The 68228-nt window shown below is 50.8% G+C and overlaps 1 protein-coding gene across 1 annotated transcript; it reads right to left on the reverse strand.

Moving 5' to 3' along the window:
• Nucleotides 1-26798: 26798 nt before the first annotated feature.
• On the reverse strand, nt 26799-36351 carry TMX1 (thioredoxin related transmembrane protein 1). Its single transcript, XM_072864687.1, has 8 exons — nt 36155-36351; nt 35916-36031; nt 35069-35114; nt 34413-34541; nt 32728-32773; nt 32540-32641; nt 30701-30770; nt 26799-29952 (listed from the first exon to the last, which is right to left on the reverse strand). The coding sequence occupies exons 1-8, from the start codon at nt 36295-36297 to the stop codon at nt 29777-29779; spliced, it is 828 nt and encodes a 275-aa protein (XP_072720788.1). The 5' UTR covers nt 36298-36351; the 3' UTR covers nt 26799-29776.
• Nucleotides 36352-68228: the final 31877 nt, after the last annotated feature.

Raw genomic sequence — 68228 nt, forward strand, 5'->3', positions numbered from 1 at the left:
TGCCTGGCCCGGCAGCCGCTCCACCCCGGAGCCGACGTTCCCCGGCCCCACGGCGCTGGAGGGGGTTTCCTTTGGCTTGCACACGCCTGCAGACCCGCTCCATGGTCTCCTCCAGGGAGGACCATCTCCTCCACGTGGTCTCGTCCCAAAGGGCCACAAGAGCCCCTGGTCCACGCTCAAATAAGCCCACCAGGAGGGCTGACCTCAAAGACATCCTTAATGAGAGGGTCCCCCAAAACATGCTTTAGATATCCCCCAGCTCTTGGCTCACAGTCCAGCTACACGCCGACCAGCCCTGCAGAAGTGCTGTGGGAAAGGAGTTTCTGAAAAGTTTTCCTTGATGAACCATAATTTGCTCAGAGCAACCAAAATGCTTTGTAATTTACCCAATTAATTCTCCACTGGTGGCTTGTGGCACCCTCAGAGAGTCTGGTCGAGGTGAAGGCTGCAGCTGGGAGGCAAAGCTGGAGCACGCACCCCAATCCAGCCTGTATGTCAGTTCCTCGAGGATATATTGGCTTATTTATTGACTTTACTATTGCAGTCCTTTTTGGAGAAAAAGAAAAAGCAGGATGGGGTTACCACCAACGCCCTCACTATGGGGTTTGTGCATTGCATCGGTGCAGAACCCAGCTAAGGGCTGGGGCTGCGGTGGCCATGGTTTGCTGTCACCGGCTCCTGTGCCAGCCCCTTCTCACAGCCTCCCCAGTGAGCTGGAAATAACGGGACGGCAGTCGAGGACATGGGGATGGTCTCCTGGGATTCATCACATCCTATTTTGCATCCTGTTTTTTTCTCCCTCAAAGACAGTCTTACCCAAAAGCGATGGATGCCCTGGAGCAGAAACAACCCTTCTGTTTGTGATGCCCCTCTTCAGGTGGGCTGAACCATCCAAACTTTTGAGCATCCTTGGTGCTGGGGCTGAGCCACTTGGGGTGAATTCTTCCTCACGCTTTCTCAGACTTCACATTTAATGATGATTTAATAATCATTTAATAAGGATTCGCATACACTCCGTAGAGCTATGGAGCAATAATTGCCCAGTTCCTTTATCGAAAACCACATCTGGCCAGGAAAGTTTGGCTCGGCCGCAGCTTTGGTCTCAGCTCCCCACGACTCCCATGCACCAACGCTCGCTGCATCGCCTGCACCGAGGCTGGGTCTCGCTTCCCTGTCATGCCGTGGAGTACCTGTGATCACGCTCTCAGTGAGCTACTGTCTCTTCCCAAATCATCGTACAGGAGTGACATCCCCGTTTCCACAAAATGATGGTGCTGCAGCGATGTCCCGCAGCTGGGCTGCTCTAGCCCCTCCACGATGGGCAGGTATGGCTGAAGAGGATGTCCACGGGGTGGGGTGGGGGGGAAATCATCACACAGGGTTCCCTCATCCTCCTCCTGAACCATTTAATCTGCTTCTCGAGTGCCTTCTGCCTGGTGCTGGCTCTGCCAAGCTGGTGCGGCGTGAGCAGGCGGCTCGGAGCAAGCTCCAGTTCGGCAGCAGGATGGATGCATCCTCCATGGGAGCGGACGGAGGAAGAGAGGCCTTCTCAGCAGAGAAGGTTTCCAAAGAGATCAACCCAGTCAAATCACCACCCCAATCTGAGCCGAATCCGACAGCTGGCTTGGGCTAAACCAGAAAGATTCATCCTCACTGCCCCCATGTCATGGATAGAGTGAGCGTGCACTTCACTCGCAAGAGAGAAGTAAAAATATAGTTTATTGATATAGAACAGGGAGTTAGCAAAGTTCAATGCGACAGTGTTTTAACAAGATTCGATGGCGAGGGACACTTGATTATTTACTGCATAGAGCACAGGGTCAGACAAAGCTGTCAGGGAGACCCTCCCGTTGAGTCACGAGGTTTGGAAAAGATCCCCTTGCTTTCTAAACTCCTTCTCAGAGAGGAGTCGAGGTGCGGCTGGATCCAGTCCTAGTCCCAGACTTGGTCAACGGTTTATGTCTAAAGGATTATATATGCGCAACCAAGCCTTTATATCACTTAGCTAAGATTTCAAAGCTTAGCATGCTATTAGTCACTTACCGAGGATCTGTTGTGGCAAGGAATCTCTCAACCTCGAGGAGTAACCCTGAGAGGTGTCCCTGCTCGAGGGGAGATCCTGGATGCAGCCCGCTGCCGTGCAGGAGAGCTCCAAGGGCTCTGGGGCTGCTCACTATTTATGGGGATAAGATGATTGACCCATAGTCATATTTGCATGCCGACCACAGATTTTAGTTTCTTCGGTGGGCGCATTGCACAGCAGCCCTAGGCTATTGTGTTATCTGTCTCCCGAATCCACTCTGAGCCGATGCAGCCATCGTGACCAGATGCATCCATTACAACCACCACTGGTGGTTATCACCTGAGCAGGGTTGCAGGAGATAAAGGTCGGGGGCGAGGGAAGCACACCGTCACACCCCAAGAGCATCCCACCCATTAGGAAAAGGGCATTCGCCTATGCAGGGAGATGGCCTGGGGTCTTCACTGGCCCCACAGCCCTGGGACAGAGTTGTTGTCGTCCTCAGTGCGCGGCTTTTCTCCGGTCACAGCAGCTGACGGCATGAGGCTGGGAAGCACCATGGGTGCCCAGGAGCTAGGAAGCTACAGAGAAACCTTCTGCCAGACCCACAGGGATGGAACCAGGGAGAAGCACGGCTGCAGACACGTTATTTGCAGACAAAAAGCATGCAGGATCCGGCCTGACGCCTCATTACACACGTCTGAGGAGCGATGTGCATATTAAAATAATCCCTTCAAAGAGACTGGTGAGGGGAGAGCACTGAAGTATTGATGAGCCAAGCTGGCACAGGGATTGATCTCGATGCATTTGTGTATTTTATTAATAACTTTAGAGAGGGCACATGGCACCCCGGCACCACCTCACACAGACACGTCCCCCCCGCCGGCTGCCCCACGCTGAGCTGCGAGAGCTCCCCATCCAAGGACGAGCCAGAGGTCCCCTCATCTGACCCCAGGCTGGTATATCTCTTGTCCCACCAGTCTGGCTCTGCCTCTCTAAGGCCCGGAGACTTGTCTTACACTCTTGGAGCCTTGCAAAGAGAGGCACAAACAAGAAACAAGGGCAGAACTTGATGCTGCAGATAAATACCAATTAAAACAAAACAAAACAAAACAAAAAAGGCATGAAGCAGAGCCTCAAATGAGATTTCAGCTCTGCCTCCTCCGGGCTTTTTCAAGCAACGGCATAGGAATCTCCCACGTCCCCGTCTTCACGTCTCCTCTCCTCCCAGCCCAGGTCAACCCTTGCTCCTGCATCTCAGCATCTCAGCACCCATGAGGGGCTCTCGCCGCCCCTGACCCAAAGCGGTCGGAGCAGCTCTGCTCTGCTGTCCTCCACAATTCTCACCCCGATAGGGATCGGAGGATTTTTGGGACTCTGCTGTGAGACTTGCTCCGTCTTGTTTCCAGACCGGCTTGGCTCTGCTTTCCTCCCTGGGCTTTACAGGTAAATCAGATGGCTATCAATGAGGGTTTAAAATGACCCCCAGCCCTTGCTGCAGATAAGCCAGGGTCCGATGGGGTGAGCAGCACCCAGCCCCGCACCTCCCGGGCAGGAGCTTGAAACATCTGAGTTGCTCCTGGAGAAGGGGTGGGCTGGATGCGGGCTCTGCTTTCGCCTGCCTCCTCCTCGCCCCAGGGCTGTGCAGCCTGCCTGGCTGACGGTCCACGCCAAAACCCTTCTGACCTGCGGGGAAGCCGCTTTCCCCATCCCCTTTGCATTCCTGACTGACATATCTGCTAAATAGCTCAAGCCTTGGAGAGATGTGGCACGTCAGAAGAGCCGTGGGTCCCCAGGTGAGGTCTGTGGGCTCAGAGGACACCAGACCCCCCCAAGACCACTTGCAGGACCTGATGCAGCACCAGCAGAGATGTTCCTCACCCTGTTGCTGCAGCAAGTCCCAGCTCGCCGCACCGACAAATATTACTGAAGTCACTGAAAACTTCATCGTGTTTTCACCAGGAAGCCCAAACCATCCTGTTGTGGCTGTTTTACGGGCAGAGAGAGAACGGCTGAGTGAATCTCCTGGGAGTCTGCAGTGGGATCTCCCTTCCCTGTGCTCCTGCCCTTACCATCAACTCCTCTTTCTCAAAGCAAAGACTTCCCAGGCCCATGGGACCCCGCAAGACCTCCCCGTCCCACACACCTGGGAGCACAAGGAGGCAAAGAGAACAGGAGAAAAGAAAACAAATCAGTGATTTTTCAGGATCACTTCAAAGACTGGATTTTCCTTTTCTCTCCCTCTTTTTTTTTCAAAGGCACATCTCCATCTCACTTGGTTCCTCTGAAGCAAAGCTCTGCCAGCAAAAGCCGTGCCCGGTCCCCATGCAGAGGCACCTGCACCTCCACGGCGGGGGACACTGCGTCCCCCCCAGCCCCTCCCAGCCCTGCCGCCTCCCCAGTTAGCAGAGCGGTCGGTCTCCGTTCAGCTCGTTATTTACCCTCTCACCCCTGCGCTTGTAAATCCTGGAAATGCACACGGTGAGCAACCAGAGCGGTGTTGTCTGGAGCTGCTCTGACTCACCACTGACGGACTTGAAACAGGGGGAACATCCTAAAAACACTGAGCAGCGGTGATTTACAGCCTGGCTCTCTGGCTGCTGCTGCCCGCCAGCCCCAAGGTGACACTGCCTACGGAGGAAGAAAATTTATAGTGCCAAAGCTCTTTCCTCCCACACCTCCACTCTCCTGGAGGTAACACTGAGCTTGCCAAGCCGTGCTTGCATGATGGCCAGCCCCCAGCTAGCCAGCGAGCTGGAGAGCATCCTGAAAGAGCATCCCCCACGCACGGTGCACATCACTCCCAAACTGGGAATAATAACAACGCAGGGGTACTGTGTCTTGGGCTGCGTGGGAAGGGCTGCTCCTCCTCTTCTTCCTCCCCATTTATCCATCATTTCCAAGACAATTTCCCAGGGCTGGTAGCAGTCCGTTCCAGCTAATTATCTTCAGACTTTGAAAATTGCCCAAAAAGCCTGACAATGCCAAACTCGTGGGTGAGGAGCCTGCAGTAGCTGGCCTGGCTGCAGCAGATTGAACATTGCCTCGCAAGGCCATGCCTCCTGCTCTGGAAACCCCTGGAAACCCCTGCTTGGCACTGCGTTTTTAAGTAAAGCGCTGTCTGAATTGCATCCAGCTTTGGAGGGAGATGGTGATGCATCACACATAGCTCAAATCATGGCCATGGTCTATCAGCTAAAAGCAGGGTGTTACGTTTCCAGACACGTTCACCGCTCTCCTCTCCCTGTGCCGTGACTCTCCTCCCGGGCCGTATTCGAACCCCCCATCCCTGGGGCCATGAATTATACAGTGACGCACAAGCCAGGACTGGGGACTCGGAAGGGGATTTGCAATTCAGAGCAGCCCCAAGACTGAATGAGACATCTCAGACCAGCAAATGGGAGAGGACAAAACCTGAGATGCGGCCAGTCAGCGCCAAAAATAAAAACACCCTTGGGTGCTCAACCAATTAGATGGAAAGCAGTGAGCACCCCATCAGAGCCCCAGACCAACCACAGGGCCCTGGCCATTCCCACGGGGCACCCCATTGATCCCCACGGAGGATGCAGGTGCCCCATGGGATGCTGCAGAGCTGGAGGGGATGCACGAGAGTGAGGCACCTTCTCCGAGATCAAGCTCCAGCCCCGCTGAGAAATCCCATGGGATGCTGGAGCATTTGGGTGGATGTGGGGAGTCAGAGACAGCAGCACTTGCAATCCAGAAAACCTTCCGGATAAAACAAGGCTCCAGAAGCTCCATCTCATGGTGCTTTTTTGGGTTTACTGAGGAAGGGATGGCTCAGACACGGTCTGCAGGTACCCAGATGGCAAAGGATTCCTGTCAGGTGCTTCCTCCTCAGCCTTGAAGAAAATAATTGCGTGGCAAGAGCTAGGAGAGAGCAGATGACACAGGACAAATTAACCTGGGAGATGAAGTACAAGGGATGGGCTCTAATGAGGCGAGAAGGAGGTTAGAAGTATTGACTACCACAAGTGTGAGGGAAATGACAAATAGTCTCACCAGCGAGACACCCGAGGCAGGTTTTCGTCCAAATACTGGCAGCGATTGCCACAGCTTATGCTCCCCAGAGCCACACGAGCAGTGAAAAGCTGCTCCTGTGCAGAAAACACAAACAGGAAAGAAGAGACAACAGGGGAGGCTCCAAACCCCAGAATTTGCGAGGGTTTTGGGTGGGGATCTTTGTAAAGGCAGATGAAGAGAAAAAATAAATCACAGTAGAGAGGTCTACCCCCATCGACACTTTTTTGCAATACTTTGGCACCATATTGTACCATGGCACAGCCCCGGGACGCAGAGCGGCTCTCAGAGGTGCTGGTGTCACCCTCTCTTTGGGCAGCCATGAAGCTCAGCAGAGCACCAGCAATGAAGTCAGCGACGAGTGGTGTCCCTCAGGGGTCCGTACTGGGACCAGTGCTGTTCAATATCTTCATCAGTGACACGGACAGCGAGATCGAGCGCACCCTCAGCAAGTTTGCAGATGACACCAAGCTGAGCAGTGCAGTTGACACGCCAGAAGGACGGGATGTCATCCAGAGGGACCTGGAGAAGCTGGAGAAGCGGGCCCGTGTGAACCTCATGAGGTTCAACAAGGGCAAGTGCAGGGTCCTGCACCTGGGTCGGGGCAACCCCCGGTGTCAATGCAGGCTGGGGGATGAAGGGATGGAGAGCAGCCCTGCGGAGAAGGACTTGGGGGTACCGGTGGATGAAAAGCTGGACATGACCCAGCAATGTGCGCTCGCAGCCCAGAAAGCCAGCCGTGTCCTGGGCTGCATCCAAAGCAGCGTGGCCAGCAGGGCGAGGGAGGGGGTTCTGCCCCTGGGCTCCGCTCTGGTGAGACCCCCCCTGCAGTGCTGCGTCCAGCTCTGGGGTCCTCAGCACAGCAAAGACGTGGACCTGCTGGAGCGGGTCCAGAGGAGGCCACGCAGGTGATCCGAGGGCTGGAGCACCTCTGCTGTGAGGCCAGGCTGAGAGTTGGGGTTGTTCAGGCTGGAGAAGAGAAGGCTGCGGGGAGACCTTACAGCAGCCTGCCAGGACTTAAAGGGGGGCTACAGGAAAGGTGGGGGTGGACTTTTTAGCAGGGCCTGTAGCGATAGGACAAGGAGTAATAGTTTTGAACTAAAAGAAGGTAGATTCAGACTAGATTTAAGGAGGACATTGTTTACGCTGAGGGTGGTGAGGCGCTGGCCCAGGTTGCCCAGCGAGGTGGGAGATGCCCCATCCCTGGAAACATTCCAGGTCCGGCTGGACGGGGCTCTGAGCGACCTGATCGGGTTGAAGATGTCCCTGCTCATGGCAGGGGCTTGGACTCGGTGACCTGTAAAGGTCCCTTCCGACCCCAACCATTCTGTGATTCTACGTCGCAGAGGTGACCTGGAAAAGCAGCCGAATGCAGGTCCTGGGGAGCTTCAGAGGAGGTAACAGATGCTGAACCTTCCTGTGTGATAAATATTGCAGGAGAGCCTTGATTTTGCTTTGCAGATGTCCCTCCACAACTTGAGAGAGGGGGTGCAGAGTGAAATAGTCCACGTGTGGTTTGGAAATGGCCAAGGCACAGAGGTGTGCAGGCAGGAGACACTGTAAAGACTAGGACTAGCACACAGCAGAGACCAGTGAGGGTACACCAGAGGTGTGGAGAAGTGATTTGGGGTTTCTCACAAGGCAAGAATTAAGAGGCAGCTGGAGGAGTTATCAGGTGTCCGATTTAAAACTGACCGAAGGACAGACTCATCGCTAAATTGTGGAATTTGCTGGGCAGGATACTGTGGAGGACAAAAATATTCATAAATGCAAAAAGGAAAAAGACAGGTTCACAAATGATAGCTCTACCAGGAGGCTTTAAGCATGAGGTTCCCGGTGCAGCTTCTCCAGGCCAGGATATCCTGATACCACAGACCTCGCCGATGCCCAGGCTGTGAACATGGGGGTCTCGGGGCTGCTTGCTGCATCCCTTATTGCCAGAGAGAGGATGCTCACGTACAGGGGCTTTTTATCAGACGCAGGACACGGCTAGCCTGAAACAAAAAGCCTGCCCTGTTGGTGATGATGCTCCGAGGAAGACAAAAATTTGGGAACGAGGTTGGGATGTGCTGATTTGCAGCTATCCCAAGAAGAAAGGGAGAACAGCAGCTGTCTCCACCCCAGCAGCAAAGCTGTGCCCATTAGCTCCCACCAGCTGCCATGACAGACTCTTGCTTTGACCAGCCTAAGATGGCCTCGAGTGGCATCACCTGAAGGAAAATGCCCGGATGATCTTGTCACAGCAGCAGTCTAGATCTTTCTTGCCAGCAAGATCTGCTCTCGACTGTCCTCCCAGGCAGGGGAAAATGCTCCTGGTACCTGCTCAGAGGGGCTGGGAAACATTTTGGGTAGCCTGGTCTCCTGCCAGCCTTCCCGAGGAGCAAGATCACCGATCCAGGTCTGCACTGAAGATGCTCATCCCTGTGCAAATACAGAACAGATACCCAAGAGATTTCAGCAGGAGGCACGTTCACGCCAAATGCTTAGAAAAAGCTCTAGAAATCAGGGCATATTGATGTTTTGGCTGACACCACCAACCAGGCAAGAGCTTCCCAGTGACGGACTGATGGCATCGGAGCCAAGCCTCGGCACAGGAGGAGGGCCGAAAGCTGCCCGGCTGCCCGCTCTGCCAGCCTGCTGCCAAGGTTTTCAGGCCAGGAGAGATTTTCCCTCTGTTGGAGCCAAGCGATCGTGATCTTGCATTGATAAACGGGGTTTGATCCAATGCCCACGCACAAAGATAACGTGCTGGCAAAAGCCAGATTCAATGACTCTGCAGCACTCATTCCAGCAGAGTGCATCAACACGTGTCGAATCTGGGGGGAAACTAAGGTCCAACACTGACAATCATTGCTGTGAAATTTATGAGGCCTCTCAATGCGACACGCTATGAGCAGGTCTCTTTTTGGGGAAGGTGACAAAACGAAGCCTTACGGGATGAGAGGCAGAGTGCGACAAGCTCAGTTGGTTCAACGGTTTCTTTCCAAAACAAGGAAATCTCCAACTGTGATCACTTTGGTTCAATAAATTAAAAAAACTGAGCAATTCGGCACTAGTCTGTTTTAAATGTACGTGTTAGCGTTGATGGTGTTAACAAATGTAATAATTTAAAAGCTCCTATGTATATCAGGGCAGTGAAAACTGCAGGTGTCGGCAACCCTTGAGGATTCTTCTTTTACGCCTGCCATTAAATCAATTTAAAGTTCCCATCTCAATGTATCAGAATTAATTATGTGCTTTTAGGCAGAGATTACTGGAAGGGGACCTTCGTTTTGTGTTGCGCAGCTCTGGCTAAAGGACGGTCCCGTGTCCAGTGCCCGTACCAGGAGGGTGATGCTGAGCACAGGCAGCGACCAGGGTATCGAGGGGTGGATTCTGCATCGCTGTCTGTGTCTGACGGTGCTCCTGGGCTCTGCCCCGCAAACAGGTCACCGAGCATCTCTTATCCACAGCAGGAAAGGGAAAAGGAAAGGACAGGGAAAAGGAAAGGGAAAAGGGAAGGGAAGGGAAGGGAAAAGGGAAGGGAAAAGGGAAGGGAAGGGAAGGGAAGGGAAGGGAAGGGAAGGGAAGGGAAGGGAAGGGAAGGGAAGGGAAGGGAAGGGAAGGGAAGGGAAGGGAAGGGAAGGGAAGGGAAGGGAAGGAAAAAGGAAAGGAAAAAGGAAAGGGGAAAGGAAAGGGGAAAGGAAAGGGAAAGGAAAGGGGAAAGGAAAGGGGAAAGGAAAGGGGAAAGGAAAGGGGAAAGGAAAGGGAAAGGAAAGGAAAGGAAAGGAAAGGAAAGGAAAGGAAAGGAAAGGAAAGGAAAGGAAAGGAAAGGAAAGGAAAGGAAAGGAAAGGAAAGGAAAGGAAAGGAAAGGAAAGGAAAGGAAAGGAAAGGAAAGGAAAGGAAAGGAAAGGAAAGGAAAGGAAAGGAAAGGAAAGGAAAGGAAAGGAAAGGAAAGGAAAGGAGAAAGGAAAGGAAAGGGGAAAGGAAAGGAAAGGGGAAAGGAAAGGAAAGGAAAAAGGAAAGGAAAGGGGAAAGGAAAGGAAAGGAAAGGAAAGGAAAGGAAAGGAAAGGAAAGGAAAGGAAAGGAAAGGAAAGGAAAAAGGAAAGGAAAAAGGAAAGGAAAGGAAAGGAAAGGAAAAAGGAAAGGAAAGGCCTGTTTCAGTTGGAAGGGACCCACAGCGATCATCTAGCCCAACTGCCTGACCACTTCAGGGCTGACCAAAAGTTAAAGCAAACTATTGAGAACATTGTCCAAATGCCTCTTAAACACTGACAGGCCTGGGGCATCGACCACCTCTCTCGGAAGCCTGTTCCCCCTGCACACACACCACTACCGCAGAAACGTAGTCATTCCTGCCCAGACAAAAGTCCATTCCCGGTGCACTTCAGACCCATGGCGTGTGCTTTGGAGTTTTTGTTGGGTTCCCCCCCCCTGCTTTTTAAACAACCAAGCTTGGAAAGCTGCAGGAAATAAGAACAAGAAATTGCTGACAAGTGTCCCACTGTAATTGAGTGAGAACACAGAGCTCAGCTCTATGGATTCCCAGAAATACGGTCCAGATGTGGCTCTCCACGGTGGTGCAGCCAAGCCACAAGCCCCGAAATGACTACCCCTGCGACTGGGAAACTTCCCCAGCGCCCCTTCCAGCCACGCAGAGCGACAGACGATGCCCCAAAACAACACCCCGCCAAAGACCTGAGACAACACAGGCTTGGCAGCAGAGCCTGGAGGGGCCCTCCCCGTCCCTAACGTTGAAGGTCTGCAGCAGAGGTATTGGAAGCAAAATCATTTGATCCACCCAAAGCCCAGATTTCTCACCCGTGCACGCACCCGAGCTTGAAAACATGACCTTCTACGGCTCACTTAAATCCCGACTGCCTGCGAACCATGGAAAACTGGGATCACATCGGTTTTGCAGCACTCCTCTGCTGCAGTCGTCCTTGGGGTCTGAGCGTTGGCTCAGCCCCGCTGTCCCCTGCCCCATTGCGGGAGCAGCTCTCTGGACTGGCGGTCCCCAGGCTGTCCCCCCCCAGGACACAGCTAGGGGAGGGACAACACTGCACGCACCACACCGGTCTGGGATGGGAGCGTGCACCGACGGCAGCCACGCACACAGCAAAGGAGCGTGATTGCGGGTACACCTGCACACGTATGGGGAAAATCCAGCACAGCTAAAGGCAGCGGGAGTGTCAATAACTGCTCCGGTGAGTCTGTCTTCAGCTTTTCCACGCCAGAAAGTTTTGCCCTTACAGTACCTCCTGGTTATCCTTTTATAGAAGACCTTGTCCTCCATCCATCGTGTTTGCAAAGGTGGCAATGAGCACGAATGATGGCGGGGGGTGCACAGATTGCAGTTGGGACACTTCGACGCTGTATTATTTATGGTCAAATACTCAGCATACACTTATTAGAAGTGTTCGGTGGCACACAGAGGCCCACCTAGCTCACACCCTCAGTGCCTGACACCCTTTAGGATGGTTGCAATGGCTCGGTGGGTCTGCAGTGATCCCTCAGCTCCTGCAGAGCCAGCATGGACAGCAGCGAGAAGCTCAGAAGCAGTAACAGTCTCCCACGTGGGAGCAGAGTGCCTAGGACTAAAAAAAAAAAAAAAAGAAAAAACACCACAACCCCCAAACCACTCAATTGGTTTCCGTTGGACTTCAGTCTTCCAATCCAGCTATTGAGTGCAACGGCAAGATGCAGCGAGCAATTAGCCCGGCTCTCCAGAGCCCAGGCACTGACACAGAAAGCAAAGGCTCACCAGGCAGAGGAGTGCACAGGGCTCTTTGATTACCCTGGGAGAAGAGCCAAGCAGAAAGCACTGCCTGCAGAAGTGAGAAGTATATTTTGGTTATGACTCCCAGCACGAAGCCTGTTAGATCTGAGTTCTCTTTCCAGCTCCGTCACAGGTGCCTTGCAAAACCTCGGGCATGCCACTTTGTTTTCATAGAATCACAGAATGGTTTGGGTCGGAAGGGACCTTTACAGGTCACCGAGTCCAAGCCCCTGCCATGAGCAGGGACATCTTCAACCCGATCAGGTCGCTCAGAGCCCCGTCCAGCCGGACCTGGAATGTTTCCAGGGATGGGGCATCTCCCACCTCGCTGGGCAACCTGGGCCAGCGCCTCACCACCCTCAGCGTAAACAATGTCCTCCTTAAATCTAGTCTGAATCTACCTTCTTTTAGTTCAAAACCATCACCCCTTGTCCTATCGCTACAGCAGATACCTCTTCCCTTCCCTGAGGTGAGGCAGTCATCTCACGCTTGCTCGGTTTTCCCCAGGCACCAACTCACCCCACCTTTGCAACAGGTTCCCTCCCAGCAGAGCAGCCGACCCGGAGGCAGCAGCAAAGCCAACGTAACCCTCTCGGTCCTCTGGCTGAGGAAATGAAAACGATGGGGACACTGAGAAGCCCTGTGTCCCCTCCAGCTGAGTCTCAGCTGCCCTTAGAGGTCAGAGCAAACCCACCAGGCAGGCTGTGGTCTGCCGTCGGGAGAGTCGGAGGTCCCTGTGGAGATGGGGAAATGAACGCACCCTTCACAAATCACAGCCTGCATTTTCTTCTCCAATATCAAATATGAAGAACATAACCCTGGGGCTAGGAGAAAAAAAAGTCCCTCCCTCCCCTCCGGTGCAAACTCAGCCTGTGAAAACCAGATGGCTAACCAGTAAAGCTAGGCTGGTTCTCCAAACACCATCAGGTTGGTGCAAATCACATGGTTTTGACAGATGGTCCTTTCGCCAAGAGTATTTGCCCAGCCTTGCCCTCCCCGTGTGTTTTCTGCAGACAGATTGCTCTGCGCATCCACGAGCCCCATGCCAGCCCACGGCATATCTGAAGCACGGCAGCTCCAGCCGCGGAGCCCCGAGGAGCTTCGGTCATCCTTTACGGGGCATAATGAGACATTCCCCTCTCCTCGCCATGCGCAGTGAACCACTTTGGGAGACAAACTTTCTGAGGCCAGCAGACACGCTTGCATTATTTAAGTTGGGAGCAAAAACGTTACCTGCCAGCCAGGCTTGCACTGCAGCCCTCCTGCCTCCCTGGCCAGCCGGCGATGTCCCCACAGCATTGCAGCTCTGCTCTGGCTGCCCAGACACCACACATCTGTATTTTTAATGTCTTAAAAGGCCACTAAAATGGGCCGGTGGACACCTGTCCCATCCATCTGGGAAGGGCTGAGTTTACGTTTCAGTTAAATCCCCCGTGAGATGAGCCCCACCAGCAGCGCGGACAAAAGGGCACTCGGGTGCCGTGATGCCCCATCACAAGTCCCTGGCCATCGGAGGCTGCACAGGGCAGGGGATGGTCTCCCCGCTTTCGTGCGGCGGGGCTGGGAGGCAAAGCACGAGCGTTGGGACGCTGCCTGGGCCACCAAACCGCCCCGCTGCTCTTTGTCCGTCTGCCACGGCAGAGCACTCGATGCAAGGCAGCAGGCTTTGCGCACGCCAGGTCTCTGGGATGGCTGATGGTTGCTCCTGGAAGGACAACACCAGGCTAACCCTGGGCCATCTGACCCACCACCTCAGACATGGGTAGTCCGGGGAATCCCTGTTTACCCATTTCTAATTTGGGCACCCGCTTCTCTCCGCCTGCCCTGACAGGTAAGGGGATGCCTGTTTTCTTTCCAAAGTTTAAATGACCTCTTTCTCCTGGAAGACCTGCAGCTCTTGGCTCAGTATATTGAAGTTCCCAAATGAAGAGTGAGGTCTGCGAGTAAAACAGTCTCTCTCACAGCCAAATCCCTTCCCTGCAATGCTGCATGGAGTTCCCAGGGCCTCTTTCTACGCTCTCCGTTCAAGCAAAACCTCCTGCCGCCGTTATTCCCCTGGCTGGGAAGTGTTGTTCTAACCGGGAGACTTACTCCCTGTACAGCAGAGAAGATTTACTCCCCATACTCAGCAAGAGAGATTATCTCCAGTTGCTATTATTCCCTTATCAATAATTCACCGTGCAGCCACACTCTGGATCGCGCCTGTGCTGCCTGCGTAGTTTCTAAGCTCGGTACTGACTGCAAGAGCAGCCGTGAGTAATCACATCTCCTCTGATATTGCTTACGCTCTCAGCGAAGCAGAACAAGTAACTCACACTGCAAATGAGTCATGTCCCCTGGAAGCTTCTCATTTTAGCATCCCGTCGAGGAGAGCAGCTTTGCAGAAGCACCTGCTAAGGATTGCAAGCCCTTGGCGTTTAAATAAATAAATAAAGGGCAGATAATTAAACTCCATATTTCAATCTTATAGGAGGACTTCATATAAAGGGACTCGTTCTCCTTCCAGAAAATCCAATACAATTAAATGATTAAAACAGAAAAGCAGACATAAAACCCAAGGAGGAGAGGCCAGACACGCTGCTGTGAATACAGATCGCACACCGAAGTCTTGATCAAGACTCGCTCACTCCCCCATTAGAAGTACAAGCTTGTTGCTGTTCCCATTTATCTCTCACAGAATAACAACTGTGATGCACAAAGCTCAGGATTAAAACAGCATAATTTCTTAGCAAGAGCCCATTTGACTCATTTATCCTGTACATACACACAATATACGTGCACAAACGCCTCGTTTCCCACTGAAGAGATGGTCATCGGCGTACGTGATACGATCTCAGCCTGCCATCCCTTCTTAAAACCTAACCATTAGAGTGATTTATGGCTCCGAAGATGCACAAGTGTCCTTTGTGACTAAATTAGGCACCGGGTGAGAGATGAAAGATGATCTACCCCTTCCCAGTTGTCACCGGGCAGCTCCACAACCACAGCTTGGATGAAGCATCTCGGATGTCCGAGACATCTGTGCAGTCATTGACTGAACCTTTAATCTTGCAGGCTGGCTTTTCTTCGAAACGCCCTGCCAGAGAACCGAGCCAAACAACAGTTGAGTGCTCCTCGATCCAGCCAGGTGGATCCATCTCCCATGGATTTATTGGCACATCTCTCCCCAGGAGCAGGGAGCGTCCCTCTGTGCGTGGGGAGCATCCCTCTATGGGACAACAGGATGCTCTCCAGGACGGTTTGAGCAAGGCAGAGGGCAAAAGATATGCCTATGGCACTTTGGAGAAGACTTCTTGAGGGCAAATGCCCCATTGCATGGCCGGTGCCACCAGCACACACAGGTAAAGCTGAAAATACAAGAAACAAAAGGTTGGCTTTTCAACTCTCCAGGCTTATTTATCCGCCTGCAAGCATCTCTGATAGCAGTCCGCAACCCCGTCTGCCGCAGCGATGACAGCCTGGGAAGATCGCTCTGCGGTGAGGCGGCCGGGTGTCAGGATCAGCCCTGGGGATGGCGTGGCCACCACCAGAGACAAGTTGCTGTTAAAGCCATCAGACCTCTGGAGCCAGGCTTTTTTCCTTTGGAGGAGGAGGACTGGGGCCAGAGCCCCGTGAGGGCTCTTAGGCAACAGCAACGCAAAGCCTCCGTGCTGCCAGGCCTGCAGATAACCTGTCCTCATGCAAAGCTGTGACTCACGCCTGTGCAAGCACACATGCAGCCGTGGGCACCAAGACTATTATTCTATGCCTGGACCCCTTCCTATTACTTCTAGCTGGGTGAAATTAAATGGAAAAGAAATTCAGTTAAGAAGGTCTTGTCTAACACTGAGGGATCCTTCGAGTCGCTCCCTGCAGCTGTTAACAGGTCTGATGGGATTAGCGGCCCCCGGCTCCCTCCCTCTCCAGCCCGGGGCTGCAGCAGGCTGAGCTTCAGCAGGGATTTGCTGCTGGTGCAGCCGTGACCACCCCAGCCTCCAAAATGGGACTTGCTGCCCAGCACCTTCTGGAGCCACCAAAACTCAGTACTTGACAGCAAAAAGATCTGCCTTCCCCTGGGAAGCGAGCAAGCAGGCTATGGACCCTCACACGGAGCAACCCTCGCAGGGCCGGCTGTCTGGAGGAGCTGCCGTGCCGGAGCCTGCCCGCTCTGACACCGAGGAAGGCACAGGTTTGGGTGAGCGGGCTCTTCATGGGCAGCAGTGCCCCAAGCTTTGCAACAGCCTGGGGAGCAGAAGACCAAAGCACAGAGGAAACCTTTGTCCCTGCACCAGCCAGGGACGAGGCACCGTGTCCCTGCCAGCCCCATCGTGAGGGTGCCACAGGACGGGAGATGCCAAGGGCTTACACCAAGCCCTGGTGACAGCCAGCTGGGGAAAGTTTCTGCTCCCTCCCAGTGCTCTGCCGGCTCTTCACGTCCCCAGCATGCTTTCTGTGCTCAACTACAGCATGGGAAATTAAAGTGCCTACCAGACAGCTGGCTGCAGAAGCTTTGCTTCAGTCTCCATTTATCCAGTGACTTGGACACGGTAAGACAGGCTAATATAGGAGGAGAACACTGCGGTACCTAATACACTGCAGAAGATGACAGTAGTTTGAAACCAATGGACAACGCTAAAGACAGTGTGACCGACGTGATGAATCAGAGCTGTGCGGCTTCAGGGGAACAGAGAAGCAGGGGAAAAAAAAAAAAAAATCAAGCTTTTAGCCTCAGGACTCGAAGGAAAGGCAGTGTCCTTCTCGGGAAGGCTGAGCCCCCGGGTGCTCCCTGCTTGCAGCCCCACGGGGCAGGTGGGATCTCCAGGGTGCACAGGTTGCCCACGGAGCCCTGTCCCCACGCACAAGCCACCACTCACAGTGCGTGCAAGTCCTCGGCTGCTCACACCATGCCTGCAGCGCTGCTAACCTGCAAAGCAGTTTCCTTCAAGGGATCAGCGAGTGGATGCCTTATCTCACTATCCAGGCTCGGCCCTACAAGTGGCAGAAGGGATAATTAAAGCTGAGCTGTTAAAAAGCCTCCCTGCAGACTCCCTCCCTCTCAAGGGGACTGTGAAACAGCATGGGGTCCTCTTCCCTTGGGACTCCAGAGTTCTTCTTGCAGAGGAGTTAAACAGGGTCATTTCTGCCATCCCCAGTGTCACTGGCAAACCCAGCACCTGCATCTGGCATCCACAGAGCAGCATCTCTTTGGCCCTTGGGTGGCAGGCAGGGCAGGACGAGATGCGAGAAGGTGAGGGGTGGAAACAGAAAGGCAAATAGTGTTTGGCAACCTTTGGGCTGGAGAGAGCACCAAACAGCATTCAGCATCAAGTGCTAGAGCACCCACAATGAGCTACCTCCATCCTTTGCCAACAGCCTGCAGTAAAACCCGGCAGAGCTCCACGCGGCGAGCAGCCCTGGCAAAGCCCCAGGGGCTGCCCCCGCTCCATCTTTCTCTCAGCCACCCACCTACACAGCAGATAAATCCCAGAGCGCCTACAACAGCCTTCCTCCATCCCCGAGCGTGGCAGAGCCCCTGTCCCCCCTCGCAGCCCCCCGCTCCTCGTCTGCGGTGCAGCCATCCAGGCAAGCTGAGCCCCTACGCACTACGGGCACAGCGAGCTTAGTGCCGGAGCACGCGGAGACGAAGCACGGATCTCGGGATACCCGCGTACCTGCTCACTGCTCGCCCTTAGGAGCTTTCTGAGCTGTGACGGAAAGGAAAACGGGTACCACGAGGGAAGAGCAACTCGCTGCTGAGCATTGCATCCTTCCCCTGGCAGAGACATCCGCTGCCGGCTCCAGCCCCGCTGCACACCCCTGGCCGGGCAGGCTGGGCTTGCCCGCAGAGCCAGCCCAGGGGGGAGAGCTCTGCTGCCTTTGGTGCTTTTTGGATCCCACCCAGCCAGGCTGTAAATCCCCCAGGTTGAGGACAAAACACAGTGCAATTTAAGCACAGGAGCCACGCTGCTGTTCATACCCTGTAACACAAGACCTCCACCCTAGAAGCCCAGCCCGCCTGGAAAAGGTAACGGAGAGGGGCAGCTCTTAGCGCAGGTGGGACAACCCCTACCACGATGCCCATCAGCTCTACCGGCCTCGCGAGCCACGTCCCGCATCAGTGCGGGATGCTGTGGGTGCCGGCAGGGTGCCGTGGATCGGGCCCCCGAGCACGGGGGCAGTGCCCCCCTCCACCCTGCTCGGGGACCCTGCGTGCTGCGACTCACCGTGGCAGAGGCATCAGAGCGCAGGAGAGCCGGCAGCGCTGCCAGATGGGGGCAAAGAGCCTCAAGCATCTCCAGAATGTGCTGGTGCCTCCTCTTGACCCTATTAAAAAAAAAAAAAAAATTAAAAAGAAAAAAGCCCACCTCAGTTAAATCAACCTAAAAACATATAAAAACCTGAACTGATAGCATTTAAAAAAAGCAACCACCTCTCCTAAGCACAGTTCTCATCCCAGGGAGGGAGAAGTGCCAGAAATCAACTCGAAATTGCAGTCGATTCTCTGTGGAAGGAATTCAGCTGCTTTGCTGATAAGCAGCAATATAAATCTCTAAGCTGGAGAGGTAGATCATTAAGGCGAAATGTTTAGAGAAATTAAATCCTTTTTCCTGCTTCTTATGCTAATAGGGAAAACCAAGCTGATTTGCAGGAGGACAACATCTAGCAATATCTAATTCATCAAAGTCCCCATCTGTTCTCATTCTCATGCTGAGTTTGTCAAAAATCAGCTTTCCTTCAACCAACACTCACATCACTTTTAACCGTAAGAGGGCAGTTCTGGAGAGATTTGTAAATAAACCACTTCTGCAAATCCAGCCAGGAAAAAAACCAGACAAGGGAAGGGCCTGATTAATAGAAATACATCTTGGGATTGAAGGGGTTGAGGAGAGAGGGCGAAGTGAGTAAGGGGACAGTGAATGACTAATCAGCACAGCTGGCAAAATAACCCCGAGCAGAGGCCAGTGTAGGGTTAATGAAACCAGAACGGGGAAATCTCCAAAACAGGATCCTGCATCTGTGCCTCCGCTGCAGTTGTTGCTCCTGGATGAAGCAGGATCTGGAGACAGCTCCATGCCAGAGCCACCCTGCGTGCGGGGACCAGCAAGCTCCTCCCGCAGCCCACGGGGCTCTAGAAAAATCTCCTAAAAAATGTCTTTCTCTTCCTTATGGGAAGTGACGCTGAACTGGTTTGTTATACTGTTCTACCTATTCACAGTTATCGAAGCAAACAGTTTACCAATATATTTAATTCAAGCAAAACACACCATGGAGCAGATCTTATCTCAAAACTTGGAAATTAGGGATTTAAGTAACAGGGCTACGTTCCCATATTCTTCTTTAGGGGCAGAATTATTCTGTATGCTCCTGTATCCAATTTATTTGGCAATTTCAACTCTGCATGCATTTTCTGCAGTATTTTCGGCGGTGAGGGTTGCACTTTCGAAGCGGGCAGCCCCACATGTCGTACCTGTCATTTGGCACAGGCCAGGGCAGGCGTGATCAGGCCGTCGTGCTCCCCCAGGACTTCCGACAGCAGAACGCTGCCTCGCCGGCAGCTCCGGCAGGGACCCTGCTGGGACACGCACACCAGGTGTAGGCACGGAGCCGATTTGGTTTACGGCATCGCAGCAAGCGGAGGGGTAAAAACCCTGACATTTGCTGCCCTAAAGACAAAACTGGTTTTTATCCTCATTCACGGGGCGGAAAATCTAGGCAGCCGTAGCTGCCGCACACGCAGGAGCCCCGGGGCAGGACTGCGGCTCTGCTCACCACCTGCCTTTTCCAGAGCCTATCTTCCCCTCCGAGCCCTGCGCAGCCCGGCAGCCGTAGAGCCCCGGCGAGGAGCACGCACAGATGAGCCCGGCTCTCCCCGTAGCAGCCGAAACGCTGCTCTGCCCTGGGGTTCCCCCATCACCCGCCCCGTGGAGCCGGGAGCCAGCTACGGCACCAGCCACCTTCGCCGCCCCCAGCCGCCTCCTGCCTTCCCAGGCTCCGTCGTCTCGGCCAAGCACGATGTGCAGCAGAAAAAGGAGCAAGGAGGACAGGAAAGCCGTGCAACAGCTTTTGAGGACACGCTTGCTTGCGTACAACCTGCCATCGAAGACGGCGTGCTCTGGCCAGCAAAGAGACGTGCCGCAGGGCCGGGGATGCGTTCCCGAGGGTGCTGCGACCCATCTGCCCACGGGAGCAGATCCTCCCAGCGAGGCACCGACCCGCTGGGGATGTCACCCACAGGGCAGGTACATACAGCTCGCATACGTGACGCTTTGTTCTGGAAGAGAGCAAACTCTTGCATGGAAACAGGACCAGCCAGAGCGGGTTCACGCCGTCTCCTACAAACACAGAGGAGAAAGAAGAGTTTTCTCTGCCCTGTTCAGTGTTTTCTCCCAGGACTGGCAGTTCCAGTGATGATCCCAGTCAGCACAAAATGAGTCCGTCCGTCCAAAGCGCAAAGCAGGAGTTAAACATTTTCCTTTTCTATCGTTACCTCCAGCCAATCCCCAGATTGCTGCAAGGTGACTTTCTGCTGCGCTTCCTCTAGCTCAGCGTTAATTATACATTTCCTAACATCCTTGCATTCAGAAAGTTCTCACTGATCTGTCATCTGCTTTTCCCATTTGTTTGGTCCACACCATGTAGCTACGCTACAGGCACCCACAGCATAAGGTGACACAGCTTACTCACAGGTACATATTGTTCCCATACCTATTGTCTCCTGTAGAACAACCAAAAATATTTACATTTCATGCTTTTGCCATCCTCTTTTAAGCTATGAAATTAATTCAGGTCCCTCTGTAGAAGTAACATTTCCTCTGGGGGAACACAGGTCCAAGCAATCTTAACGCAGCATCTCCACGTTGGCACCGCATGGCCAGCTGGTTCCTTTTGCTTGCTTTCCTTTTGACCATGCAACTTCTTCCACAACTCTCTGGAGTAAAGTTAGAGCAACCCTTTGGGAGATGTGCTCCAAAGCCCTTTAAAAAAAAAAAAAAAAAAAATTATCTATATATACACTCCCAGAACGGAGCAGATCTCAGTTTGGAGCCTTTGAGGTTCTTAGGGCAGCGTGACAAGCATTAGCTCTGGGTCACCTACCTAATTATAATAGACAAAAGCGAAGAGCCATGCCCTTGAGCTCCTCCCGAGGCAGGGGAACCCCACCGGTGTGCTCCCCATCCAGCCCGGCAGCCAGATCCAGCCCCCGTCTCCCCAGGAGCCGAAACCCCTGTAGCAGGCTACAGCCAGGTTCTCGATTTCCTGGGCGTGCAGAAGACAAAGGAGGTGTTTTCAAAAGTGACCGTAGGACATCAGGCTATCATGAGGGACTTCAGTCAGCATATCCTGCAAAAATAATTTTTAAAAAGACGGTTTTGTTATGCCTCTGACGGGGTGCTGTGCTGGCAGCCTCCTCCAGCCCAGCGAGGTCTCGCTACACCACCCCACGGTGGTTTGAGTTTTAGTCATCGCTGCAGAACTTCAGCAAAGCATCAAAACAACTCTTCCCGCGGGGGCCGACACCTCCTGGCAGCGTTTATTCTTGCCGTCTCTCACGCTTAAGAAAACATACAGAAACCTCCGAGAAAAACTCAGATCCCACTCAAGGGGGGGCCCTGGCCGGCTTCAGGGATGGCTCCCCGCTCCCGGCTGGGCTGACAGCCGGCTGCAGCCTCGATGGATCTGGAAGGGGATGGACCATCCACTTGGGCCACAGCAACCCCCTGCAACAGTACAGGCTTGGGGAAGAGTGGCTGGAAAGCTGCCTGGCAGAGAAGGACCTGGGGGTGTTGGCTGACAGCCGGCTGAATATGAGCCAGCAGTGTGCCCAGGTGGCCAAGAAAGCCAATGGCATCCTGGCTTGTATCAGGAATAGCGTGGCCAGCAGGCCTGGGGCAGTGATCGTCCCCTGTACTGGGCACTGGTGAGGCCGCACCTCGAATGCTGTGTTCAGTGTTGGGCCCCTCACTCCAAGAGAGACATGGAGGGGCTGGAGCGTGTCCAGAGAAGGGCAACGGAGCTGGGGCAGGGTCTGGAGCACAAGGCTGATGGGGAGCGGCTGGGGGACCTGGGGTTGTTCAGCCTGGAGAAAAGGAGGCTGAGGGGAGACCTCATCGCTCTCTACAACTGCCTGAAAGGAGGCTGGAGAGAGGTGGGGTCGGTCTCTTCTCCCAGGTAACAAGTGATGGGACGAGAGGAAATGGCCTCAAGTTGCGCCAGGGGAGGTTTAGACTGGGTATTAGGAAAAATTTCTTTACTGAAAGTGTTGTCCAGCATTGGAACAGGCTGCCCAGGGAAGGGGTTGAGTCCCCATCCCTGGAGGTATTTAAAAGATACGTAGACGTGGTGCTTAGGAACATGGTTTAGTGGTGGGCTTGGCAGTGTCAAGTTTATGGTTGGAGTTGATGATCTTAAAGGTCTTTTCCAACCTAAACCATTCTATGATTGTATTGTTTGTATGATCTAGGGCTCTGACAGCTGATGCCTCAAACCAGACAGCTCCTTTAGAAAGCTGTCACGACAACGCCTGCCACGCACATCAAACTGACTACAAACGACTGCATTTAAAAATATACCATAGCGGAGATTACACATGGATCATTCTTCCTGAACAAGAGACGTTTCAGAAATGTTTTGCTTTTATTTATCTTCGCACAGGATTTCATTGATCGGCTCTTATGTTAGAGCATCACGGCTCATAACAGATCCTTCAGCAACTCAAAACCTTTGGGAAGTTTGGCCACAGGCCCAAGCTCTCGCCTAAGGGGGACACATCGGATGTAATTTGTATTTCTGATCAGCTGGGCATATGCAGAGGCCACAACAAAACCTGCTTAATACTGAGTATTTAATCTCAAGTTGTTAACAAAGTCCTGTTGAAATAAAAAAAAACCAACTAAAAAAAGCTCTGTATAAGACCACGCTTCATGTCCTTCCCAAATACTTGATAAGGGGATGGGGAGAAGAGGAGGAAGAGGAAGATAGGGTTACTTAGCCTTGGAGAACCGCTTCTCCAGTCATCTAAGAAATCACCTCTGCAGTCCGGTAAACAGCCAGGAAGATTCAACAAGGGAAATGGGTGATATTCTCCTGGAGACCCAGGGACTGAGCTTCCAAAATACAGTTCTATTTCACAGACTCACAGAATGGTTGGGGTCGGAAGGGACCTTTACAGGTCACCGAGTCCAAGCCCCTGCCATGAGCAGGGACATCTTCAACCAGATCAGGTCGCTCAGAGCCCCGTCCAGCCGGACCTGGAATGTTTCCAGGGATGGGGCATCTCCCACCTCGCTGGGCAACCTGGGCCAGCGCCTCACCACCCTCAGCGTAAACAATGTCCTCCTTAAATCTAGTCTGAATCTACCTTCTTTTAGTTCAAAACTATTACTCCTTGTCCTATCGCTACAGGCCCTGCTAAAAAGTCCACCCCCACCTTTCCTGTAGCCCCCCTTTAAGTCCTGGCAGGCTGCTGTAAGGTCTCCCCGCAGCCTTCTCTTCTCCAGCCTGAACAGCCCCAACTCTCAGCCTGGCCTCACAGCAGAGGTGCTCCAGCCCTCGGATCACCTGCGTGGCCTCCTCTGGACCCGCTCCAGCAGGTCCACGTCTTTGCTGTGCTGAGGACCCCAGAGCTGGACGCAGCACTGCAGGGGGGGTCTCACCAGAGCGGAGCCCAGGGGCAGAACCCCCTCCCTCGCCCTGCTGGCCACGCTGCTTTGGATGCAGCCCAGGACACGGCTGGCTTTCTGGGCTGCGAGCGCACATTGCTGGGTCATGTCCAGCTTTTCATCCACCGGTACCCCCAAGTCCTTCTCCGCAGGGCTGCTCTCCATCCCTTCATCCCCCAGCCTGCATTGACACCGGGGGTTGCCCCGACCCAGGTGCAGGACCCTGCACTTGCCCTTGTTGAACCTCATGAGGTTCACACGGGCCCGCTTCTCCAGCTTGTCCAGCTCCCTCTGGATGACATCCCGTCCTTCTGGCGTGTCAACTGCACTGCTCAGCTTGGTGTCATCTGCAAACTTGCCGAGGGTGCGCTCGATCTCGCTGTCCGTGTCACTGATGAAGATATTGAACAGCACTGGTCCCAGTACGGACCCCTGAGGGACACCACTTGTCACCAATCTCCATCTGGACATTGAGCTGTTGACCACTACACTCTGGATGCGACCATCCAACCAATTCCTCATCCACTGAACAGTCCACCCATCAAATCCATCTCTCTCCAATTTAGAGAGAAGGATGTCATGGGGGACCATGTCAAAGGCCTTACAGAAGTCCCGAGAGACGACATCCATAGGTCTTCCCTTGTCCACTAATGTAGTCACTCCATCAGAGAAGGCCACCAGGTTGGTCAGGCTTGCCCTTGGTGGGACAATTGAACTTGACCTGTGGAGGTGACATCCTGTATCCCTGTGACTTCAGCCACAGGCAAGAAGAAGTCTTTACTTTGAACACCCCTTTCCCTTAGTTGATAGTCTTGATACAGGAAGCATTCAGAGGGCAGTAACCATCCCACATGCCAAGGAGTTTAAAGGGAGATTCAGAGACACAATCTTTCCAAGAAATTACCAGTCACACAAGGGGGGAAAAAAAAAAAAGGGACATTGAGGTCCAGGCTCAACAAAGCATAAAGACTCTGGAAGGAAAAGCACAGCTAACAAAAATACTGTCTTTCCTTATGATCTTGCATTAATGGTTTCTCATCTAGCATTTTTAAAGCTTCTTGATATAGGAGGCATAATTTAAACTTATAAATGAACCTGTTAAAAAAAAGAGACACCCAGAAGATTTAAGCGGTGTCTTTTCCCCTCTGACATTCACAGGTATTTTAGAACCTGCTGTCACTTCAAGGGCGTCAGTTGTATACAAGCCCACGTCCACCATTACCCCTCAGCACATGCCTAGTACTGCTCCCCGAGTCTGGGGCAGGCGTCTGCCTTGGGAAGGTGGAACTGGAAGCCCAGACAACTCCCATGACTTCAGCCTCAGGAGACTGAAGTTAAGTGCCAGGGCAGCTACTCCTGGCACTTGAAGGCACATGTGCCATGGCTATGCGACGAAATGGGCTCTCCAAAAGAAAAGCATCGGTTCCCACCACAGGAAATGTTGGGGCTCTGATCTACCTTGCACTTAGCCCCCACGGGACCCTGACACCAAGCGCTCCTCTAGTTATTACAGTTATCGGCACTTTCTCTCTGGCCAGAGCTACGTCGCAGCACAGAGAACGTAAGCATCAGGAGAGGAGCAGAAAGCAAATCCCAGTATGCAGGCTATAGCCTTGCCAGGAACAGGGTTCTAGGGGCTTTTTGGAAGGCTGGCTTTTGTACGCACGAGGTTAAGGTGAAATACAAGAAGTGCTAAAACAGGGATACATGTATACTCAAGTACTTCACCAGATAAAGGAAAGATATTTATTCCTTTCACAGATTAAAGATGGCTATTAAACATCAGATGCATACTTAAGAGTTGGCTTTCTGGATCTGCCTTGCAGTTAAGAAAATGTCTATAAGCAATGCTAAATAGAAATGAAACTTGTATCTGGAAAGTTTTAAAGAGCTAAATAGGGAAAAGTAGGAAAAAGGGCAGACTGAGGCAGAATCTCTTCTGCTAGAAAGTTACTGAAGTTGATAAACCCCACAGCAAGGTACGGACTTCAGCAAGGTAAAGAAAAGCTGACCTAAGAGTGGACTGTATGTATTAGCCAGAATAGCGGTCAGAAGTAAAATTCAGGGAAGAGCCAAAGGTGATGCTGTTGAGGTCAAACCAAGAACTTCAGCTGATGCAAACAAGGAGGCAAGACAGCTGCAGGAGACAGATTCCCCCTTCTTTAGGCAAAGAAGCCTTAAAATTAATATTGACATTGTAGTTGGATGTTTCTAAACACTGAAACAGTGCCATAGCATAGTGAAATTTCTCCTTCCCCAATCTTTGTCATAACTGAAGCTATTCCAGTTTCAAAACCAAACCTACAGCTGACTTTGGCAATCTGGTAAACAGATTGCCAGCTAAGCATGCAGTTGCTTTTTTGTTTCTCATCAGACTAGTCCCAATATCTACATTTCAGTTGGACTTTTAGCTCGTTTTTTCCTTTGGACCGGCTATTATTTTCTATTACACATAAATCAAGTGGAAGAGTATGGAAGTTCGGCTTGTATGAGCATCCACTTAATTCCCCAGGCAATACGTATTCCTTGTTCCAGCTGGGGAGGAACTGCAAGAGTGTTATTGCACTTTCCTAGAAAGTTCCACACGTTCAGACCGAGAGCCAACACACAGAGCTACCAAGTTCTCCATACTCACTCCTAAGAGAAGAGATGGAGGAAAGAGCAAGGGAACAGGCAAGACAAACTCTCTGATGACAAGAGTTTTACACTGGGTAACTGTGTAAAACTCAGTAGTGCTTTGAGCATACCTTGTCTGGATTTATTTCCTCCTCAAGAAGCCTCTTTCCTTTCAGAACTCATACAATTCTGAATTAAGCTTCCCACTCCAAGATAAACTCACCAATGTTGACCCTTTCAGCTGTTAAGATCTGATATATGGTGTGTAGGTGGAAGAGGGGAGGAGTCCACCTGTAGCTGAAAGACGATTTGCATGCATTTTACGCAAATACAGAAAAAAGTTAAAGAACTGAATTTTAAACATCATTTGTCAACTCCAGCCCACATTCTTTTTGCAACACAAGAACCCATTTTATTACCATCGCTGTCTAAGCCTGTGTGAAAGCTCCTTCCCAAACCATACAAACCATCTAACCAAAATAAGTGGCCAGCTCACACCACCATGAGATGCTCAAGCCAGTCTCAACTGAAAAATACAAGTACCTCAGTGCAGCTGTAGTTTGAAGTGTTACTTGAACTTGGTTTTTCAAAAAGACTTATCACAAATGGTTTGTTAGCTAGTGTTACAACAATTTTTTTCCATGGAAATAGCTGCAGTTTTGCTTCATTGCTAAACAGCAAGATACAGTCTTTTAAAAAAAAAAAAAAAGACACGAACACAGGAATCCAAAGCCGGTGGTTATTTTTTACTTGAAGACTCTCTGAAACATTAAAAAAAAGTATTGTTACAGTTAATTAATTCCTTCTGGAATGAAATTGGACATGCTCGGTCAAGGTGATGATATGGCAAGGGCAGTCTGACTTTTACAAAACTGATATTCAAGCATCATCAATACACACAAAGGACAGGCTCTGATGCACATTTGTTACATTGCAACCTTCGCTCAGCCTCAGTAAACATCTTTGGAATATAGATTTAAAAAAAATATCAAGAAACTTAAATATTCACAGGACAAAACCATAACATTATTAAAAATATGAACAGTAAGATTTACAGAGATCAGCAAACACAGGCTGCCTATGGATAATCAAAACAGAACTTGCAGAATTTACACTAATCGCAAGCGCAGATCTGCCACACAGAGGCCGGATTCCAGCAGCTCGGAACACTTAGGACTGAGAGGTGGTTTTGGAATTTGGTTACTTGCTAAGGCAGGGAGGCAGTAAGAAAAGGTAGGTGTGCAGAAGGCAAAGGCCAGATAAATTAGTGCTAGAAGTTCTTGTTAAGCCAGGAGTCTAGAAGTGCAGCAAGGAAAAAAAAAGAAAGGTTGTTTGTTCTTTTAAAAATTAAAAGTTAGCCAAAAGTTATCAGTATATACTTTCTACATTGCACAAACAGTTCTGAAGTAACTGAAAAATTAGAAAACCCTGCATTTATAACAGCTACAGTTAAATACATTTTAACAAGTGGAGTTAGCCCATATAGTTCAGCTTTTAAAACAACTTAACACTTTTCCCTAACAACAGCATACGGCATTTCTGTGTCCCCCATCTTCTCAAGCCCTCTTGAATTATAAATTTGAAATACACCATTTATCAAAGACAGTGCTACTAGTTCTCCTTAGTATATCATGGTTTTATTGCTTTATTTTACTGGTGACAAAGGCTAGGATCTAAACTTTTAGAGAATTTAAGGCAATCTCACAAGACCAACACCTTAAGGGCATTTACAGCACACAGTGGTCTTCATTCAAACACCAGGAAAAATCTGATATTTAAAAATGACAGGAACACTCAGATTTTAACCAAAAGGACCCTTTCAAGCATCAGTTATATCTTCCTAACACATAACCCAGCACTGAAGTCGTAAGTCATGCCAGAGCACCAATGTTCAGAAAAAGAAAAAAAAAGAAAAAGTCAAAGGAGGAAGTTCCAGGACATCTTGCATAACTCATTCTTACTCATCTAAGAACTTGTTGGAAGATTCACTCAGATATTTGGATAGCTGAATCACTTTTTTCCATTCATAACATGGAAAACAAATTATGATCTATGGGATATACTTAAAATGCAACTTACAAAGAAGCGTTCAAGACTGACAGATACTATGGCGTATTCTTAACAGCTTTACAAGCTGATTCACCCGCAAGAGCTCTGAATACTGTTTTTCCTAATATTTCTTTCATATCCCACAGAGTTCATTACGAGCTCCTTGTCTGATGCTCTGTCTTCTTAATAATCACTAGGAAAGCCTGGCTTTAGAGAGCCAGGCTGCAGTGAAAATATCATCAAGAGCATTTCTATGTTTGCAGTTTTAATTATGACCAAGTTTACTATTGACACAGATCTATCAACTGCCAGTCCTGCAAACCCACTCAGATAAACAATTAAAAAAAACAACCCTAAAAACAAACAAACAAAAAAAGCAAAAAACACCCAGCAAGAACAGGCTTGTCAAAAAAACCTAAGTGTGCTCAGCATTTGGCTAACCCTTCTCTTGCAAATACTTTGGAAATTAACTGAAATACAGAAAATTCTTTACAAGCGATGCAAGATAACACTGGTCCAACGCGCATGTGCATTCTTTTTATTTCTATACAGAGTGAAAACAAATACCATACAGAAAACAGTAGACTACAGGGTTTTTTTAAAGAAAGAATTAGGATATATTGTTTCAAGATGGTTTTGTGAAAACAGAAAAGACGACTTTCTGTAAAAGAAATTAGGAAGCAGTTATTTCAACTTCAGACCAGGTACAGCCTGACTGGATTTGCAGTAAAATTTGATTAAGCAGAAATTACTGATGATGTATTAAAAATAAGCAGAGTCCTACTGCCATCCAGCAGGATGAATGGATAGGATTTGCGCTCAGCAGAGAACCCTGCATGTAAACTATTCTCATCTGAATCAGTCATTGAGACAAACAAGACCTCATGGTGCTACTTGTAATTTTTTCTAGAGAAGAATTACTTTGCCAAGAAGCTCATACAGTTTTCTACAGCCTTTTTCTAAAAGAAATCGTTGCAAATAGCAGGTTTCTGGTGAGCCAGAGAATCCACACTACACAGAGTGCTTGTGGTAACTTCCATCTGGGAGGATGGCAAAGACAAGCTCTCTAGCTTTTGTTCAGAGGGCAACTTCTGTTCCTCTAAATGAAGACAGCAACTTTCATCTCTCTGGAAGAAGAAAGACTGGGGGGTTTGTAGCACTCATTGTCATAGCAGAAAGCAGTTTTTGTCACATAAAAAGCCTGGAACGTGTCCCATAACTGAAGGAACTTTTCCCCTCAGCATTTCTTCAGAGCACAACTAGATAGATTTATACTGAGAAACCTTTTTGAATGCTTTAACAGCAAACAGGTTAGTGCATTTTCCTTGCTAATGTTCCCTAATGCAACAAGTACACTGGTTTACATTCTGTTAAAAAAAAATTCCTATAGAACAAGTCATTCAAGAAGCCACATAAATTATTTCTTGGCACTTCTCTGCACTCACACAGGAGAAGTTTCAGCCATTTGCAACAGCATATTTTAGTTTGGAATACCTGACGCCAAAGACACTTTCTTTTTTTTTTTTTTTCCTGAATTCATGAAATGCATCAGTATTACCATGACAGGAGTCATTCTTCTCTTCAAGCTGAAGGATTTGACATTTAGCTCCTTTTGAGTTGGTGACTCAAACACTAATCCTGCATGCAAATAAAGCTATTTATCCATTGTAGCAGCAGTGTTCACTGGGCGCTGCCTTACAGCACTGGGTGACGAGTTTTTGTTGGACACCTCTTTACCCTCCGTTTCATCATCTGAGATATCTTCCTCATCTGCTTCTTGCTCTTCATCCAGCTTTTTCAGCAGCTGAGCTGACTCTGGAGCTAGCTTTCCTTCAGGAGAAAGGAAAACATGCATACACAAATAAATACCATTACCATGTGAGATACACTTTTTGTAATATCCTGGGCTAGCATAGAATTTTAATGAATTTAATCCAGGTAGCACTTTCCAGTATCAGTCAATTAAGCTGTTATCTTAGGTAGAATTGTTGCTAGCATGAAGTTACCCACAGGTCAAGTATTAACAGATTACAGACTACCTAGACAAGGTAATATAAAACTTCCTCCAGCTTTGAAAAAAATGAGTCAGGTTCCTACAAACCGTAAACCAGCATTCAGATAATCTTCCACGACTTTTTAAGATTATCTTGAAAAATTCCAGAGACTAACCCCAAACTGAATCACTTACTACCCACAGAGATGCAAACTCACTTCTAATCCTCACTTTGCCCCTAAAATTTATGCAAACCCCCAGCTTAGCAACACTGAGAGCTCCACTCAAAACTTTTACTCTTATCTCCCTGCACATACAGAATTTCATATCTTGCAGGTATCAAAATGCTGTAAAAATATTTTTCTATCTCCTAAAAAAGTTTTTTAAAAATAGTTTAGCTTTAGCTAAACACAAAATACAAACCCACTATAAACCCTAAGGGCAAACAGCTGCAGGTAAAGCAAAGCATCAATCACAAGTGTAAACTTCTACACTAAACCTCACGTCCTGCAGACACAAGTTACATACTGATATTTATTAAAAAAGGTTTACCAAGCAGCTTCACTATATTAGAAGTGGGCTTACTTGCATGAGGGTACTGTGGCGGTCTGTGCCTTTTGGATGGACAGATACAGTCCGCCAAGAACACCATTACCTGCAACCAAAGAAAGACAAGTTTAAAATTCCAAACATCCTGCACATTGGAATCACAGAATCATTTAGGTTGGAAACAACCTTTAAGATACTCGAGTCCAACTGTTAACACTGCCAAGCCCACCACTAAACCATGTCCCTAAGCACCACATCTACATAGCTTTTAAATACCTCCAGTGACAGTGACTCAACCCCTTCCCTGGGCAGCCTGTTCCAATGCTGGACAACCCTTTCAGTGAAGAAATTTTTCTTAATATCCAATCTAACCCTCCCCGGCACAACTTGAGGCCATTTCCTCTCGTCCCATCACTTGTTACCTGGGAGAGGAGACCGACCCCACCTCTCTCCAGCCTCCTTTCAGGCAGTTGTAGAGAGCGATGAGGTCTCCCCTCAGCCTCCTTTTCTCCAGGCTGAAAAACCCCAGGTCCCCCAGCCGCTCCTCATCAGCCTTGTGCTCCAGACCCTTCCCCAGCTCCGTTGCCCTTCTCTGGACACGCTCCAGCCCCCCAATGTCTCTCTTGGAGTGAGGGGCCCAACACTGAACACAGCATTCGAGGTGCGGCCTCACCAGTGCCCAGTACAGGGGACGATCACTGCCCCAGGCCTGCTGGCCACGCTATTCCTGATACAAGCCAGGATGCCATTGGCTTTCTCGGCCACCTGGGCACACTGCTGGCTCATATTCAGGCGGCTGTCAGCCAACACCCCCAGGTCCTTCTCTGCCAGGCAGCTTTCCAGCCACTCTTCCCCAAGCCTGTACTGTTGCAGGGGGTTGTTGTGACCCAAGTGCAGGACCCGGCACTGAGCCTTGTTGAACCCCATACAACTGGCCCCAGCCCATCGATCCAGCCTGTCCAGGTCCCTCTGCAGAGCCTTCCTCCCCTCCAGCAGATCAACACTCCCGCACAACTTGGTGTCATCTGCAAACTTACTGAGGGTGCACTCAATCCCCTCGTCCAGATCATTGATAAAGATATTAAACATAACTGGCCCCAACACAGAGCCCTGGGGAGCACCACTTGTGACCGGCCACCAACTGGAGTAAACTCCATTCACCACCGCTCTTTGGGCCCGGCCATCCAGCCAGTTTTTTACCCAGCGAAGAATATACCCGTCCAAGCCATGTGCAGCCAGTTTCTCCAGAAGAATGCTGTGGGAAACGGTGTCAAAGGCTTTACCGAAGTCTAGATAGACAACATCCACAGCCTTCCCCTCATCCACTAAGTGGGTCACCTTGTCATAGAAGGAGATCAGGTTAGTCAAGCAGGACCTGCTATAAACCCATGCTGACTGGGCCTGGTTGTCCTGTACGTGCCACGTGATGGCACTCGAGATGATGTGCTCCATAACCTTCCCCAGCACCGAGGTCAGGCTGACAGGCCTGTAGTTCCCCAGATCCTCCTTCCGGCCCTTCTTGTAGATGGGCATCACATTTGCTAACCTCCAGTCCACTGGGACCTCCCCGGTAAGCCAGGACTGCTGATAAAGGATTGAAAGCAGCTTGGTGAGCACTTCTGTCAGCTCCCTCAGTACTCTTGGGTGGATCCCATCTGGCCCCATAGACTTGTGTATGTCTAAGTGGTGTAGTAGGTCGCTAACCATTTCCCCTTGGATTATGGGAGCTTCATTCTGCTCCCCGTCCCTGTCTTCCAGCTCAGCAAACTGGGTACCCAGAGAACAATGGGTGTTACTATTAAAGACTGAAGCAAAGGCAGCATTAGTGTAATACTCAGTAGTCACAAGCCAATCTGTTTCAAGTGCTTCACTTACAAGTCCCAGTATCAGTCCTGAGAATAGGGTTGCCAATGCAAAAACAGCATACGAGGCCCAGACCGGTATTCCAACATTTTCTGTTAAATAACCATGGCAGTGCTGGAATAAAAGACAAGAGAATCATTTCGAGAACAGCTGAATATCATGTCTGTTAGATAAAATAAAGTAGAGATCTAAGCACGTACCCTGATCCACATTGACAACTGAAACAAAGCTGACATACTGCTCATCCTGAAACAAAGCAGAAAAAAAGTGAAAACATCTTTAAGCCAGTCACATACCTGTAGCTTCTGATGTACCTAACTGGTCATTATTTAGTCCAATGTTGAACAACTTTCTGCTCACATCTGGCTTCCCTTCTAACTACTTTGGTTTTTATCTTCTGTTTTGTCTTTTACTTCAATAAACACTCTACCTTCAGTACCAACATCAGCTTGTATAATGTTCCACATATGGACAACTACAAATTCACAAGCTTCCTTGACTTGGATCTGCTGACATACGAATTTCAATTACTTTTGTTTATGTTCTAAGTTATATTTGGGCCAACAGCCTATGTGAAGCCAGCTGGAACTCTATTGGAGATACTAAGAATTAAGCATCTGGAGATCTTCTTAAAACAAAAAATTAACCTATTAAAAAAAAAATCGGGTTATATAAGAACTGAGAGATCTTCAGACACTTAAGTTTAGCTGTATTTTACATACAAGTGAAAAAGACCAGGCTATCTGCCACGTATATCCTGCTGATTCTGACATTTCCCTGTTGTTGTGAAACTCCAGCATTAAGAATTCACTATCTGTAAAGCAAAGGAGAATCTGAAACATTAAGCCAACCTAAGTTGCTAATGAGTGAGCCGTAGAAGCCTGCATACTGTTTCAGTATGCACAAAAAATGGAGCTGGTACTGTACACTTGTAATAGAAAACTTATTAATCCTAAAATTAGTACCCTCTCACACATTCCTTGGTGTGGGCTAATACTTTGTAGGAGATCGACCACACAGTTTGAAGATTCAAATAGCATTGCGAGTAGACAAAGTAACAATGCTGAGCTTCCCAGAAGAGCCACAAAAAATGTAAAATTTCAGTCTAGTATACCACATCATCAACTGAACACTGCTACAGCACAGTACAGTTAGCACAGAAGTGTTTCAGCCATCATTGCTCAAACAGAAGAAAAACCATGAACAGTTGGGTTCATTTGCCTCAACCAGTGGTGTCCTCAACATGCTTTATCACTCACAGTTACGCAACTACTCTGAAACCACCACACAGCACGCGCAGCAACAACTAAAAGCACTTCAAAGCCACAAAACTAGAAAGAACTCCAAATAGCATGTTTCTTCTCAGACTATAGAATCTCCCCACTTCACTTTTCCTTCAACAAAGGAACCTTCATCCTTCCACTCTGCTTTTAACTTTGCTACAGGTACGTCTTCTTAAATGGCCAGCCCATATCTTACAACTAAGTTGCTACATTATTTTCCAGATTTTATTGCTAATTTCCTAGAATTTAGCTAGGCAAAACATCTTTCTGCTGTATAAACAAAAGAAGAACTTAAAGTGTCCATAAGTTACCTACAAGAGTTCAGTAAAACAATACACCCACCTGTAACTATTTGAAGCCTTAAAGTAAACCTTGCTCAGGACATCTTTGCTATGCTAGTGCACACAATCCTCCCACAGCTGATGAGGAGGCGTGACCACCCATCATCACGTTCACATACTTCTTACCAGCACAGAGCTGCTGCATGAGCTGTTAACAAGGAGGCAACGCCAGGTACAGCATGCCTAAGGACCTGTCCCAGCACGCCCTTAAAGTGTGCATGCCTGACAAGAAATTATTATAAAAATCATACCAAAACTTACAGGAAAGAGGAAGGACCAAACCATGATGAAACCGGTTCAATAGATTTCCATTCCTGGTCACTGATGAAATTTATGAAGTCAGTTTTAGTTCTTGCACCCTGGTATTTCCTGAACTCTCCATCTTTACAGCTGTAAAACAAAGAAAAAAAAGTCCTTTATGTTAGACAGTCCAAGCATGCAGCATTTGCTTCCACTCAACATCTTCCCTCCCATCCCCTTGCTTTTTTTTTTTTTTTAAGTTTTACTTTGCTTTAGATGATATTGGCTCCAAAATGTTTTCCAAAAATCCTGATGACAAGTATTTCTAGCATCTTGACTCCACGTGTACCTTGGCTAGCTTTAGGTTGTGATTCCATAAATAGATAATGATCTTCCTAATACACTTGCCACACAAGTGTATTAAGATCAACCTACAGAGAAAAGATTACAAGCCAGAAACACCCATGAAAAGATAGAATAAATAAGGCCTGAAGGGAAAAGAAAAAAAAACAACTGGCAGTACTGTAAGGTCACAGCAGGTAAGACAGTGGTTGTCTCTGTGTAAAGTAACTCACGCTCTTAGAGAGCACGGTAAATCTCATTCGTTTGCCCCCCAAAAAAGGAAAAATAAAAAAGTCCTCTCTCCTGCAAAAAATCCTGCTGCATTGCATACTTACTGATAGATGGTAGGAAGAGCTGTTATGACAAATCGTCCACTTAATCCTGTAAGAAAACAGTTATTTTCAGAATAGTAGAGCACTCTTACATAAGAAAAGGCAAGATATGCTGTTACGCACGGAAATAAAAACAGCTCCTCCCAGGTATCAATCTTTAATTGTGATCAAACACAAACTTGTGCATATCAAAGTCTAAAGAAGAGTTCCTGGACAAAGAGCAAGAAAATTTCTCCACAGGGAAAAAGAAATGTCCGGGGATAACCGTTCTAACTTGACTATTTTGGCTGTAGCTCTCCAGAGAGAGATGCTCTCTTCTCTTCCCACATGATCTGCCACCTCCAGTGCTTGCAGAAAATAATCCAAGCGAGGCAAGTTTCAAAAGTTCTTATGTGACTTTGGAGAAAAGTACTAGCACGGACAAGGTCATGTTTACAAACCCCCCACAGACATGAGGGCAATTCAGAGAAGCGAGCTTCAGGTGAGGGAGAGCAGACTGCTTGCACTCCCTTTTGCCAAAGGGAGGTACTGCTATACGGAAGGCTGAAATCACATTTTTTTCTCTGTATGATGCTTAAAACGTGAGGTCAAAAATCTCCTTGAAATCCTCCAAGCCACTTTCTAGAACAACCTTCTTGCTTCCTTTATCTACGAGGAAGACTAGACTGCTTAGTCTATATATAGCAATCTGCCTTCAGAAGAGATCAGGAAAAGATCTTTATTATTCCTACTGATTCTGTTCATTTTCGAAAAGCACACACGCTTGCACCCAACGTTCTCCCCGAGCGCTCAGCAGCCCCCAGCCCCGGGGAGGGCGTTAGGGGCGCACAGCCGCCCCCCCGACTCTCACCCGGCTGCTCCGTCACATCCACTTTGGCAATGTTCACTTCCAGGTCCTCGCCCCACTCGGCAAACTTCTCCCACTCGGGCTGCAGGTTCTGGCAGGCGGGGCACCAAGGGGCATAGCTGGGGGCAGCACAAGTCTGTCACTAACGGGCACCCCTCGGTCCCCCGCGGCCTCAGAGCGGGCCGCAGAGAGACCCCCCACACACACTCCCCGGCAGCCCGAGCGACCCCCTCCCGACTCACAACTCCACCATCCACTCGCCCTGCAGCAGCTCCCGCCACATGCCGTCCGACAGCACCTTCACCGGGCTCCGCTTCCCCAGCGCGGCCGCGCCGGCCGCCAGCGCCAGGCACAGCAGGGCGCACAGCCGCCCGGCGGCCGCCATCTTGCCGCGCCGCGCGCGCTTCCGCCTTCCCGCGACGGCGAGCGAGAAGGAGAGGAGGGGAGGGGGGGGTGGGGGGGTGTCAGCCGGGTCGCGTGCCCCTGCGCACGTCACTACTGGCACCGCCCCCACGCCTAGGCGCATGCGCCCCTCACGCCGCCACGCCTCACGCAGAAAGGCGCGTTCGGCGGCCGCGTGTTTGGGCGGGGCAGGGAAGACCTGGGGGCGGGCCCAGTGTGCGCGGCAGCCTATAGAGCGTCGAGTTGTGGGGGCTCGTGGACGCTGGACTCGGCCAATGGGGGGCGCCGGTTCCTCCGCCGCTGCCTCCCGCGGCGCCGCCCCCCCGCCCTGTTCCTCACGGGCGGTGTGGGGCGGCCGGGCCGGGCCGGGCCTCGGGCCGCTTTGCTGGCCCCTTTCTGTGGCAAGCCCCGCTCCCAGCACCGCCCCGGGGACGTGGTGGAGAGCCACTGCTTCCCCCTGCTGCTGTGCAAGAGATGGAACCTCCACAGGGAGCCCAGCCCCTCAGCTGGACAGCAGGAGGGCCTGCGCAGGCTGCTTGCCTTCCATGCCTGGTGCACGCTTCTTCCCCCGCCTCCTCTCAGACCCTGACAGCAAACAGGGGAACAGGAACAAAACCAGCCACAGCAAATACTACAGCTGTGTTATTTCCCTGTGCCCTGTTTCCTGCCTGAGGAATGGGAGAGAGCTCTGGGCACTCGGGGCAGATTGCAGCCCACAGTGAGGTGAGGAAACTGCTGCATGGGGTCACAGGGAGAATAGATTTATCTCGCTCCAACCCCTACTTCCCTTCAGTTACTTATGGCAGAAAGTGACATAGTTCTCAAGCAAAAGTCAGGAAACAGATCATTGGTAATGTAGTCAATCAGGAGCTGGTAGAAGGCCAGGACTTAACATAAAGTTGATAAGGGGGATTTAGACCAGAATGTGGAATGTCTAATTAAAACTATTGTCCTTGGGAAGTGAAACACATCCTGGAGAAGTATGTAAGCTAACTAAGATGTTTTGGGAGCAATCTGAAGATACTAGCAGAAGTGTGATAAGAAGCACCCTCACACAAACCCTCCTCGTTATAATACTAAAAGTCACACCACTTGAGCTGGAGACCCCGGCCCAAGCGGAGATCCCTTGCCTTTGGGCATGTGTAGAATATTAAAGCAATACTGTAGCTTTAAGAATAAGATGAGAAAATGTAGACCAATAGAAAACAGCTTTATGTAATTACTTATGCATATGTCTAACTAGGCTGTATAAATACTGCACCTGTATGAACGATCGGTGTGCTAGCTTTGTGGAGCTACCACCTAGCACCCGGTCTTGTGCAAAGCTTGAAATAAACTGGTATCTCGGCTCTGTGTGCATATTGGGTGTTGCACACCAGGTAACGAGCTCCGTTTGTGAGACCACAGTAACGAGCAGACAAATCCCACATCATTTCACTGCAGTCTATCAACACCTTAAGCTTGTCAAGGGAAGGAGCCTCTTTTTTTCATACACACATAGTTTCTCTGCCAGAAAGCTTTCCCCAGCTCTTGGTCAGGAGCGGCTGTGATAATGTCACCTTTCCTTTTCCGCCTGGATCAATTCTTTCCCTGCATCTTTCAAAGGGGCCTTTGCCATCATTTCATATCCCACAATTCAGGGCCTTGGCAGGTGGAGAGAGCTGGTCTGCAGCAGCCGTTAGAGCAGTGCAGGAAAAAGAATAAATCAGCGTTTGGGTTTGGTTGTTTTTTTTTTTTTATTTTGGCAACTTTTCTATAGTACAATGTGTATGTTCCTTTTTGTAGAAGAACACTAAGGCATTACTGAGGACTTGATGAAGCTTGTTACTCATTGATTCAGGGTTCAGTAATATAAATCACTGCTTGCAGCACTCTCCCTGCTCATTGCCATTCCGTTTTAGTCATAATTGAATTTTTGAAATTTGTTATTGATAATCCAGGAATACCTCCGTTCTGCATCAGTAATGAGAGGAGATGTGAAGAGCTGTCTTCGGTTCTTCAGGGTGGCAGTACACATCCTGATAATTTAAGATGCCTTGAAGAATCAGTGCATAAACAAATGTGTTGCGTTACCATGTGGAGCGGAGGTTGGGTGACTACTTGCTTTGATCTACATCCTGGGGGAAGTGGCTAGAAGCATGATCCCACCTTTTATTCAGGCTGAATAAGAGGATAAGTAAATGTTCCTTTCTTTGGTGCATCCAAACAGATGACGGCATGGAGGATGAATTTGATTTAATCCATGTGCAGGTTAATAAAAGAGAAAAAACATGACGGCGTACTGGCAACAAGAGAAGCAATTGGAACACAGCCTTTAGACGACACCACAGGAGAGCTCTTCTGGGACCGAGGCCCACCTGGAAGGGCACATGCGGAACTGTGAGACAAGGAAAAACGATTTTGCCATTTAATCCTCCCAGGCTCAAGGAGAAAGGAGCTGGTAGGCATTCACTGTCAATAAAGAGTAGCTTCAAAGTCACACCAAGTTCCCTGTGGAAACAGCTTGAAAGGCCCTTGTGCTGGTTTTGGCTGGGATATTATAGTAGCTAGTATGGGGCTGTGTTTTGGATTTGTGCTGAAAACAGCGTTGATAACACAGGGATGTTTTTGTTGTTGCAAAGTAGTGCTTACACTAGTCAAGGACTTCTCAGCTTCCCGTGCTCTGCCAGGTGCACAAGGAGCTGGGAGGGGACACGGCTGGGACAGCTGACCCCAACTGACCAAAGGGCTATTCCAGACCATACGGCGTCATGCTCAGTATATAAAGCTGGGGGAAGAAGGACGAAACGGGGGACATTCAGAGTGATGGCGTTTGTCTTCCCAAGTCACTGTTAGGCATGATGGAGCCCTGCTTTCCTGGAGATGGCTGAACACCTGCCTGCCCATGGGAAGGAGTGAAGGAATTCCTTGTTTTGCTTTGCTTGTGTGTGCGGCTTTTGCTTTACCTATTAAACTGTCTGTATCTCAACCCACGAGTTTCCTCACTTTTACCCTTCTGATTCTCTCCCCCATCCCACTGAGGGGGAGTGAGCGAGCGGCTGGGTGGGGCTGAGTTGCCGGCTGGGGTTAAACCACGACAACCCTGAAAAGTATTACTTCATACCTCCTTCGCTTGGTTCCAGTAATTATTTTAAGGGTAACGACTGTTGTGAATTACTTTTAATCTCCATTATTACATTGACGTCGTCTTGTTTCTTTGTAAAGTTTTGAGGCATTTGAGAACAAGAAGGCCTTGACCATATCTTTTATGCGTTCTTCCTCCAGCCTATTCACCTCAGCCCTCCCAAGCTGAATGGAGAAATGTCTGCCACGTCTTTCAAGGTTCACAGTAGAATAAAGAGGTTTAATAACAAACATGGGATGGCTCCAAGTGACCTTAAGAAATGAACACATCTCCTAATGCTACCCGTTTTCCCTTCCTCTGTGGCTGCTCTGTTATTGTGACTTAAGATTTGCAAAAAAAAGTTGATTTATGACTTACTTTCAGAAATGTGCAGAGTGTGGAGGGACAGCACTGGTTTAATCCATTAGTCACCACAGCCCAATCCCCTTCTTACCCTCATGCTTCCTTAGAGGTATGATACTCCTCCACGGGAGCAGCACCAGATACTTTTATGTTCATGAGGCTGCAGAGACCCCTGACTCTGATCTTGACCAACCTGAGGTGTCTCCAAGACCATCCTGGCACTGCCCCTCTCTGCTTAGTCCTGAATCTAAAGAGGGATCCTTGGGCTTCTAGGCTTCTTCCCTCTGCAGGTGGTGGGAGTTAAATTATGGGCCAACACAGGTTAAATAAGTTTTACCATAAGTCCTTAATGTTCTCTCTTACTGCAGAGTTTGTCCACACCTCCTCGCGTACTGAAGTGAGAAGAATGCATGGTCCTGCCTGCCGGAGGTGCTGCGCTAGTGTTAAAATTCAGTGACGGTTTTTGCAGGAAGGAAGAGGTTTGTCTGCTGAGATCTGTGCTGAGAACAGTTGCCTTCACAACCAAGGTTGGCCTCCAGTTGCACCACCACTCAACGGGGAAAGTAGGATCATTGGTGAAAACTCTCCCGAGCCCTGAGGACTGCTGTGAGACTGCCCACAGCCTTCCTTTCGGCAAACCCCGATAACTGTCCACATCCTCTGAGAAAGCACCAGGTGGTTCTGCAAAACACCGGCTCCTCTGGTGGGACGAAGTTCTGGTGGTGGAGGTCAGAAGGTGCAAACGCCTGGTTGTAAAATCGATGCCACAGTGCGGAGCAGGGGCTTTCTCAGCCGGTGGGGTGAGCTCTGCACTGGTGACTGATTTTTTTTCACTGATTAGTGATTTTTTTTCATGTTCTTTTTCAGTTCTGCCACACAGTGGCAGAGTTGAGGCTGCTTCTAAACAGGGAAGAGACTGAAGGTTCAGGAGAAAATCCTCTTGGGTTAGCAATTACCTGGCTTTCCTGCTAGGGACACCCTGTCATCTTTCAAGGTGTTAATGTGGAGGGCTTTTTCCTTGTCCAATACTACTCTTACTCGTGTTTTTAGGTTGTTTTTCTAAGGAGCTGAGGTAAAGGGGATTTTGTGGTCAGTCTACAGTCCTTCCCCCCAACACACAACCACAATACTGCTCCTCATTTTGGCCAAGGTTGGGGTTACAAAAATATCAAGTCTCTGTAAGTTTCATGAAAAGAGTTGTCCAGTTAGGAAGTGTGAGTACTGCTGATGCACAGAAAGAGGCTGAAGCACAAGCCCAGATTATTGTTTGCCAGAGAGAAAAGGAATTATGCCTATCTTAACCGCAGGGAAAGCTTCAGTCGGCAAGAACACTTGTCAGACAAGGGGCCGTTCAGCCGTGAGGCGGTGAGCCCAGCAAACAAGGCCGATACATTCTCCTGCCCACAGAGCTGTTTGTTTTTGATACAGGATGAAAGATGATAAAGCAAAAAATGCCTGTGTAATCAAGAAATCATCCTTTTCATGATGACATCTGTGCCTCGGAAAATCAGATCCCACAGGTAGGAGTGGGAGTAGAAAGACTCTGCTTCCTTTGGGTTTTCTTTTGAGCTGAAAATGAAAAAAAAAAAGACCAAAATGCTTGAATGTCTCGACATTTTCCCCAGAGTTAAAGCCACAGAGATGAATGAATTTTCCAAATTCATCCACTTCTGTAAGTGGTCAAAAACATTAAAAAACCCCCCACATAAATTCACCCACTCTTTTCCTTTTTTTGCAGAATGTTAATTTGTCTATATTTGAAATGTGAACAAATTGAACCAGCTCTATTTTTACGTATTTTCTCTTTCCTTTTTTTTTTTTTTAAGTACCCTTACATGTCCTGACGACGAGCTGAACACTGAACCGGATGAGCAGTAGGAGCACAGAGGCTGCCCGCCCAAGGCTGACCTTATGAAGGACCACTTGGAGATGGCAGAGTGCTGGCCAGGTGATTATTTCCAAACACGGACCAAGCTCTGCAGTCCCTGGATGAGGTACAGCATCAGAGCCCTGACCTCATTTACAGAGCCTGCATTTATGAAATGCCAAGAGATTATGCAGAGAGCTTCCCTGCGTGTAATCATATAAGGCAGGAGACATGAAGTCATTGTCCTAAAGCCCAAGGTGAAATCAGGCTGACCCTGAAAGTCCTAGGCAGGCGTAGGGCTGCATTTTGTACTGCTGTAGAAAGAAAAACTGATCCTGCCTAATTTATTTGGCTGTTTTCTGGCTTTGGCCTTTCAAAAGTTGGCATCTAGAATTCCACTCAGAACAGTTTTGTGGGCTTCAGTGTTAGAAGAATTAAAGTCAAGAGCTAATTACTTTTCTGTAGCTCTGGATTTCATTCCAGGAAGACAATCCATGCATCAATCCTTCCTCCTACAGAAAAACCCTCCGTATCGGGAGAAATAATTCAACCCTGCCTGCCTAAACTGAAGCCCACAGAGGGTGCCACTGACTTCCCAGAAGCCAGATTGAGCTTGGTGCCTGTGAACATGGCTTTCACTCTGTGCACAGCTGGGGAGGATTAGCAGACATCCCCTCTCCACAGGGGACTATGCTTGGAGAAGCCCCATTGGAAAGCCCATTCCCATCCAACAGCCTAGTCCTTCTGCTCCCCAGTACCTGAGCTGCCTCAGCAAAGGCTCACAGGGTCCAGAAGACCCTGTGTTAGGGGGCTGGGCTCTTGAGAGCTTCAGCTTCGGTGCGAGCAAAGAGTTTCACAGTCTCAGCTGCTGCCGTTACGCAATCCGTGCTTGACTGCAGTTTGCGTCAGCTGGTGAAAATGCTATGCGCAGCAAGGTTTGCTGCTTCTCACTTTGGAAAACTACTTGGAAGACCTCAGAATTACAACAGCCCTTCTCACAAGGACTATCCATCAGCCTTTCCTCTATGTGCTGAGAAACTCCGGTAACTGCTAATTATTCAGTAATTAAGTGTCTCTCTAGGGTCATAATTGTAAATCTGGCCTTTCCCTGTCACTGTTTGCTCCTTAGGTAGCAGTTTTCTCAATGCAAAAACAAATTCCCTTCTTTACATTTGATTGGATTACAAAATTGCTTTAAACTCTGTGGAGATGATTAGGAAAAGTGTGTTTTTGCACAATAGTTACCATGGGAACTAAAGTGAAGAGGAGATCTTTATAAACCAAAAGTCAAACAGATTGTGTTTCAGACAATTAATATTGTCTCACATGTTTATTCATTTGCTTTAACTCTTTCGTGCACTATTCTGAAATAGTTTTTATCTCTTTTTCAGTATCAAATGCTGTGTCAAAGTGATTCTGCTCCCTCGAGGATTCACCCCTCTCTTCTCTTGCAAGGCCCTGGTTAGCTTCATCTTCCCCTTCTGCTTTGCCTCGTTGGCCTGGGGACATCTCTGGGGGCTTCCAGGTGGGATTTGGTTTGGGATTGGGACACACCTGTGGGGAGAAGCGTCAAAGCTCCTGTCCTGTTCATGGAGCTCAGTGAGCTCTGGCAGACCAGGGTGCACTGGCGGGTGAGCTGAGCTGCTCTCTGCTTCTCCTGTGCGAACCCCTCTGCTGTCTTTTCTAACACCCAGGACTCCTCAAACCTGTGTTTCTTCTAGTTCCATGTTTGACACTTAGGGAAGAGCAGCTGATAAACTGACCGAGCGCCAGCAGCTGTGCCTCTGCTCTCCTCTCTTTCCAAACCCTCCTCTTTCTCCAGCAACCTGACCCCGTCCCATCTCTTCATTTCTCTCTCACCTGCCCTCAGCGCTCTCCCTAGCATCTTGCTGTCCTCTGGCTCTCCCCTCACAGCACAGTCTATCACATCTTGATAATAATTAGCATTATGCCAGAGACCCATTTCCCATTGGTTTCCATTTGTCTTTCTCCCCTCACACCCAACGTGTCAAGAGGCCATCGCTATGCTCAGCTGCCACCATACTGACAGCATTGCCCTTCGCTCTGTCCGCCGTTGCCTTCGTGCTCCCGTCACCGCCATTCATGGGCTTTCAGGGGCAAGGTTTTGTCCTGCATTAGCGCAGCGCCTCTCAGAGCAGAGTTTTGTTAGAGCTTAGTGTTAGGTTTACGGTTGGACTCGATGATCTTAAAGGTCTTTTCCAACCTATACGATTCTGTGATTCTGTGATTCTGTGATTTGTTGTGAGCACGCCTCCAAGAAATAATAAGAAAGCAATGTCCTCATTTTCTTCCAGACCTCTGCCTGGCTCTGGGTACAGGAGGAATTCCCCTACCAAGGGAATTCAATATTCCTGTGTTTAAAAACCAGCTGCTCCTCAGCCCCCTCCCCTGTGTACTGCTGACCTCCTTCCCCTGCACTGGATACAGGGGATAGGTAAAGAGGATACTGGATAAAGAGGATTACTCATTTCCCCAGGGGCTGATCTATCACGCTGTTATTTCAGTTCTCCACAAACAAATAGTATTTCTGTCCCCTGTCGGAGGTACAGCGAGGAAAGCTGCGTTCATTGTAGAAGCCAGTTTGTTTTCAGACTGCTGTTCAGATCACAGGGCTGTGCCATAACAGCTGCTAGATTAGATCCTGCTTCTTCCACCATCATACCTATTTTCAGAAGAGCATCATGCAGACACAGTTTGGCAAGCTTTGACAGGACTAGCAAAAGGCATATTCTCGAGGCAAGGGTGGCTGAACTAGCAAATTTCCAGTTTCTGATCAAAATCGGGGAAGAGTGAGATAACCTCAGAGAAGCGTGGGTGAGAATTAGCGTTGCGTGAGGCAAGCCTCCTGTTTTCCCTAGCTTCAGTCTCAGACTGCTGAGCTGATTTGAGCAGAAACCTTCCAGAATATTTGTTCCAAGGCAGCTAGGTAGCCTGGAATACGTCAATGGGTGAGATTTCAGCTCGGGAAAATGAGAAGAGACTGAAAGCAAGGCTTGCAATGGGAAGTGTTGGGCGGCCAGAAATGTAAGTGTTGCTACATCCTCTGCTGATAGTATTTCGCTGCAAAAGATACACAAACCAGAGAGTATAGAGCAAAGCATGTGTGTATAAAGGGACAGCTGGGCCAAGCACTATCTTGCATGCTCAACTGTAGAGCCAGGCACAAAATTACCATCTCCTGCCCTCCAAGTATTTATTTACTCCAGAATGATATGGATGTAAATCCCGACTGACTGGCTGGTTTTACATCACTTTGCACCAATCTGAAAGCTGCTCTTGGTTCCAGGAGACAGCGAATGTTGTGCTGATTGAAAGCCATTTGCTGCATTTTAGTGACAAGAAACCTGTTGCCCTAAGGCCAGCACAGGGGTCTGCCTAAGGGCATCCAAAGACAGGGGAAGATGATATTAAAACCGTTTTCTTGTAAAATGTCACTTTTGCAGGAGGAAGGTCTATGCAGGTATTCTTGTGCTGACTTAGGAGCTCCAGCAGATGCTACATGCACAGGGCTCGTTCAGGCGAGACAGAAAATAGGCCATAGTTAACTCATACTCAGTCAATAAAAACATTCCAGTTCAGTTTCTCTCTTTAAAAATTTGTGAGGCAGGGGAGATGTCAGTATGGCATGCATTTTCCCTGTCATGGTGGGACATGAAGCCCGTGTAACGTGAGAAGCCGGAACCAGGCAAACGAGAACCAGAAGGTGTTTATTGTGGCCAGTGCTGCATGTGGACCTATTCCCATTCACACCAGTCTGCGCAGCAGAGCAGACCAGTCCCAGCCTTGCACAGGCCGTAAAGATCCAACCTGCATTTTCTGTGTGGTCTCTGAGGCTGGAAGAGTTTTCCTGGATAGCTGGTGAGGAATTAACGGTGCTTTTGAAGCCAAAAATGAGTCTTTCAGATAGACAACATAATCTGTAACAGGCCCAGTACTTCGCTGCTATCAGATAATGCTGGCAAGATGCAGTTCATGACACTCCAAAAGTTTATGTTGGATCATTAGATCAGATTAGATTATCTTCCTGGATATTGAGGTGAGAAGGGCCATGGGGAGAGGGGGGGAGAGTCTGATTTTCTGCATATCCCCAGGCATCCAGGCATTCTTCGTGGGCGATCACCTCACGCCTCCTTTTCTTTACATCCCTTTTTCATTTACTTCAGCCTGCCCTGTGTGGGTATTGATGCCAACCTCTCTCTAGTCATGTCCTTACTATTGAGATCAAACCACACTGTGCCAGGCAGTGCCACAAATAGCGTTGTAGCACCTTGAAAGCGGGACACCTTTCTGCGTTCAGAAGGAGATGGGCTGGCTGGCTGTTGGCAGAAAGCCCACTGCTTGTTAATTGGAAAAAGAGTTTTAAATCAAGTTGGTATTTTTTCTTTAAACAAGACATCTCAAATGGAGTGCTTAGCATCAAAGAATCAAGCAGAGCGGCACAGAAATAGCAGCAGGAGCATCTAACGAGGCAGAGAACAAGACTCTGACCCTGGTGAGGCTAGCAAGGGAGACAGCACTTCCAAAGCCATCGTCTTTGAGCACAGGGGAACATTTCTCCTTACGACTTTTCTATTTTCCAGCAAAAAGAGAAGCACAGTGGTAGTATGGCAACAGAACAAAAACTGTTCGTCTGGAAGGAACCATCCTTTTCTAGCCAAATATCTTCTCATTGACACTGGTGGGCTCTGAATCAGGCTCACAAGAGTATGAAGAGCACGTCACGATTTTGCATTTAACACCTCTCCTCCACTTCTCTCTCTGCAAAGTCCTTCTGTGAGTAGCCCCGTTGCTGGCTGGTGCTGATGGGTGTTTGCTCTCCTGGGCTGGGATTAGGACGGCAGGAACTTGCATGGAGTCCAAAATAAAGTTTGAGATCCAAACTCCTTGGGATTGGAAGAGTTTGGCTCTCACTCTACTTATTCTCACTGGACTTCATTATTTACACTTTCTTTTCACGGCCACAAAAAGCCCAGATTTAGCGTACTGAGTCAGTCTCTAACTGCAAACCCAGTCAACAGAGACCCTCTCTGACTTGTTCTCCTTTCCAGCTGGCCGTGGCAGTACGAATCCCTCCCTCCTCTGGTGACACCAAGAAACCCAGCATTGGGCTACTGAGCGGTTGTAAGTGGCAGCGAGGGACATGGTGGTAGCAATGTAATTCATGCTGTACACTTACCCTGTTGGTTGTGGAAATCTTTTGTAATCATATTTTTGCTTGCTGATAGTGCCTTTATACAGTGGGTGCGCATTTGCCACACTTGTTCTAACAGACATCTTGTAAAGTTTTCTAAAAACCTCTCATACTGTTTTTATAACTGCTTTTTTTTTCCCCCCGCTTTGGGGATTGCAATCCCGGCTCCCAACACAATCACCAGGTACGCACACAGCCAAACCGCGGGGAGCTCTGATGGACAGGCTGTGGTAAGGATGGGCATGCTGGGTCACTCGCAGGACGTCTTTTTTGTCACATTGTACTTTCCTCCACGGCTCTCTGCTGTTGCTGATGGCCCGAGGGGTTACACTGAGCTACCTGCAGAGCAAGAGGTGGCTGATCTTGCATGCCCTCTGTAAATCCAAATGGAAACCTATTTGCACTAACAAAATATGGATTTATTCATCCCTTTGCAATAAAAGCAGAGTAATTTTAATATGTTTTCAGAGAATAACTGAGTCAATGATTCTGTAATAAGAGCTCTGCCCTCTGTTCCTCAGAGGGTGTTCTCTCTGGCACATATATCTGCATTTCTGTTGTGCAGAGCCCTGTACGACCTGCCCACACACTGCTTACCGAGGGTGCTGTAACTGCTGTGTAGGCTGATGCAAAATGTTCCTTCACCCACAGATCCCTGCCTGCCTCTGCCTTAAAATGTCATTGAGAAACCAACCAAGAAACCATGCTTATTAGAGAAGCTTCTCCCCTAGGAGTCCACTCCAGCATGTACCCGCTCGCCTGCAGGTAGCAAAGGTAATGCCGGGCCGGAAAAAAGTATCCTAGAGCAAAGCATGCTCCTCTGATAGAGCTTGGTCTACTAAATCGGGGAAGATATCTAAGTGAGCACGAGAAAGCTTTCACTGCAATCATCACAAATGCTTTCTTCAGCCAGAATATGCTGAATAAAACTAAATGTCGCTGGCTGAATCAGAAACCCTGCAGGGAGGTGGTGATTATCACATTTAAATGTTTTCTTGAGCACTTCTGGAGAGCACTACCAGAGTCATTTTTTGGTTATCCTGGTGCGCGATGGGCTAGGAAGCATCGTGCAGGTCTCTGATACCCACAGACGCAAGCTAGCTTGTTGTGCAGCCCCAAGACGGAGTTGTGCAGCCAGAGGGGTTGAGAGGAGCCGAGAAGGCTGCTGTACAATCCCATCGCTGCTGCAGAATTAGGTTGAAAAGTGCCGGGGTACTTGTTTGCCATTCAAAGGAAAAACATGGGGACATCTCATTATACACAATAAATCAGCATGCTTCTGCTGCCAAGTGTAGGACCCCAACATGCAAGAGCAGAAGATGCAGGTGATGGGGGAGAGTCTGAAGCCCAAACATCAGAGGAAAAGTGGGACTCAGGGGTTTCTATCAAAGCATCTGAATCAGAGGCCAAAGAGACAAGAGGGATTTTGATAAAATGGGTCCATAAAGGAGCAGTCTTGCCTCTCATTTTCATTTATTTATGCTTTTCTCCCATGTCAACAACAGCCCAGTCTGCTCCCCGCTGTTAGAATCAAAACTGAATCTTCAAACAAGCAAATAAACGGACACTAAAATACCCCCCAACAGACACAGTTTAATTTTCTTGGTAACATAATGCAATGCAGCGAGAGCAGGGAGGCGATCTGTCATTGCCACAGAGGTGAACTCTGCTCGTTAGCAAAATCTATCATAACTGCCTTCCCTTCCCTCACAGTGCCTGAGCCGCAGTCCCCTGAATCTGCCACCTCCTGGAGGCACCTCCTGCCCAGACGTGTCTCATGCCGCTTGCTACCGCGTCTTCCGCAGCAGCGTCTCCTACTCACCTTGCTTGTCTGCCAGCTGTGTTATGGTAATGTCAGGCTTGATCATTTCCAAGTCTTATTCATACAGCGTTTGTTGTGTTTCAGCAGAAATATGGTGCAGATCAGTAATGTACGTACTGAACTCTTTAAAAAGGACAATTTCACCAAGTTCAGAACAGGTATGAGCTGGCAGCAAACTCAGCAGACAACGCGCATAATAAGGGGAACAGTTTAAGGATGTTTTACTAGAGAACCAAACCACCACAAGTTCACTGCGGGGAGGGCAGGCCAGGCTTGCTTCAACCAGCCAGATTTACAGGAGCTGGGAAAGAAAGGATAGGCACTGTCGGCAGCAAGTCAGCCTCTCCTCCAGCAGGGCTGCTGCAGAGGAGGAGTGAACCATGTCCCCAGGGTGGTGGGGATGTGGTTCGAAGGTTTTCTGGGCAGAGCGGCTGTGCTTCCCGTGGGACCTGCTCTCATCTCCCCTACAGGGCCTGGGGCTGGCATGGGAACAAAATCCCCCTGCAAGCCCGTACAGAGGGGGCTCAAGGCGGGCAGTGCCTGCTGGATTGCAGCTGGAGACCACGGGAATGAGAAGGGGAGAGGAGACAGCTGGGACACGGCTGTGGGAACGGCACAGGTCCCAGAAGAGCAAGGCCGTGGCTCAGGTGTGACGTCCTGCTTTGCACCTTGTCACCGCCACAGGCACGTGTGGCTGGTCCTAGCACCAGCATCAGCGAGCCTGTTGTTCAGCAGGCAAGCTCCCCATGTGTGGCAGCCACAGAGAAAATCCAGCCTAATGAAATGCTTCCCTGCAGTAATTGGATTTCCACTGTAAACGAAGTCATTATGCTGATTCTCCTTGCGCTTTTGAAGATGAGATGATGCCAGTGAGCGGCAGCTCTGGCTGATGGACCCATTTACGTATCTCTGCGGCGGGGAGCCAAGCAGGGGCATTTCCCTGTGCAGGAGAGCAGGGGCCGGCGTGTGCGAGGTCGAGGTGGCCACGTGGCTCCAAACACTCATGGCTCTGCTCCAAAAAATGGGCAGGGGAGAGGCTGTAAAGGGATTTGCACAGGGGCCAGAGGACTTTCCAGGAGCGTGTCTCAGCTGTGGTGGCATTCCTGGGCACGATGTGCCCTCCCTGTCCAGGCTGAGCGACAGGCGCTTCCCAGTGTGTGGCTGGAGAGCTGCTCGGTGAAGGGCGGGCCACGTCCAGCATCAGGAACGCAGAGGTCTGCAGTCTACAGGGATGAAACATGGGAGAAGAAGCAGGGGAAGGGTTGTACCAAAGATGTGTGTCAGCAGCAGAGGTGAGATCAGGCCCAAGCTCCTCTCTGAGGTCTCCACGGAGCTTGCTGGCTTTGGGGATGTGGGCTGATCTGGTGCCATCAAGGGAAAAGAGGTGAAGGCAATTCCAGGATGCTCTGGGAACACCCACAATTCAAGCTGGGGCTTGAGCAGGGCTTTGTCATCGTGGTTCGATCAACAGCACGCCTCTGCCTGCGCCATCTCCTCCCGCTTTTGTTTTTGAGGTTCTTTAGTCACATAGGAAAATGTCATGCTATAAAAAACTCACAGAACAAAAACGAAAGCCCAAGTGAAAAGAAAAATGCAGCTGCGATTCGAGGTTACTTTGCAGGTTGGCTGTGACCAAAATCCTTTCAGGAGGTCCCAGGAGCCAGGGCTCTCTTAGCAGTGCTGCTAGGCCAGAGAAAGACGCGCAACTGGGAACAGAAGACAAAGCACCTTTTGAGACCAAGATGCCTGGTTGGACTGGGGACAGATGAAATAAAACACATCTAAATTAGTTATTTGAATCATCTGTAACAGGTATAGGTTTAAACAACTGAGAAATCTCGGCTTGCATTTATACCTCATTTCTTTCTAGTGAGAATGTATTGCCATCAATGGTGCAGCTGATGAAGGACACTGAGCAGGAGCCACACCAAGGCTCTGCTCCCTGGGCGCTGCCTTTTGCTGGCGGGGACAACGTGTTCAGCTAAAACACACTCCCAGAGGCATTGCTCTGCTTCGGCAGGCGTTTATTCTGTACCCACGTAGCACAATGCTTGTGCAGTCACGCTGTCCCGGTGGGAGCACTTGTCTCTGTCCCCCTGAACCCCTCTGGACTCACGTTGAACCAGGCTGGCAAAGGGACCTCACTGACGCTCACGCAGCACCATTAAATGGCTGCAGGGTGCAGCTGGGGCCAAACACATAAATGAGTCCAAGAAGGGATTAGGAAGACGGGCTCCTTGGTGGCTACTGAACATAATGGTCCACAAGCCGCTGCCAGCCCCGCAGGTCCCTGCTGCTGGGACATAGCCAGGAACGGATCAGATCAGAGCTGCCTTCTTGCTTACATCCTTTGCCCACAGCCCAGACGGCCGGCCGTGGTTGGAGGCGAGGCAGCGGGGAGGTTGGTCTCTGCTCCAAGCCCTGCAGCCGTCCTTATGTCCCCAGGCTAAGCTGGTCCTGTCTCTTCCCTATGCCCGAGCCCCTGTCCCTCCCCGAGCCGATCCCAGTTCCCAGGAAGGCAGCAGGGAGCTCGGTGCTGGCACAGCCGGGTTCCCATCCCGGCTCTGGGATCACTCGCCTTCTCCCCAGCCTGCCGGGGAGTCCCCTTGCATCCCCGTGGCCAGAGGCCAGCGGGCAGAGCAGAAACCCCGTGCACGGCCAGCTGGCAGCCGGCAGGAGCTTCACAAACCCTGTGGCACCCGAGGAGGCAGACAATTTATTTCATCTCCAACCCAGTGCTGCAAAGAACTGTGTCCCTGCGGAACTTGTGCAGAGCCAGGGCTCGCTCCTGTGAAAGCAGCAGCACAGCTCGTCCAGAGGGAAGCAGGGCCAGCCCCGGAAAAGCGCTGCCTGGAAGATTTTAGTGTTTTAGACGGGTTTTGGGGCTGCCCAAGCCTATTTTTAATGCTGGGAAGGAGCAACCCGGAGACAAGGGGCTGTGTCCCCATTACTGGGGCTGCAGGAGCCTGTGGATGCCCAGTGCCCTGACACGGCAGGGTACAGCCACAACCATAGCCCTGGACCGGCTCTCCTGTGCTGTGGTGGATCCTCGTGCCTGTCCCCGTCCCCTCCACCTGCCCCACGTGCCGTTGCAGTGAGGTCGGGCAGACAGGCTCGCCCGCGCTCCCTCCCGCAGAGCTGCCTGCCTCCCCACCACGAGGCAGGTGGGATCGGGAACTGGGGCTGGATTCAAGCTGCCAAGAGGCAATGCATCGATGCCAGGAGGAGTCTTTGAAGAAATCTGGGCTCCAAGCCACTGCTGGAGCAGTGTGCCCAGGTCACAGTGTGATGCATGGCATGCCTGCGTTAGGAGAGGAGATGGCTGAGCACAGTACCTCGCCAGCGCACTGTATACACGGGGAGGCTCTGTGCGATGGAGAGCAAATCTGGGGAAATCCTTGCTGAAGGCCTTTGGGAAAGCCAAAAGTTGGGGAGACGGGGTGGTTTCTTGGAAGGAAGACTTCTTGAGACTTTGCAAACAGGCTAACCACATATGGGTGAGGAAACACGTGGGTGCTGGGAAAACACCCAGGGAAGAAATCATATCTATTGCTCTGCTGTGACAGCATCCTCTTAAGCCCATAGCTGGAGACAAGTAACAAGCAATAGGACAAGAGGAAACGGCCTCAAGTTGCGCCAGGGGAGGTTTAGGTCGGATATTAGGAAAAATTTCTTCACCGAAAGGGTTGTCAAGCACTGGAACAGGCTGCCCAGGGAAGTGGTTGAGTCGCCATCCCTGGAGGTATTTAAAAGCCGTGTAGACGTGGTGCTTAGGGACATGGTGTAGTGGTGGGCTTGGCAGTGCTGGGTTAACAGTTGGACTCGATGATCTTAAAGGTCTTTTCCAACCTAAATGATTCTACAATTCTATGGGCTACGTGGCCCAGGGGTTGAACAGCACGGCTGTTTCTCTGATCTCATCCCCCGCTTTGGTGGTGTTTGGCAGTAGAGATCTTCCAAATGGGGCTCCCAGAAGAGAGCTGCTGGAAAATTCAGAGGGAAACAGAAAACTTCATACACACGCCATCAGACAATGCAGAGGCAATGCAATCCCCCTGTGCCGTTCCCAGGGGGAAGAGGTATGTCTTGGAGACCTTTTTGATCTAATAAAAACAGTGCATAATGATATCCAACGGCTAGAAGCTCAAGTCTGAAAAATTCAAGCTGGAAATAAGATGCACATTTTTAAGGGAAGGTAATGAATCACTGTAACAGATTGCCAGGGGACGGGATAAACTCCCCGTCGCGCAGCGCCTCGCAGTCGCGCCTGGCTCTCGGAGGGTGACGTTCCTCCATCGCAGCGCTGCGCCGCGCAGAACCGCTGGCCGTTGTCGGCCCATGCTGGGCAGATCAAAACTACCGCACAGCATGGTGCCTCTGCCTTAAAATCTAGGAGGTGCATTTTCCAACGGAAAATGGGCCTGCCTCCGAGGGAGAGAGCTACAAAGCCACTACTTTTTTCATACCCTGTTTGCATGGCTGTTTCTCTGACGCTTTTCCTGGCTCCCCACGACAGAGAGCAGATACCGGCATGTTACCCCACACTTTGAGACCTACAGATTTGAAAATAAGGGGCTGCGTATATCTGTCTTTGGTCCAGTTCACCGTCGAGACACGTTTCTATTTGCTCAGTGACCCAAGATGCAAAATCATCACATCTTAATATAGCAGAACACGGGCCCAGGGAATATACTTCTAATGCTGTCGTTTAATTTATTCACAACAATCAGATTAGTAAATGAATATATGCCAAGCCCCGTCACTGTTACAGTCCATGGATATTTCTCCATGCCTGCATCTGGATGTCTGACAGTTTTACATGATCACCGAGATGAAAAACTCAAATTATTTGGCTTAGCATCAAGAGCAGCCTCTATTTTAGCAGCCTGCAGTGGCAGCTCCCAATGAATTTTAATAAGCTGTTAACAATGCGTGCGTGTTTTGTTGTTGTCAGCGGAAGCGTGCAAAAGGACAGGGTGACATATACTTATTGCGGGATACAAAAGCATTAATAATCTGTTTCCCGTGCGTCCTGCGCGGCTGAGCTGCCTACCAAGGCGGCTCACTGCCTTTTGCCACGCAGAGCTGGGTGCCAGAGCACGGACCCTTCCCCGACCTGCCGGGGTGGCAGGAGCTGTCACCTCTCAGCTTGTTCTCCTTGCGGTGACTCCCCGTGAGGCTCATTGAAAAGGAACGGGGTCGTGGTCACTGCCCGGTTCTCCTCCATCCTTCTGGCAGGTTCCTCTCCAGCGCTGGCTCCTGTCGCCCACAAGCAACTGGTGCGGAGTCCCCTGCTTTGCAGCTGAAGCATCCAAGCCATCAGACGGGTGTCCCTGCGGCTCTGCTAGCAATTGGGTTGGGTTTCCAGCTGCTCTGGGGCTCCACGGGGCCTTACTGCAGCCTTGGGAAGCAGCTCTGCTCCAAACCCACCCCGGTGGGAGGGTGCGCACCCACGGGGAGCCATGTGTTGTGGTGGCTACGTGCCCCAATAGTTACCCGCTAGAAGAAATACGAGTGGGTTCACACAGCGTGGGTGAGAAATAGGCACGTGCCCAGGGATGGACAACGCAGCAGACGCCCAGCAGCACTGTTGGGGCGTTCAGGTGACAGCCTACATGTGCTTAGGGGGGTCTGTCTGTCTGTCTGTCCATCAGGAAAGCTCCTCCAGATGCTCCTCCCGGCCTGGGCTGGGACCAGGTTTGTGCCGGTACTGAATGAGGGAGAGGCCCCGAGGGACTCAGAGGCATCAGGCACAACATCCCTGTCCTCAGGATGGAGATGGAGTCCTCCTTCCCCAGCAGATGCCCACAGCCCTGTCCCCCAGCCTCATCCCCTGCGCAGGCGTCTCCTCCCGAGAGCGAAAGCAAAGACGCTGGGAGGGAAGGTGTGGAGCCCGCACAGCCCGCAGAGCCCGGGGCACCCAGCAGCCCCGGCTCGGGGGGTGAACCGGAGCTCAGCGCCAACGCAAGGCACGTTGGCAACCCCCAGCTCCCTCCTGGTTCCTTCCCAGCTCCATCCTGTGTGAAGGTGTAACCAGGAGGCACAGCCGGCTAGGTTGCAGTCACCTCCCTGGGGGGACAGTACCTTTCAGACGCTAAGAGCAATTCGCAGAAAATGTGTTGCCTCAATCGCTGGCAAGGAAGGTTAATGAGAAGTGGCACAAAGCATGTGTAGGCGGTGGGAAGATCTGCTCTTGGGAGTTTCGGTTGTTCATGCCATCTGATGGGCTCCAGGGGAGGCCACGCAGGTGATCCGAGGGCTGGAGCACCTCTGCCCTGAGGCCAGGCTGAGAGTTGGGGTTGTTCAGCCTGGAGAAGAGAAGGCTGCGGGGAGACCTTACAGCAGCCTGCCAGGACTTAAAGGGGGGCTACAGGAAAGGTGGGGGTGGACTTTTTAGCAGGGCCTGTAGCGATAGGACAAGGAGTAATAGTTTTGAACTAAAAGAAGGTAGATTCAGACTAGATTTAAGGAGGACATTGTTTACGCTGAGGGTGGTGAGGCGCTGGCCCAGGTTGCCCAGCGAGGTGGGAGATGCCCCATCCCTGGAAACGTTCCAGGTCCGGCTGGACGGGGCTCTGAGCGACCTGATCTGGTTGAAGATGTCCCTGCTCATGGCAGGGGCTTGGACTCGGTGACCTGTAAAGGTCCCTTCCGACCCCAACCATTCTGTGATTCTACGTGCAGGGATGGCAGAATTTGTCTAATGGCCGGATCAGACAGCAGCAGACCTGGAGGACGGGATTTCAAACAGAAAAGCATCCAAAAAATGGGGTTTAATTTTAATATCCTACAAGGGAGGGTTTTACAGTGTAAATATTGCAGCTCTGCACCAGAGCCAGGGGACCGTAACCAGCACATGGGGAAACATCCACAGTTTGCCCCAAGCTGAGCCGCTTCTAAAAAAAAAAAAAAAGCTTTTACAACTAATTTATTAACTTGAGCAAAACGCTATCTTCACCTCACTCCTTAGAAACTCTTTATGCCCTCTCCAGTGAGAGCAAAGCAGCATCCCAGCAAGTAAAGCGCCCGTCCGGACGTGGGTAGCAGGCAGGGACCGTGTCCACGGTGAGGGGATGATGAGGGCTGCGTGGCATCAGCCCACCGGTGATCCGCGGGTAACAGCCCCGCAGGAGAAAAGGCAGGAGGCTGGGAAGGAGCAGCTCAAAAGGGCTTTGCGCGCTCTTCTATTTTAGCAGTGCTTTAGTCAGAGCAACACGTATCCCCTGGATATTTTTATCTGTTGCAGTTTGGGAGCGCATCTTCGGGTATCCAGCTGGCTTTACGCAGCGGCCGGCCTCCCGCAGCGGAGCCTGCCCGTACAGACCTCGACCAACCCACACGCCGATGTCCCCACCGCCCGGCAGCCCCTCCGCGTCCCCTGGCTGCCCCATGCCCTGCGGCCCCCCGTGGCCCCGCGCCGTCAGGGGGATGTGGGGAGCTTGGCAAGAGTTTGGGGGGGAACCAGGAGCATTGCATGCCCTCGCTGCCACGTGTTAGAGAAGACAGCACCTTTCCGGTGCTTGAAACCTTTGGAAGTTGTATCGTTTCCCTCTGCAATGACCATTTTGGAGGGGAGCTTGGCAGGAGCCATCCTCCACATCGATCGAGGAGTCACCGCTCCCCGAGAGCCTCCCTTCACTTACAAAATCCTCAGGCGTATTGACCAGGCTCTGAAGGGCCGCCTGTGACTTCGGCCTGGCTCTAGCTTTCCCTGCTGCCCTTTCAGAGCGTCTCTGGAGATGGCACCTTCTGCTGCGTACCTCTCCTTGCCAGGCGTATATTGCTGTATACTTTTAAAGGCATTTTGGGGAAGCGGTCAGCCAAGCTGCCCTGGATGCTGGCTCGGGCCAGCAGCCTGGGGAAGTGCAAATGTGGATGGAAAGAGCGATGTGTAGGAATTAAGACGAGCACCAGTGGGGTCTCTGCCATATTTCTTTGCCTATAGATTAAAGTTTCCTATGGCTGCTTGAAATTTTCCCATGAAAAGTAATTTCTCCTATAAATATAATGAGTCAGTGATGCTTGGGAACCGTTGTGTGGAAGAGTTTTCATACTTCTGGAGTCACCCTCTTCCTAAAAGGCAAATGTCTTACTTATGCCTTACTTGGATAAAGATTCTTCTTTAGCATATATTATTTCCTGCTACTGCTCTGTGAGTCAGGGCACCTTATACAGACACTGTAAGGTTCTGTCATGCTACAGCTGGTTATTCATGTAAGGGTAATTACAGCCATTAATTGGGAATTAATGAATTGTATGCAATCTTCAAGCAGCTTTCTTGCTTCACAAAGGCAGAACCACAGCTGCGATGAGCACCAGGAGAGAAGGTCCTCACCAGGGCTACTCAGGGCTAAAGAACCACTCTAAAAATTGAATTTTAATGGCCTATTTTGAAAGCCAGCGTAAGGGTGCTTGGAGCCATTTGATGCGGAGCGTGGCTTCCCACGGAGCCTTGCCAGACCCTGGAAAATATTTTCAAACTACAGACTAAATGAGGGCAACTTGAAAAGCCTCCCTAGCCTTTTCAAAACCATAAATCCTCTACATGAAGCACCAGGTAGGGGTGACACAGAGCATCCTGCAGCCAAATGGCCCAGCCTGGCCGCCCGCTGCGGGCTTTGGTGCCCCGACAGCACCTTGTCCCCGCCAAAGGGCTGGCACGGGTCCCTGCGCCAGGAAGCTCTGGCACTTGCAGTTTAAGGGGCTGCCGGCATCCCTCGGGCAAGCCGGACCGTGTGATGGGCACCCCGGGAGGCGGCATGGGCAGGCAAGGGCAGCAGGATCGCGTCTGCATCGCAGAGATGCACTGTTCATTGATCCAGCTCTCGAGACCACTCTTCGGGGATGCTTTGGCATTTCAGGTGCATCTTTTCAGATGCATCTTTGGCTTTTCAGATGCATCTGCAGTAGCTCCTCTCTTTGCTGCCACGGGATGTAACAAACCTTTTCCACTTTTGCTCTTTTATAACTGTTTAGGTAAGCAGTGAGACTCCCCTTAGCTTACATGACTTTTTTCCACAGCCGGGCGGTATTTGCAGCATGGGGACATCTGCCATAAATGATTCATTCCTTCCCCTCCTCTCTCCACTGATATTTTCCTCCTAGCCATAATAATATGCATTTTCCCTGTTAACATTCCTCACGCTTCTGTGTTTGGGATATTTCACGCCCCAGGAGTGGGCTGGCGAGGGCAGAGGTGGGTTCCCCCTCGCAGGAAGGTGAGACCCAGAGCGTGGCACAGGGACATCCCTGCCACCCGCCTCCTCTCCCTGGAGGTGACACAGCCAGCGTTTCAAGGGTTGCAAAGCCATTGGCATTGCCTGCGGGATGTTCCCAAGCCAGCCCAGGACCGACACAGACCTCTTCCATCAGTACCACTTGGAGATACTTAAATCCCCTCGGAGCTTGGGAAACCACAGCCAAGACCCCCCAGCATGCCCATCACCCCATGTTGGTGCAAAGGTTCAGTGAAGCAGCCGCTAAACAGCTATAAATAGGGGGCTTGGGGAGCCTGTTTCCAACTGCAAATAGCAGAGCTTCAGAGATGGCTTTGCTCTGCTCAGATGGGGCTAAATTTTCCTGAGTTCAATAGCAGAGAAGACAATGAAGATCTCAGATGCTGGGATCCTATTCTCTGACTGCCTTCGCCTTGGTAATTTTGTCTGCCCACCTCCTGCTCCTCCTCCGGCAAACCTCCGCCCCCGGGCGCAGATGTAGCTGCAGCATCTGCCAAAGAGGATTACCAGAGAAAGGGAACTGGAAGACACTTCTCCTGCCTTCGGCTGCGTATCCCTCCTGGGCCTCATCCTGCAAAGCGGGCTGCTCTGATGGAAGCTGTTTGCACTGAGCCTTGCAGCACGACGGGACATCGCACATCCTCCTGCGCTCCCCAATGCCCGCGGGGCCTTTCTGCTCCATCCCATTCCTTCCCTGGCCCTCACCGCATCCCACCCGAGCCCACAGCCTCCATGGGGTCTTCAAGAAAATATCTCAATTCAGATCCAAGTCCCTGAACCACCAGAGGACGTCGCTTGGAGAAGGGTCACTCTGCTCAACCCTATTCTTCTCCGATACGTGTTCACTGTTGACCACTGCTGGAGAAGCTCCCAGCCCAGGGTCCAGCACATATGGCCACTCTTATGGTCTTAAACACACACACCTTTCATTCAAGAGCATCCTTTCGTGAAAGCCATTCCCTTGTACGGTCTCAGCGTAAGCAGATGCTGCTCGTTTTTGATGTCCATTGCAGACGGGATCATTTGATCTTCAGATTTCTCAGTGAAGTCAATTCATAGCCTGCAATTTCCTTTCAGATGCGTTAAGTTCCTGCATAATTTTCAATTCACTCTTCTTTTGTGGGTGATGAATAGAGAAGGGTGTTCTCCATCAAAGACAGTTTATTAAAATGCAAATAAACTTCAGACTGAAGGTCCATTTGAGCACTGAAAATCACATACATCAACAGAGAATATTAAATTTGGCCCAAAGAACTGAGGAGCAGAATTTTTTTTCTGGGGGGAGCCAACATCATCCCCCATCACAAACGCTGCCCACCTCCTCCCACTGAGAGACCTTTATTGGTGGCTTATGGCATCGCCCCAAACTCCGGGCAGCGAGAGCTGACATTTCCCATGCCAGGTCTCTTATCTGTCTCTTTGGAAAAGTTCATCCAGACCAGGCCAGCCACTTTTGAGGAAGAACCCAAAGCTAAATTGTTAAGTAAAATACCAGGCTAATGAGAATTCAGCAGTAAAAACTGTCATTGAAAGTAAAATGTTGCAAAGTTCACAAGGACCTTTTCTTGAATGTCCCGGGAGATTTGGGAGCCCCCACTCCTGCCTGCGGGCTCTGTGCTGAGGAGAACTCAAGTCTGGGCTGGGCTTCTCATCATGCCTGACCACATCTGAAGCACCACTGGCCCGACGGGCTGCGCGGGGACCTCTCAAGCCCAGAGGAGAGACTCCGAAATACCCCAGACTTCACACAGTGTTTGGCTACAAAACGATTCCAGAGGCTGCAGGGGAGGGTGGACAAGTCCATGGAAGAGGACTCTCCGGAGACTTGCTAAAGTCGTAGCAATGGCACCTGCTTGTGCTGAGCATGGATGGTGTCTGGGAAGGTCTCCTGGAAGAGATGGTCTCCCTGCACACCTCGAGGCTACCTGGGCCTCCCTGCGTGCCAAGCCCCATGGAGCCTGGAGCTGCTCCTTGGCAGGATGCTCTTGCTGGAGTGGGGATTTTCCCCTCTGTCCCCTGATCTCAGCAGTCCTCCACTGAAGACACCATGGAGCATCCCATCCCAGATGAATGGTGGTCACCAAGCCTGGTCCCTGCTGCTGTAGTTCAGCTTCGTGGCAGAGGCTTCAGGGCAAGCATGCCAACTGACGCGCCCTGGGGAGCCCCAGACCCCCCAGGTGCCACCTAGTGCCACCCAGACACAATCCCTCTCCGTGGGCTTAGGCAGAGGAGACCCACCATGTCCTTGTCATGCAGGCAAGGCAGCACTCAACACCCACAGCCTTGGGGATTCAAATATTGAAGGAGCTCATGGATGCTCTGGATTCAGGAACACAGGACGGGCACGTCTCCTCCCCATCCATGGCTAAAGCTGCCCGGCAGTTTTGGTACCCAACAGGCTGAGCGGGGAGCGGGAACGGCCATGGATTGCCTTCCAGGGGAGCTGGAAGGAGCTGCTGGTGACGATGAGGGAGGGAGGAAGTCACCGCAGAGCTTGGAGGGGAGCAGTCTGGAGATTCACAGCTTTCCTCCTCCATCCAAGTGCAGCAGTGCCTCTGAGCAAGGCCACATCACACCGGGGACCACCAGGGCCGCTTTTGGAGCAGCACCCATCCCCCACCCCTCCAGCAGGGTGCAACAGGAAGCCGGAGGCAGGATTTCCATCTCTGCAACCTTGAAGTATTCCTCGAAACACTTCCCGGGGCTTCCCTAAGGGATGGTTTGGTCTCAGGGGGGAACTGAGAGCGGAGCTGGGGAGAAGGAGGGACAGGAGCTGGTGCTGGGTGTGCGGGAGCCCTGGGGGCCGAGGCTGCCTGGGGAGGCAGCCGAGGGGAGGGAGAGCATACGGGGCAGGATCAAACCCTGTTAACCAGCTCTATTTTTGAACCCCAAAAGGAGGGCTGTAAAGTGGAATCACCGCACACAGCCCCGGCTCCTGCCGCCCCTCTGGGCACCGGCGAGGCAGGAGTGAGTGCAGAGGGGCTGTCCTGGGCGGCCGCTGCCCAAAACAGACCCCTCAAAGCCTTCCAGCACCCGGTCCTGGAGGAGGGAGCACGTCCCCGGTGGGTGAGCTCTGCTCTTTGCTGGGGATCCGGCGAGGTCCCTGCCCGCTGGGGGCATCCCCCGCTATGCTGGTCCCCAGGGAGGTGTGTCACTTGTTGATTGATGTTTCTGTGGCCATCTGCAGCCGGGGAGGCCAAAGCCGTGACCAGAATCTATCCAGGTTGCCATGGCAGCAGGGAAAAAAAACTAAAAAAAGGGAAAAAAAAGCAAGTAATAGGTATGGGAGAAGGGATCTCCCAAAAAATAAAAAGCCAACAGCATCTCAGTGCCAACACAGACCTGGTGGAAGCTCCTGGGTCCTGTGGGTCATGCTGGGTCACCCCAGGTACCCGAAAGGTGAGCAGCCACCAGCTGCAGCCCTGGTTCCATGCCGCCTTGCAGTGTGGTTAGGCGACATCCGCAGCACCCGGTGCCATCGAGTCGCCCATCAGCACCCCAGGTACACAAAGGAGAGGGGATGGGTCACGGATGGATGCAGAGCAGTCATGGGAGGAAGAGGAGGAAGCCAGGAGCAGCATTACCAGTGCATCATTCTCCTTGGGGGGGAAAAAAGCCCCTTAGAGCCTTACAGGACACTGGGATCAGGTAGAGGTGCTGCCACGGCCAATACACTCCGAGAAGTTCCCTTTCTTACATATGAAGATGCTTCGGTGTTTCCTTGTCCTGCCCCGATCGCTTGTGCCTCGTGCTAGAGCCCGGAGGCCAGGCAGCCGCACTGGCCACTGGCTCCGGGACGTTCAGCGGTTGCAAGAGCCCATCAAGGCAGATTTGTTCCTCGCCTGGGCTTTTCTGAGGTCTAGAAGGACTAGACTGGCTCATTTTAATTCTCTCTCTTTTCTTTTGTAGGCTGATTTTTTCAAGTCCTCTTCCCCACACCCCTCTGCTCCCAACTGCTCTGCATTAAGGCACAAACACAAGTCCCCAAACCTTTCATTTTTCTGGCATTTTAGCAGCCCTTTCAAATTGTATGGTTGTACCAAGTGGGTGGCTGAAGTCTCCGTACAAATTATGCCCTTTTTGCTTTCCTGGAAAGAGCCTTCAATGTTTCTCTGCTAAAAATCTAAGCCAAAAGCAGGGGGGAAGCATGAGTTACAGGCAGGAGCCTTCAGAGCTAAGAAGAGTGTCCAGAAGTTCCTGGCCCTCTACGATTCAGCCATGCCAGGAACAGGGCCATGGCTGGTCAGTGCTCTCCTTTCAGCCAGGAGACAGTCTTACCTGGCTGCTGTTGAACCCGTGGGTGGTTACACGCCTATCTTCTTGGCTGTTTGTGAGCCTGAAGTCACTTACTGTGGAGCAGACATGGAGCACCGATGTCCTGGTGTCCACCCCTTCCTCTTTCCGTGGTCCAGACATCTCCTTTCCCGCAAGCTCCTTTAGGAGGTTCAGGCTGGAGGGCTGCTCCAGCACGGCAAAGGCAGTCTGAGCCCCACATCTACACCAGCTCAGGATTTCCCCCACCACATCCACGACCGTCGTCTCCAAACATCCAGTCTGCGACGTCTCTGTGCCTGCCCGGGCAGCCCACGCGGTGGATGGATGGCAGAGCTGGGTGGGAACATGCCAAACAAGTCTCCCCACAGCAAACTTCAGCTCTGCGCGTGGTGGCCTTGGTCCTGCCCCTGGGGACAGGACAGACATGGTCTAAGGGCCTGTAAACCATTTCCCACCCAGCCAAGCACGTTGCATCCACTCCGGTGCCATATGGCCATTAAAAATAAATGGGGGAAAAAAGGGGAAAGAGGCTTTTGCTTGGAGAGGGTTTGGTCCCTACCTTGGGGGACTGGCAGGTGACATCCCCTTGCCAGCTCCTGGCTACAACCACAAGGCCCTGAGGTATGTCTGCCCGGAGCAATGCCCCAGGCAAGGTGTTTACACATCTCTTCTTTCGTAAAATCCTGCTGCATTGCCAGGACAGCAAGGAGCCTCCAGGAGAGAAGTGTCAGCCTGTCACAGAGAAGGTGCAGTGAGGACAGTTCAGCTTCCAGTGAGATGGTGTATCAAATAACACGTCCCATGAGATATTTCCTTTCCACATCCTCTCCTGCACAGCTGAACTGTTCACCTACTCCAGCATCTACTCCCACCATGTCTGAAACAGATGGGATGCACATCTTCTTCCAGCCATGAGGCTGGGCTGGATGCCTGCGTGCCGGATCCCCTAAATGCCCAGGGAATGTATGGATGGTTGGCAGTAACACCCGAAAAGAAGGATTTCTGACTTTTTTGAAGTTAACCTTGGTAGCAGAATAGCAGGAGGTAGCGATGGTGTGTGAGAGCAACAACGCCGGACACCCATGGACACACATTGGTGGTCCGGATGTTGCCCCAGGTGAGCGGCAGCCCAGCATCCTCCCTGAGCCCAGCTGCCACCTGGGAGGAGATGCTGGTTTCTCTCTGTGTCCTTGTCCTTGTCCTTGTGTCTCTGTGTCCACCGTGTTGCCCTTTTATTGAGATTTAAAATGTGACTTTGCCAGCTAGAGGTGAGTCTTTATCAGGAGTGGTCTGTCAGGGCTGGGAACATGCCTGGTTTGCTTCCCTCACATCTCCTCAGCGCTTCCACCACCTCCTTGATTCATCTGAGTTTGTCACTGCATGGCAACAGGCTTGTGGGAACACCCACGCCACGTTATCCATGGCGGGAGGAGAGGGAGACTTGCCGATGAGCTGGAAGCAGCAATTCCTCTGTGGAGGGTGAGCATGGGATCAATGCCACCGATCCCACCCAGGGCTGGAGCTCAGCCACCGCCATAGCCACCGCCCCAGCCCAAAGGGGCAGCCACGGGAGAAGTGAAGGGTCTACCTGCTGCTGTCCTTCCCACAGCCTTCAGTTTAGGAACTGTTGGCTCAGTGGGCACGCCCATGTGGCTGCTGAAAAGGCAACGGCTGTGAGAGGAACATGGGTCTCCCAAGCCTATCCGAGCCTCCCCTGAAGACTACCGGTCTTCCTGAACAAGCTCTCCTGCCTGCCCCGTTTGCACGGGAGGCACGCGGCGGGTCAGACACAGCACCAGGACAGCAGCAATGCCAGGGTAGGTACTGTCGCACCACCGCGAGGTGGGGTGTTTGATCCCATCATTGCCTCTGCCGCAGTCTGGCCACCACCGTGGCTTCAGGTCAGGTCAGCTTCTGTCTGCCAGGGTTTGGCATCCGGCCGGCAGGGCTCAGGATCTGAGGCCGGACGGCCCCAGGGAGAGTTCTGTCTCTCACAGCACCTGCCCAGGACACCCTGCCTCTTCATCCTTGTCTTCCTTCTGGTGAGAACCCACCTTCCATGTCAGCTGTCCTGGAAGGGAAAACGCACAGCAGCATGAGCATCGGCAAACCCACGGTGAGGCATGGTGGCACCTTCTGCTGACCTCGACAGAGACAACCCCAGCCTCTTGTGAAGTCTCTGAAGCAGGGTGAGTGTCCTGGAGTCACGGGCTTCATCTGAAGGCCACTTAGAGCAACAGAAAAACTCAGCACATGGGTATCAGCCCATCTATCTCATCCCATCTAACATTAGATGTCCTTCATGAAGACATCTACACCTGAGCAAGTCTCCAGACATCTACAGACATGTCCTCCAGACATCTACACCTGACCAAGTCTCCAGACATCTACAGACATGTCCTCCAGACATCTACACCTGACCAAGTCTCCAGACATCTACAGACATGTCCTCCAGACATCTATACCTGACCAAGTCTCCAGACATCTACAGACATGTCCTCCAGACATCTACACCTGAGCAAGTCTCCCCAGGCACCCTTTCCAAGCCCCTGCCTTATTTCAGATGTCTGATTTAGGAAGAGATGAATCGAGTCTTTGGACGGAGGTGCCTCTTCCTGTGGGCTACGAGCTGGTGAGATATCTGCACATCTGGGAGCGAGCAGCTCAAACGCACCTTGCACGTCCACAGGGTCTTCCCTGCAGGCTGGCTGTCCGAGTCCACGCAGCGTTGCCACCTGCACAGGTAGATTTTCCAAAAGTCCAGATTTTGCCAAGCCCTGGTTTATTTAGAGAGGATGGACAATGGCAGAGATTTCGTGAATGCAATGTCTCCCTTCGCATGTAACACATCATAGCAGATGTTAAGCAGCTACGCTAAGCTTCTAATTATCACGGTAACAACAGAGATATCCAAGAATACAGGGAAGCAGATCGACTACCAAAACTATGCAAAACATCTAACCTGGAGACAGTTTTCCCATGTAATTACTGTAATGTTAAACATTGTTACATAATGATTACAGATTTCAGGTCAGATACTCCGTACGTCATGGAAGCATGGTGTGTTTTGACATTTATGGGAATACTTTTTATTTTTAGTTAGTTCGGTTACCATGGCAGCGAGAAAAAATCTGCACTAGACTCAGCTATACATTAGATTTTGGCCTCCCACTTGATACATCCAAAAACTTTTCAACTGATTTCCCCCAAAATTGTCAGCCATAAGCCGCGATGGGTGGAACGAGGCTTGAAAATAGCCCGCACGCTGCTCTTTAATGGGGAAGCTATTCCTGAAGCCCCTCTCTAACGCCTGGTTGAATGCAGGCACTCATTAGCATATCAAGTTGTACTTATTTAGGTATCTCAGCAAAGCAGACTGTACTGCAGAGGTTAGTAGAAGTTGGACGGGTTTAGATCATGCTGAATGAGCCACATTCTGCTCAAAGCAAGCAGGAATTGTCTGAAAACAGGAATATCTTGCAAATACCTCAAGTCCCGTTCCTGAGCTGCACCCTGGGTGCCGCAGAAGCTGTGGCCAGAGCTGCTGGAGTTCACCAGCGGGGATGTGACCCTGGTGCACCATGAAAGGGTGGCTTTTACAGCTCTCCTAATTGGGAAGCAAGAAGCAAAATGCCTTCGCTGCCCTCCTGAGCCTCTCGGCCATTAGCACACCAAGAAATGATGGAGGGGCGGCTGTGATAAATAACTTGCCCATCGGCACTGCATTGCTCCCACGCTCCGTCCGTTTGATGAAATACCTTGGGGCGCTGCAAGCTCGCCATGCTGCAGCGCCTGCCGAGCTGCAGCTGGGGTTGGCTTCTAGCAACAGCGATTTAACTCCTGGAAAGCCTCCGGAGCAGGAGCACTGCAGAGGCAAAGGAAGGACCCTGGGCTGCATCTGCATGAGTTAGGACCAGATCACTTAACCCCTTCCTCTGGGAAACTTAATGGGAAGCCGGTCTGGCGTGTGTGTGCGTTGAATCTCTACTGGGGGAGAAAATGATCCCATCAGCCTTCCAGTTATTTTCCAATGAAACATGGTAATTCATTGCAGACATCCCAGAATTTATCACTGCTTGACAGCTCAGGAAATCCAGGGTTGCCCTGAGCCTCCTCTGCCTCGGCCAGCGCAGACCGATGCACCCTGGGTTTAGTTTGCACATGGCAGGCACCTTCCAGATCCCCCCGAGAGACCCGGGGAAGCGAGCGGGAAACAAGCAATTGCTGGCAGGACCTCAGGGATGAGAAAGAAAGGTTTCTGCGTGCTGACTGACCTGAGCTGATGGTCTGGAGGCACAGAAAGCTCCCCAGCGCCCAGCCAGGACCCAGGTGAGATGCAAAGTGCTGGTGGAGCGGAGCAGCCCCACGCAGGCTCCCACCCATCCCCTCAAGCTGGTTCCCTCACGCCTCCCCTCGCCAGGGCTTTGCTGTGCGTGTTCAGAGAGGGGCGGTTTTATTTCATTATTACCCAGATGCTGGTTTGGCTCAGGAACAAATGGGCTGACCTGGCTCCCAGGGCCACTCAGCCTGTCTGGCCGCATATGTCTGCCCACATTTTGAGGGGATCGATGCTCTCGGTGCCCTGGCCTCTGCTTTTGAAGCACCAGCACTGCTGAGTCGTGCCACTGTCATAGCCTCCTGCAGGCAAGCAGTGCCAGGCAGGTCCTGGCCATGGTGGTTATGGCCATTTTGCCAAGACCTTTGTGCTCTCCCCCTGCTCCTCTCCTTGCAGCTTCTGCGGGGGAGTGCACGGCCCTGGGCTCCTCCTTCCCTCAGCATCTCTCTTGTGATACCCTCAAACCCCCTTAGATCCCCACTGGCTTATCTATGGTGACATCTACGTCACCTCTCCAAGCGTACCCACGTGCCTGGCTGCCATCTTCTGGGTTGCAGCGAAGGACACAGAAGAGACGGGAGGTGAGGTTATATTGGTGGAACATCCCCCAAAACCAGCCTCCTGGGGGCAAATCCCCTGCTTACAGTTTCTCCTCCCTTTTCCCGGCGGTGGCTCGCCTGCTGTGCCGGTGTCGGATGGGGTGAGCTGAACACCGCACCAAGCCTCTGAGTGCTGTACTGGCACACGCACCTCCATCACTCAGATTGCTGCTGGAAAACCAAACAGATTTCTTCAGCAGAGCCAAAAACCACGTGGATTGGCACAAACCCCTGCTAGGGCTCTGCACGTGTTAAGGTTCCCCATGGCAGGACCCTATTATGGTTAAAGAAGCCTTGGATCAAACTGGGAAGCCAATAAATTTCAGTGGGAGAGAGTTTCCTTTTCAATGCTGAAGACAGGAAATATCACACCTTCAGCACATCCGAACCACTAAATGTTCCCCGGCTGAGCCTCTGGGCAACAGAGAAAGGAGGAAGAAGACAAGTCCAGCCTGTGGGAGGAAGGACAGATTTCTCTGGTGGGATGAGTTTAATATTGCTGTTCTCCACAATGAGTCACAGGTCGGAGAAGTGGGGCATTGATCTCAGGGGAGATGAGTAAGTGGGCAGCGTGCGAAGGCAACGGTCAAAGGAGCATCACAATTTATACTTGCAGCTGAGCTCTTCCCGTGTATTAGCAATGGTTTGTGCTCTCTCTCAATTAAAATCAGAAATTTTCCACTAGCTCCCCAGAGTAAAAAAAAAAAAAAAAATTAAAAATAAATGATGTCACCTTTGAAAGTAATCAGCAAATTTAGATTTACAGATTTTTCAATACATCTCACTCTGAGGCATCATTTAGGCATTTAGCTTCTCTTTCGCAGTCCTCCTGCAGCAGTCAGGCATCCCCAGGTCCTGGCGTATCGCCAGGCTGGGAGTTACTTGATGGAGCAATTTTGCCATCTTATTTTCAGAAGTGATTTTCAGAAGACATTTTCAGGAGGTGACAGAGAGGCAGTGCCACCCCGGGGCTCAGCCACCCACCGATGCCCATGGTCACTGCCGGCATCACTGATGAAAAGTCCTTGGAGAGGAGCAGCAGTTCTTCAACATTTGGGTTTTTATCCTTACACTGCGCTACCGCTTAAGTGCTGGTTTTAA

This window comes from Ciconia boyciana, chromosome 6 (assembly GCF_034638445.1).
Source record: "Ciconia boyciana chromosome 6, ASM3463844v1, whole genome shotgun sequence".
Classification (NCBI taxonomy): Eukaryota; Metazoa; Chordata; class Aves; order Ciconiiformes; family Ciconiidae; genus Ciconia; species Ciconia boyciana.

What these genes read in the sequence shown, in the direction of transcription:
- TMX1 (XM_072864687.1), bottom strand. Translation starts at nt 36,297, where the DNA reads ATGGCGGCCGCCGGGCGGCTGTGCGCCCTGCTGTGCCTGGCGCTGGCG. An exon ending in GGCGAGTGGATGGTGGAGTT is followed by an intron (nt 36,032 to 36,154) that starts GTGAGTCGGGAG and finishes TGCTGCCCCCAG; the next exon opens with CTATGCCCCTTGGTGCCCCG. An exon ending in GCTCTTCCTACCATCTATCA is followed by an intron (nt 34,542 to 35,068) that starts GTAAGTATGCAA and finishes TTTGTTTTACAG; the next exon opens with CTGTAAAGATGGAGAGTTCA.